At 38.0% G+C, this 72,089-nt stretch overlaps 1 protein-coding gene across 1 annotated transcript; it reads right to left on the reverse strand.

The window, feature by feature from the left end:
• Window positions 1-2,158: 2,158 nt before the first annotated feature.
• Window positions 2,159-58,859, reverse strand: HECA (hdc homolog, cell cycle regulator). The gene is made up of 6 exons (XM_020973735.2): window positions 58,796-58,859; window positions 56,224-56,368; window positions 55,592-55,989; window positions 19,171-20,211; window positions 9,470-9,624; window positions 2,159-6,028 (listed from the first exon to the last, which is right to left on the reverse strand). The coding sequence occupies exons 1-6, from the start codon at window positions 58,857-58,859 to the stop codon at window positions 5,864-5,866; spliced, it is 1,968 nt and encodes a 655-aa protein (XP_020829394.1). The 3' UTR covers window positions 2,159-5,863.
• Window positions 58,860-72,089: the final 13,230 nt, after the last annotated feature.

Here is a 72,089-nt window from a genome sequence, read left to right on the forward strand (position 1 = left end):
CTCAGGGACACATAATAAATAAGTGTCTGAGGCTAGATTTGAACTTAGGTGTCCTTCACTCCAGGTTCAGCATTTTATCCACTGTACCACCTAGCTAGCTCCCTCTAAAGAGATCAGGATTTCAGTCAAGTAGAGCTAGGTTCAAGGCCTGTCTCTCAAACATGGTAGCTGTGTGATCATGGACAAATCACTTAACTGCCCAATTCCCTGGGTAACTAATATTATAAATTACACATGATTTGCTGATCTGCATGGGATTCATAGGTCCTGACCCCCCTCCCACCCCCACAAAAATGAAGGCTGATGATTCTAACCAACTCTTTCAATTTACAGATCCAATCATCTAATGACTTTACGGTAGAACAACTCAAACTTCAAGGCCTCAGTTTTTTTACCTGTGAAATTAGGACATAATATTTAATGTTCCCTATAAATTTTTTCCAAGTACAACTTCTATAACCTATTAAATAATTTAAGTTACAAATGGAATTCTATAATTCTAAATTTCATGTTAAGATACAAACCTAACTACATGTGAAGAATTTAAAGCATCAGAGCCAGTCAACACGTTTTCTCCAGGAAATGTTATAGTGGTCAGTTTTATTTTAATCCTAAGTAAAATACTTTTAAAATAAACTAAATGAGATCACCAGGTGTTTGTTACTTTGTTTGGAAAGCTAAGCAAGCCCCAATAAGATGATAATTTTCTCTTCAGCAAATCCCAGTGGTTGTTACCATCTAAACAAGGTTCTTTGGGCTTAATTATAATATAATTTACATTTGTTTAAGAACACTGGATTGAGTTAGGATATAAGGGTTCTAGACCTGGCTCTGTCACCAATTAGCTATGTAACCTTAGGCACATCACTTCACCTGCACAAAGAAACCTTAAGTTTCCTCATGCGTATGGAATAAAATTATTGGACCAGCTGACTTAGGTCACTTCCAAATTTAAAATGTGGAACTGATGTAAGTTGTTTGTTCATATATGCATGTATACATACATACATATAAAAAAAGATTATATGTACACATATATGTGCATATATACATCTATGCCCACATTTTACATATCTAGGTATGTGCATGTGTGTATATACCCTCATGTATATGTGCATATGCCTATGCATATACAGTTTACATTTTCATACTCATATGTATAAATATCTACAGCTTTCACATACAATAGGTCCAAGTAAGATTAACCAAGGTATAGCTAAATGAGAGAAGCAGAATTAGAATATAATATAGTCCATTTCACACTTTTTTATAAAAATCTCTTATTGAAACTACAGCATAAGCATTAGCTAACTTACCTTTCTTTTACAAACCCCAGATCATGATATAATAGCACCAAAGATTTAAAGGCTAAGGCTAGGCAACTGAATACCTTCTACTAATCTCAAATGTTATAAACCACAGTTGGCTTAACTTACCTTTAGCTTTCCTTTTGATTACAGGAAAACCTTTCCTTTCCTCATATTTACTATGGAATTTTGTTAAAAGATTACATTCTTAGTAATCACACCCCCAGTATCTAGAAACTCCAGATGAAGCATTCCTAACACACAAACTCTCTGTAGTAAATCAGCAAGTAAAAAACACTCGTGGAAATGAGAGGTGGAATAGAGAGAGGTCTCACGAACCCAATACCTTTCTTTTTTTTTAAATTAATTTATTTTGGTTTATTAACAATCACTTCCATATGCTGTTGAGTTTAAAATTTTTTTCCCTCTTCCTCCCCACCCCCAAGATGGCGCACAATCTGATAAAGGCTATATATATACATTCCTATTAAATATATTTTCACATTAGTGATGTTACTACCTTTCTTCCTATAAGATTCTAGACTACTCTATGGTTTGGTTGGGTTTCGCTTAGGTGGCCAAGATATCAGAGGCAATTTGCTTCTCGAGGACAATACAAAAAAAGGACTACAGGAAGCTTAATTACCTTCTCCTTTCTCTGCCTACAATGAAATCATACACAAGCAAGTTCTTTCATTACAAGATGGTTGTTACATGAACAAGGACCAAAGAAATGACAGGAAACCATAGAAACTCTTTTCTTTACATTTTCCTGATCAGATAACCTCCCTTGCTCAAAATTCTCATGCCAAAGGTAAAAAAAAGACAGCACATTCACAGAAGCAACAATGTAAGGTTTTGCAACTTTATTACTTTTTAATACAGACAGCTCACAAACAGAAATCCTCTTACATCACACACAACAGTACCATAACCAAACATTTCAGTTTCATCAACATTCATTTGCTATATACATTGTCTTTCCTTTGTGAAAGTGCAATCCAAGACATCTTGACAAGAAACCTTTACTGACAAGAACACATTTCTGAGCTGGTTGTAATGGTGCCCATCCACTATATCTTCTCTCCATTGACTGGCAAGAATAACAGTCAGCAGTAAATGGAAATCAACTGGGTTAGGCAACATCCTGCTGCAGGTATCCACACACTGAACAGTAGTAGCACTCCCCTCCCCCTCCCAGTACCCCACCCTCCCTCTCCACCCTTCCACTTCCAATCAAAATGACTGAAGGAGCCAGTTGATTAGACAAAAGATATGTAAACTGTGAGTCACTGATCTAAGCACAGCAGAATCCAGATAATACTTGAAATGAGGCTCTTGGACTAAATGAAGGATGGATTTCTGCAGGTCAGTTATTTTAGGTGGTCTGTCAAGTTATACATCAGCACATCTGTTAGTTCTAGGTATATGTCCAAATAGATTAGACCACCACATAAAAACCACATAAATACAGCTGTTAGTTAAGTGCTGGAAATTAATGGAAGTTTTTTGGTCATATTTGACTGTTGCTCTGCATGTGTTTGGGGGATATGAAGGAAGGAGGGAAGGGGACAGAAAGTACTTTAAAAAAAATAACACTGGTATTCCCCTTGGCTACATGATACAACTTCTACCTCAAGAGACAAGCACATGGTCTCTACTGCTTCAGAGGGAGGTAAGGACAGCAAGTAGAGTGGCAAAGGTTGGGCTGAAAAGAAAAAAAGATCTGACATCAAAACTATCTTTTCACTGTACCATGATTTACTAATGTATAGAATTTTATTTGCTCATGATGCAACTACAAAAAACAAATAACAAAGGCCAAATGTTAAAGAAAACAAGCAAAGTCATCTTGAAAGTAATAGTTGCACTTCAAAGATGTTTCACTATAGAATGTCATCCTTCTCTACCTGTACCAAGAAGCATAAACTGCATTTCTCAGGTAATTCATGTCCCTTAATGCTTTTTCTTCCCCTGCCCTCCATAATTCTCACTCCTCCCCTAAAAGGGTCATCTTTAGTGGACATATTTCTTATTCTTATCAACATTCTAGTCAATGAGAAATAATTCAGGCAACTTACTTTGTGAGAAAGTTAAGGAAAATTAGTTTAGTTGGTTGGCAAGACATTTACGGACATGCTGCTGTATCCCAGTTTTATTTTATACTGCAAAACAGCAGAATTTCCTTTCAGGCAACAGCAGACAACTTGAAGGCCAATAGTATGTTCAAGATTCTGGAACAGTAGAATGTATTATCTTTTTGCCAAAAAGATAATACTAAATTTGTCTACAAATAGATAATCACAGCATCCTGATTTCTTCACAGTGCCTTGCACATAAGTGCTTAATAAATGTCTGTTGACTTGAATGGAATTCATTTTTAAAATAAAGGGCTAAAAAGGAGACTTTATCCAATTATAGTAAAAACTTGCCATAGTTTTTCAAAGGTCTGGGAAAACAAAAACATAAAGGAAAAAACATGGTTTTATGGAGAATCTACTTAATATGTCCCACAGGAATATTATAAGCAGGTTTCACTGTAAACTGTTGGGAAAAAAAATGCACTGCAGAAACTTTACTCTTTAGTGTCTGAAACAATGTCCCAATGGTACTCTTAAGACAGAGAAGTTCTTTGAAAATTTAGGTTTCTGCACCTGATGCTCTCAACATCAAAACTTCATAATTATAGCTTTGTGTCTTAAAGACAAATATTCACAGTTTGCTTCCCATAAACCTCTTTTGCTTCAATCAAATATTGGCAAGTACAGTCTTTGGCCTCTCACAAACATTTCAAGTATTTTCCCCATGCTGAAACATTTTTCAGACCACCAAACTGGCAAAAGCAAAGCACATTTGGAATCAAACAGAGCTGAGAGATAAAGGGCAGTGGATAATGCTTTTGATCCTCCAATGCTGCTGCCTTTCCACAAAGTATCAAACATTGTCTGTGGTACATCTGCAACTCACTGGCAGTAAAGCCCCAACAATGTTAAATGAAAACCCAAACTTGGTCCCTCTGAGAAAATAAAAGTGGTATAAATTGGTTAAGCAATATAAAATGTTAAAATAAACCTTGACTCTAGTTTCCAATCAAGTGTGTGACAATGTTTCTGGTGTTCTTTGGGGACTATTTACCTCAACACACTTGAAATGACCAAATTACTAAGGTCATACTTGAAATTAGCAAATCCTTTTTTTTGAAAAAGCACATTCTATGTCAAAATCTATATTTTTTGAAAGGGAGGGGCTGCGGTTCCTTCTAAAGTCACTAACAGGGATCTAAGGATCTAGAAATCTTCATCTTAGAAAGACAAAAAAGCCAACTTTCTAAATGCTTAATATTTCTCTAGTAAAGCCAAGGAGGTACTGCAAAAATCCTTAGAAGAATAACATTTTAGTGTATACCTCTTATTCATAGCAATAATTTCTCCACACAAAAAGGATAAACTCCAAATAGAAATATTAGCCCTTTTTTTCTTTAACATCCTTTAAATATACCCTCTCCCACCCTGACTCTGGTCAAATATGTGATTTTAGAAGGCTCAGCATTAACTAGGCAAGACACGGCCATAAGTGACTCTTCAGAAAGCATGGCACTGACTTCTAATGAAGTTCACCAGCATTTTTAAGGACCATGGCTGTGAAATTCACCTGCAAAACATCAGATGCCACCACTATCTAGCAACTGGTACAAACCCATATTTCTCAAGACCACACTATTGGTGAATTTCTCAACTTAAAAGCCATTTTAAACTACTTTGAAGACAGAGTTCTAACTACACAGCTCTGCAGTACTGCTTTCCTCAACCAGGGTGCATCAGTACAAGCCATTTAAAATGCTCTCCAGGTCATGAGAAAACCTTGCCTAAAAATATTTGCAGCACAAACAGCTTCAAACAGATGTATCATAACTTGGAAGTTATCTTGTAGGAATCACTTGACCTGACTGCTAAACTACAATACTGATGGAAACAGTACACCAGGGCCACTTCCAAATGATCTGTCAGTGAAGGTAAATTCCGTGTCAATGTTTACAGCAAAGCACTACGCCAAGATGTAGACTCAAACACTGTTTTGCCCCCTGGCATAGATTTACATTCACATGTCACACAGTTTTCCTAAACCCTTGGGAAAATCTGAAAATAGATCAGCTGGAACTGTCTATGATTTTAGTAAGGGCTTCTTCCCATCTCCTCAAACTGCTGGACTCTACCATGTGATCAGTACCCACACCATCCCTTCCCAAAAATCTCCCCCCACCCCGTCATCTTTTAAATTAAAGCTCAATCAAAGACAATCAGTGATGGTGATCCCCCTCCCCCAAACTCACAAGGTTACTCACTGGGGCTCAGGCCCTGACCCTACTCAGGCCCTATTAAACACACAGGTGTCAAGGGAGGGCACAGGGCCAGTACCCAGTTTTAGTAATATCCACATACAAAGAAATTCTTCTTTAAATTAGAAAAGAAACCAATGTCAACAGAGTGTTTCCTATAAAAGATATGTAATAAAGTAGTAATACCCATAAAATAGCTATTACTAAAACAAAGCTTTCGTCAATAAGCCTCCAGAACTTTAAAAGAAGAAAATGGCTTCACGAAGTGGTAGTCTAGGTTCCCACAATGTGGGCACTGCTGGACATTACTGTATTCTGAGAAATACTGCATTCCAATCCGTACATCTATGACTGGCTTTCCACAATGCTTACAGTTCAATCGAGCCTGCAAGGGGAAAAAAAAACACTTGTGAATAGAAGCTTTCTGTGTTCTTCCTTTCCATAAAAAATTAAAATTAAAATAAATTGCAAGTACTAGACAAGTGTAACTCACAAAACAACATGAACAAGCAACTCAGCTAAGCTTACTTCCTCTGAAATGGAGGATATGTACATTACCCATTCCTCACCCCCCAAAAAACCACACAGGATATGAGAAATGAGTCATTCAGTTCTACAGTTTCATATTTGTATATATTTTTTTATACTTTTAATGACTGAAAGGAAAATTAATTTCTCCCAATTTCTTTTCTGGTGGTATACTTCACTGCTTGTACATTTCATGACACTAGCAAGATCACAGAAAGGAATCATGAGAATGGCGGAATCAAACATTGGATAAGGTACTATATTTGGAGTCAAGAAGACCTAGGTTCAAATACCACCTAAGACACAAGCTGTGTGACTTTGGGTAAAATCATTCAACCTTTCTGTGCTTCAGTTTCCTCTTTTGTAAAATAAAAGTGACTGTATGACCTCTGAAATCTCTTCTAAGTAAAAATCTATCATCCTATGACCATAAGGCTCTTGAATGAAAGACCCAAGCAACTTATCAGAATAATCCAGGATTTGAAAGTAACACTTCTTCATGAAAGTTATCTCAATAATGACAACCTTTACTGAGGTGGGCTCATACTAAAAACACTCATTGGCAAAGGCAATCAAAACAGATAGCCTGTATAGCACTAATGTAACCATCTCTAAGACTAAATTTCCTATAAACATACCCACACCTCTGAATACTACGGAAAGAAAGATTCTAAGAAAATGTTTTTATTTGTCCCTCTTCTGGTTTTGCATTCTCTCCCAAAATGTTACAGCTGTTTTTAAAAACTGCTCCACTTACAGGATGACTACCCTTCATTTTCACAAGTTAAGAATGTACACGAGGTGTTAGAAAAATCTGAAACAAAAACCTGCTACAGTGAATGAGTGAAGGAAAGCCTTTATTACACTTCTCGTGAAAGAAGCAGGCACAACACACTTCAGCAGCATGTGGGCACTGGTTCAGTGGTAGAATCAACTTTTAAATCATTAGTAAGATCCATACTCCACCCATCAGGGCTACGATTGGTCTGGTTCATCTGAGTTACACCCTTCCTGGACAGCCCATCACATGTTCGTCCATGGTCTATTCGTAGACCCATGTTTAAAAATGGCGCCTATCTCCGCCCTTGGGGTGTGTAAGTTCATATTCAATAAGCTTATTAAGCAAGCCCAGTGGAGAAAAGCCTTTGCCCTGTCAAGGCCCCATCGTTGAACCCGACAGGTTGCAACCACTTTAGCCTCTAGGGTTCTTTCTTAAGGAACTAGCTGTTCACAGAAAAGTTTGGGGTACTTTCTGATTGGTTGAGGGACTAACCACAAGATCTTGGAATTTCTTATCCTGCTGTGGAAGCCTAACCCCCCAAAATCTTTCTTACACGAGGTTGGTAGTGTTTTCACTTGGAAGAGCTAATTAATAAGTGTACAGTTTGGTAATTAGCTATTTTTCCTCCTCACTGGGGAAAAGGAAAATCTGAGTTAATTGTAATCATAAAAGCTATTAAGCTATGAACAGTAGCAAGCAACCTGAAGCTGTCATCTGTGCACTTACATTTCTAGCCTGAAAAAAACCCATTACCTCTCAGTAGGTATAGTAGCCCGGGGTAGTAGAAATACCTCTTGTGAGAGCTGAGTTCTAATTCTTGCTCACCTATGAACAGCGATACAACTTCTATGACTAGTTTATATAACTGAGCAAATCCGTTTCCCTCAACAGATTTTAGTTTCCTCAAGTATAAAACAAAGGAGTTGGACTAGATGGTGTCTAAGATTCCTCCCAACTCCAAAATCCTATAAGCAGGATAAATAAATGATATATTTTTATTTATTTAAAGGATACAAACAAATCTTCATTTCTTTTATCTCTCAATTCATAATTAACCTTAAACTATTCCAAGTAGATGGCAACAATGGGATTTGAAACTCAATTATCTGACTCCACATTTATTATTCTTCCCATCTACTACATTGGCTCCTTGTACCCTTTAATTTCCTTAGTTTCACCTCTAAAAAGAACTAGTGACTCCTTCCCTTCTCAACTAACAGAGAGCTATTGCGAGGGAAGTACTATAAAACTATACAACACAAGAACTAACATTACACCAAAATATTTCTTGAATAAACTTTAAGACAAAGAGCCAGGCACACTGCTAGGCCTTGAAGATATATTCCAGGCCTTGGGATTTGCATTTTCTTAGTGAAGTCAATATATAAATAAGTTTATATGAAATAGAGAAAGAGTACATTTTAAATAGGGTAGCAATTAACAGGTGAGGTAAACAGAAAAGGCCTAATGGAGAATGTGTTCAGCTGAGTTTTTCAGGAAACAAGGGATTCTTCTAAAAAGGGGAGGAGAGGTGAGAGTACATTCCAGGCATAGGGTGTTAGATTATTAAATTAATAATACTAAGTACAATCCCAGTTTCTATGGTTATTGAGAGGCTGCAACATCTAATTCCTTTGAGATTTCTCAATAATATGCTCAATTACTTGGAATAGCTTAAGCTAATTAATTAGTTAGTTATGCCTGGTAGCAGAGGAATTAGGCTCTCCATAACCCTTCCAAATTTCTTATAAACCCTTCCTCTAAGATTACTGAAGCTTCCTAGAAAAAGATCAGTAGAATAACTACCTCAGATCTCTTAGACTATCTATCTTAGGGTTAAAGTTCATCTGAGAAAGGAGTTTATCTCTCATGTTTCTCCCAAAGAAACCTCTGAACTTTAGATTAAAGCTGAAGATCTTGCCGACCTGGAACTCCCAGAGATGTAGAAGTCTATATTCTGATGAAAAATTAACAGTAAAGGCATTTTCTTTTCAAAATAATTTTATTTCTTAGAAGAATGAGATTTGGTAATTAGTAAAAGGTTATGCAAAGTCACTTTAATGAAAAGTTATATCTTGTATCTCATAAGAAAATAAAACTTCTCTGTCCCCACTAAGTGGCAACTACTTGAAGACTGCCAATTAAATAGCAATTGTTTATTTTTTTTAAAGCATTAGAAATTATCAAAGATGTTTCTAAGCAATCCAATTTATGAATTACTTAAATTTATTCTGCCATATTAATATTTTCCTCCTGTCAGGATGCCATCGAATTGAAGGATTCCCCGTTGGCATGAGAAACACACTGGAATGATCAGCATAAACTTCCTTATCTCTTGGAAAATGTGGAAGCACCATCTTGCAAGCTACTGAGGTTACTTCTTCATATTCCTCCTACTTCCTCGAATAACAGAAACTAAAAAGATTCAAATGGATACAGAATGCTATAGAGCAACACACAGCTGACACAGTAAACAGAAAACTGATGCAACCTGACGCTCTGTTCGAGGATACCAACCTGACAACATGGAGAGGCTGCCAAAATATCATAGGTATACATGGTGCCCAGCTGGTGCCAGCTTCCATCCCATTGAGACTTACACTTGATGCAGATTATTTTATGAACCCCTTCTAAGCAGTCTACACACACAGCATACAGATGCATAAGCCTTCCTGTAAATAAAAAATAAACAATTCTGAAGGCACTCATATCCTAAAATAAAGATTTTTTTTTCTCTTACAGAACGAAAAGTGTTGCTCTCCATTGTTCACCAACCAGCTATGGAACAGATTTCTAAAAATTAGACTTTATAGACTCAGGTAAACATAAAACCAAAATACATTACATGTATTAATATGCTCCAAGGATGTCCTCTTAAAGCTGACAACTACATCAGCAGGTCACATGCTTTAAGCTGGTACACAAGGTTAGGTTGATTGTTCTCAATAGTGATGATGGTTTAGGCTAAGCTACCCATACCCTTTAAGAACAGGCATTTCTGAGATAGCTAGCTAGGATAAGGACTTCAGTTTGGGACTATTCACCTTCTTCTCTTCAGAAAATTAATGACCCTATAAAAAACAAAAACAAAACCTTGGATTCACTGATCTAAGCAACTGAACTGAAACAGAGAGTGGCATACTGCTGGACCTATGGGTCAAGAAAACTTGTGTTCAAATTCTGTCTCTGAAACTAACTAGTTGGATGACCGTCAAAAAAGTCCCTTGACCTCCCTGAACCTCATTTTCCTCATCTGTCAAATGAGGATAATAATACCAGCAGTACCTACTTTGGAGAGTTTTCATGTGGTTCTTTGGAGTTTGCAAAGTGCTTTTCACAATCATCTCATTTTATCCTTAAAACAATCCCATAAGGTAAATATCATTTACAAAGGGTAAGTAGTGCTCTAAGACTTTCCTAGTCATCAGTGATTTAGATGTTGCCTTACAATGAGATATACTGCTGTAAAAAAGGCTAACACTTGCTTTTGCACTCTTGGTCAAAATACAAACCAAGGCCCAAAAGTTGTGTGTGGTGCAGTCAACAAAACCCCTTATTGCACACTTCCCTTCCATGTCTTTTCTTCTTTCCTGATATAACTTTTAAGGATTCATGGGATCAATCAACAAGCATTCATTAAGTGTCTACTATATTTTAAGCACTGTTCTGGGTGCTAGGAATTAGGCTTATAGATTTAGAGCTAGAAGAGACCTTAGATGGAACCATCTCCTCACATTTTACAGATGAGGAAAACTGAGGCCCATGGTTTTTTTTCGTTGTAAATCTTAATTCAGTTTTTCTCTGCATATTTTCTCCCTCTTCAATCCTAAATTTCAATTATTCATTTGTCTTCAACTATTCATTAGACCCCTTTGATGAATAGAGCACTCTACATAAATGAACACATTTGCATGGTAATGAATAACCTTGATTTTAATGACATTTCCTACATTTCAATCAATACATGTGGTCTGTATGTACTGTCAAGACCCATATCAATAAGAAGAGAAAGATGCATGTATGACCTAATACATGTAGGAATGAGAAAAAAAAAGTTCTTACTAAGGTCTTACTTTCAAGGGACTGGCTTCCTCATATGATAAAATAATCTAGAGCTTTGCTATTACACTATCACTTGAATTACAGTGTTAGAATATCTTCCTAGAAATTGGTATTAGAGAACCAGGCTCCAAGACCCATTCGGCTTAATACTGAATTACTCAGCATAGCAGGTGGTATAATGAAGGGCAAGGTGCCAATGTCCCACGTGCCTACATTAAATAATCTGAGAAAGACTAATCAATCAAAAAACATTTATTAAGAACATATATTCTGATATATGAGGCATAAATAATTAGGTACATAGAGACACAAAGCTCATCAAAGAAATCTTGAAGGAAAGACAGGAGAGCTTGGTAGAAACACCGAGAAAAGCCTCTTGTAGAAAACAGGATTTAAGGTAAGTCTTAAAGGCAAGAAATACAAGAGGTAGAGATGATGTGGGAGAGCATTTCAGGATTATGGAACATCCACTTTTAAAAGAACTGAGATGGAAGATGGAGTGTCAAATATGAGTAACAAGTAGGCCAGTGTAGCAAGAGCACAGAATAAATGGAGGGGAACAAAGTACAAGATTGTAAAGAAAGGAGTAAGCCAGACTATGAAGGCTTTAAATACCAGGTCTTTTAAAAAGGACTTTATTTTTGACCCTGGAAGTAATGGAGAGCCACTGACATAGACTAAGCTGGGGGGAAGGCGGCTTGGCTTTAGGAAAATCATTTTGGCAGGTGAGTGGAGGAAGAGATTGGAGCAGAGAGAGAGTTGAGGAAGGAAGACCAATTAGAAGGCTATTTCAATAGTGATAAGGGACTAAACCAGGGTGGTGACTGTAGGAGTGGAGAAAAGTAGATGTATACAAGAGTTGTAAAGACAGAAACAGTAAGCTCTAGCTTTAGACTGGATATGTGGGATGTGAGAAAAGAGTCAGGGAAACTATGGTTTCAAGCCTAGGTTACTCAGAGAATAGTAGTTCCCCCTATAGCAATAGGGAAAATCGGAAGAGAAGTGGGTTTTGAGGGAAAAATAATGAATTCTGTTTTGGACATGCTGATGTCTACATTTCTTGACTAAAGGACATCCAGTTTGAGATGTCCAAAAGGCAATTGGTCAAAGAAGTCTATAGCTCAGGATAAAGCAGGACTAGATATATGGATCTGGGAATCATTGTATGAAGATGATAAATGAACCCAAGAGAAGTGATGAGATTTCTGACAATCTAGACAAAAAGAGAAAAGGGCCCAGCACAGGCTTGAGGGATACTGTTAGTGGGTGGGCCACTGATGAGCTCAAAAAGGAGACTGAAAAAGAGTGTCAGATGGAATAGGAGGAAAACCTAGAGAGGAGAGTATCCAGGAACAGAAGGTGATCAACAGTGTCAAATGCTATACAAAGGTCAAGAATGATGAAAACTGAGAAAAAGCCATTCAGTTTGGCAATTAACTTTGAAGAGAGCAATTTCAGTTGAATGATGTTAGGTTGAAAGCCAAATTGCAAAGGATTTAGAAGAGACTAAGAAGAAAAAGAGGCATCCAGATCAGACAGCTTTCTCAAGGAGCTTAGTTGAGAAGAGTAAGAGAGGATGGAATGACAGCAGGAACAGCAAGATAAAAAGAAGGCTTTTTTAAGGATGTGAAGGCAACATGGAGGTAGCAGGAAAGGAGACAGGACATAAAAGACTGAAAATAACAGAAAGAGTAGGGATGGCAGTGGGAACAATCTAGTAGAAAAGGTAAGAGAGGATGTTATCAAGGGTTCATGGAGGGTTAGCCTTGGCTACTTCTTCAGAGATAAGAATTAAGGGGAAGACATCTGAGTCACTGTGAAATGAAGAAGGCGAAAGATCTCTGAAGATGCTTATGTGACATTAATTTTAGGTACTACATGCACAATTTTGGTTACTTCCTATTAACCACCTGACCATTCTCCAATTAATCACTAGTGAAGAAACACTCCAAGGCTGATTTAACTTTCTTTAAATAAATAAACAAATAAATAAAATGAATGAATGAATGAATGAAAGACTAAGTTAAATTTTTGTTTCTAGGGAGCATATGTAAGAATTTCTTTCTTAAGAAGGCAACAATGCTAGGACAATTCTATTTTCAGTATCTACATACAAAAAGATACTTTGATTTGCTAGAATGTTTTTAAAAGTTTAGTTAATTCAGTGGAAAGAATGTAGGATTTGGAGTCAGAGGACCTGAATTTAAATTCTAGCTCTAGTTAAACTACCTGTGTGATTTTGGGCAAGTTATTTTACCTCTTGGGTTTCTGTTTCTGAATCTGTAAAATGAAGGGGTGACACCAGAAATCTTTAAGGTTTCTTTCAGATCTGATAGTCATGACCCCAATAAGTCTGACCAATAACATAATAAACTAATAAAATTTCTGCTCCTGATTTCTTGCAGTTCAATCTTCTAAATGTGCCTCAAAATCAAGTAACTACACATATCCACAGCTATGTATACACATACATATATGCGCACATACATACATACTCACACGTGTTCAAAGAAAAATTCCAGATATGGATCTTTCTCAAATCTATCTAAGAAGCCTGAACAATCTCGCATCAACTACAGCGAGGATACTACAAATTTTCACTTTGTTAATTATTATTTAACCACCAATAAGAAGTGATTATTTTTTTACTCTATTTCAATTATTAAATTAGGATTGAGGGTTTTCCTTTCTACTTCCTCATTCAAGGACCAGATCTCTAAGAATGAGTCAGTGTCTGAAGGACATTGCTGACAGATGAGATTGCCCAAATTGCTCTGTGACCCAACAACAAGACTTACAAACAGAATCTAATCTTGGTGATTAATTAATCTTGCCCTTATAGCCCCTCATTCATACTCTAGTGTAACTCAGTTTATGACGGAAAAAAACCAACCAAAGTGGTTGGATTCCTTTGTTCAAATTGTAGGAGGCAGCTCAGTCTCATGATCAAATCACATTCTCACCAAGAGGAGCTGAGGACTTTTAGCCCATCTCTTATTAGTACATCCCTTCATTAAATGTTCAACAATCAAGGTTAAGTTTCACCTGTCAGGGTTACCTTCTTTTCCTAAGGTATTTAAGCATTCAGGGATCTTCATAATTTGGTCTTTGGTTACCAACAGAAACCAATAAGCATCAATTTATTATCAGCTAGCCTAATTAATAAATTGATTCTCAAGCTTTTCATTCATCTCAGCTGTTATCAAAAGGAAAAGAATTTCACAGACATCTCACAGAATGGAGAGGGTCCAGGGAGACTATGCTGTAGAATAAACAATTCTGAAAATGAACAAAATCCCCCAGAGATACCTATCATTTCTTTGCTGTATAAACTGTTCTCTCCTAACCTAACTCATTGTGGGGAAAAAAAATCACTATATCAAAATTCCAAATGCCCTATATCTACTTTGGGAACCAGAATCATCTCTTATATTTACATTCCTTTCTCCCTCTTTGAATCAATAAATTTATTTTTATGTACTAGGCCTCATAAAAGCTACAAAACAGCTAAACACACCTCCTTTACTATTATAATCCTTCATGCCTATTGAGTGAATACACCATCCTATTTTGGATAAGGGAATGCCAGATCTTAAAGGAATCTTTGTTGAGATAAAACTTCCCAGTCTTCTGAAGTGAACATTACAAGAACAACTCTTGAAGCACTAGGGAGAGCTACTGGATTAGAATTTGCTATTTGGGCCTAGAATCTTCTGATAAAGAAGTGAACCTAGGGCGTCTCTAATGTTTCTGATAGTGAAGAGTACTCACTTGAAGCCTCATCATGACAGATTAGGTAGAATGAAGGGTTAACTGACAAGACAAATGCTGAAGGGGCTAGGAGGTAGTGATCATTCCAGGGGAGCAAACTTCAGAATTTTGAGCCATATCCCCATCCTAACCAGAAAGGCTTATAGAATGTCGGGAAAGGTGGATGCTAGCAGCCTCTGGCCATGCTTCTTCCCCTCTAGTCTACAGACCACTACCACTGAGCTCCAAGTCTTTTCTCTCCCTTCCTGATTATGGATGACCATGAGCATTCCAAGTGCATAACCCAGGAGCCCCAGAGAGGAGCCAAATCAGAAAGCACACCTGGCAGCTAAAAGGCACAGTTGTAAGAGCACTGGACCTGAAGGTAGGTAAAACAGACATTTGAATCTTGCCTCAAACATCTGACTCTGGGCAAATCACTTAACCTTTCTTGGCCTCATCTCAACTTCCTCATCCTCATTTCTCATTTCAATTAATCTTGCTCAGTTTTCTTATCTGTAAAGTGGCAATAATGATAATACTTTCCTCCAAGAATTGTTGTTAGGGCTTAATGACATAACGTGTAAAGAGCTTTCAAATCTTAACACTCTTTTATAAATGCAAGTTACTGTTATTAATAATAGCCTGACCCTAAGTCCCTGATGGTCAATAGCATGTTAAGCTCTGAAGACAGCAGAGAGGGTTGTGTTAGAAGGCAACAGACTTCTTTATTGATCTATCACTGTTTAGGAGCTGTTTAGAAACTCTGGCCTACAGTAAGTCTCCAAATTTTCAACCAGGTTACAACATACTGAGCAGAATAAGTACTCTCTAGTAGTGTTTCAAATTTCTAGAAGCTACAGTTGGTATTCCAAGTGCAAAAAAACCTGGCAGGCTCTCTTAGGAGTTCATGAACTTGTTTTTTATAAAAACCTATTTTGATAACATTTTTTATAAAATTGGTTTCCTTTTATTCCTATGTATTTTATTTTCTGCATTTAAAATACATTATTCTGAGAATGTGGTCCACGGGCTTCACCAGGTTGCCCAAGGGGTCTATGACACAAAAAAAAGTTAAGAACCCCCTTTCTTAAGGGAAAGAATCGAAAGAGTTGAAAAAGGAATGTATGTTCCTTCCCTGAAGAAATGAAGAAGGTCCTCACTGGGGAAATCTTATCACATTCTAAAAACAAAAGAACACGTTTCTCCAGATCAGGACACAGATGTAAGCTGAGTTGGGGGAGAAAGGATAGCAGAGAAGAGGGAAAGAAAAGGAAGAGTGTTTCAATAAAGCAAAATCGATTTAAGCTTTTGAAAACAATGCAGCTCAGAACAAAAGAATATCTATTTTGTGTTAGAATTTCAAATAAAGTATCTTAAAGCATACCCAATGAGGATACAGTGGTAAAAGAAAGGATTTATATTAGCATCCTAGAATTAGATTCTCATGGAAGCTAGAGGCCATCCTCCCAAAAAACATTAACACTTGTGCTACTGGCAAGTTTGTAGGTGCTAGTCTTAACCATTCCGATGTTTGAACAATTTTATCATAATTAGCTAACCTACTTTAATGTCCTTGTGGTACACTAATAGCACTTTCATTTTTTATAAACAGGTCTTGAAAAGATTAAACACCTGCAAAGAGCAGGCACTTAACATGTAACTTAATCTTTTGAAAAGCCAGTAAATTATGTCCTCCAATCACCTTAGTGGCTCATGTACCTTGGTAACTTTAGCCATCAACTTGATATAGATGACTGCCAAATATTTACTTCCAGTATCTTCTTCTGAGTTTCAGTCACTTATTTTTAACTACTTACCAGTACTGATCAATTGTTTGGGTATCCCATCAACATCTCAAACTAAACAGATCTTTCTTCCAAAATTAGCCCCATTTTCCTTACTCTCCCATTTCTCCCTGCATATTTAATCAGTTGCCACTTAAGTAGCATCACTTAAGTCCTATCACTTAAGCCTCCATAATTTCTCTTGTATACACTCCCTTCACTTTTTATTCTGCCACCACCCTGGTCCAGTTCACAACCTCATCACTTCATACCTGGGCTATTGCAATAACCTACTGGTTGGGTCTCCCTGCCTCAAATCTCTCCTTGCTCTAGTCTGTACTCCACTCAACTGTCAAATTGATCTTCCCAAAACACAAATCTGATCATCTCTCTTCCATTGATTCTAGTGATCAAATACAAAATTATCTGTTAGGCTTTTAAAGCCCTCCATAACCTGGCCCCTTCCTACCTTGCAAATCTTCTCATACCTCCTCCTCTCCACTTACTTATGATCCTTACTCTTCTTACTGTTTCTTGTCTCCTGACTCTAGGCATTTTCAGTGACTATCCCCCATATCTGGAACTCTCCCTTTTCCTCTCCAACTGCTGGTTTCCTTCAAGAATAAGCTAAAGTCTTACCTTCTAAAAGAAGCTTTTCCTGGTACTCCTTAATCTTAGTGCCTTTCTTCTATTATTTCTAATTTATCCTGCATATATCTTATTTGGACATAATTTTTGACATATTGTCTCCCCCATTAGACTGTGAGGTCCTTGAAAGCAAGGACTGTTTTACTGCCTTTGTTTGTATCTTCTAGCACTTAGCACAGTGCCTGGCACAGAGTAGGTGCTTTAATAAATGCCTGATGACTTGACTTGACTTCGGTTGGCAGTACTACACTTCTCTCTGTATCCTAGGCTAGAAATCTTGGAATCTGACCCCTTCATTTTTGTCCCCTGCCATTAAGTACTATAATTTCTTCTTTCAAAATGTTTCTGACATTTAGCCTTCTCTTTCTATTCATACTTCCAATATCCTAATCTAGATAGTAATCAACTTGCACATCAATTAATGTACTAACCTCCTTATCTCCCTCCATTCTCTCTCCTTTCCACCAAGTCATCATGTACAGTGCTACCAGATTACCTTTCCTAAAATACCACTTTCATTATAGCACTCCTTTCAGTGCTGCCCCAACACCTGTGGGATAAAATCCTAAATCCTTAGCTTGTCATTCAAAATCTCCACAATCTGACCCCAACCTACCTTTCCAGGCTCATTGTTTCTACATGAACTGTCCATTTCAGCCAAATATCTCAAGTTTCCTGAAAATAGCCTGAATTTTCCCACACCTGTTCTTTTGCTACCATTTCTTAATCTATCAACCTTTCTACCCAAAATTCTACCTCCCATCAAAGGTTCAGTTCAAATCATATCTCTAAGAAAAAACTTTCCCTGACTTACCCTAAGACAAAGCAATCTTTATCTCCTTTGAATATGTCTATATTACTTATTTGGCATTTCTTTACATTATCATTATTTCTTTATAACTTGGAAACAGGAGTACATTATCATAGGTTTAGATCTAGAAAGGACTTTGAGGGTCATCTCATTCAACCCCTTCCTTTAACAAATATAAAAACTAAGACCTAGTTTGTTAAAGCCCAAAGTCACCTGCTACAATTCAAACTGGGTTTCTGACTGTAAATTAAATGTCCTTTCCATTGTACCACAAATTATATGTATCTGCTCTCCCCAAATATATTCTCATCTCCTTGGGGAAACAGGCTATTATTACAGTACCTAGTACATGATAGGCACTCAGTAAATATTTAATTAATAAAAATCTGAGTTTAGCAAGAAAGGATAGAGATTGACACCACCCATGTGCTCACTTAGTTCCTGAGGTTACAGTCTCTTTAGGCCTTAATCCAACCTCTCTGTGTTTTATTTGAAATGGCAGGTTCCTCAACTACAGAGAATTCCTTTGATTTTTCTCTTGAGGGCTAGGATAAACAAAAAGTCCCTGCAGGTTACATACAGTCAGTCAAACAGACCTTCTCTTAAGCCATTTTCTCAATAGTCTTTAATAGTCCTAAATTTTGCTATCCCTACTCCCCAAGGCATCCTTAAGACTACTTTACCAGTTAAAACCTCTTCAAGCCTTTCCAGCCCTCATCCTCCTCAATCTTGATACCATGATATGGAATGAAGAATTTGAAGTAACCTATTATATACAGCTTTCCAGGGACATCAACAGAAAAAACTGCAACACCAGTTTATTTCCTACAAGCTACAGAGTAAGCCATTCAATCATTCTTTGAAATCTCACAGAATCAAAAGGGAATTATTACACACCAGCAGCCTTAAAGGAAAGCTCTCTTCATTGGAGAACACAAACACAAAATGACCTTCTCCACTAAGAAAATATTCCTGTGCTAGGAAGGATGACATCAAGTTTTGAATATATCATTAGGGTAAAGCTGAAATAACAAACATCTAAATGTTATCCAGTATCTGACTAGAAACAACATAGCAATATCTAGCTAAAATGAGACACAGAAAACCAATTCCTGGGCTTTAAAAAAGGAAAAGCAGGCAAGGCGAACTAACACCTATACCTTGAAGATGACAGGGAACATCATATTCAATTTCATCATGTCTTGATGGGCTTAAGAACAGGGTTCCATCCACTAGAGGGAACTGTTCAAATACTGGGAGGGCCCGGTGGCAAAGGGCACAGTTTACAACATTTCTGTGGCTGGCACTAAGGGCAGCAAGAATGAATTTCCGTAGATCCTCCCCTTGGCCTACTTGGGCATCATCTTCCATTCTTACATGGAAAGTGTTCAACTTGTGCCTGGGGATGTGAGCCAGGAGCTCTGAGAGATCAAGCCTCCTCAAAAATTGCACTGGAGCATCAAAATGCCCACCCCTGTGTGCTGGTAAGCCAGATGCCCCATAGTCAAAGTGGGCATTTCGGAACATGCTCCCTCCAGCCATATTCTTTTTGTGTGGCTCCAAGTGAATGGCATTCTTTAAAAATTCCCCTAGGTATCTTGAGGAGCGAGGTCCACTGAAATGAGCTGGAGAGAGAATAGAGTACCCTGTAGGAGGAGACTGGCCAGGAGAGCCACAAGGGGAGCGCACTCCATACCCCCCTGTATTGACCCCTTTCTCCTGGGAGTTTTGTCTGTCCATAGAATGTCGCCTTGGGAGGTCATGACTCAGTCCTTTCTGGGCCTTGTTAAGAGGCCTGCACTTTTTTACCTCCTCCCCAGTCTCTGCCATCTGCCTGCCAGTGCTCTTCTCTGACATGGACTTCTTCTTTTTTTCATCCTGCATGCGCTTCACCTGGTACCAGTCTGTATCCTTCTTCAAGTGACCCTGTCCACAGCGGCAGGAGCAGAAACGAAAGGCCAGGTCATAGCCCTTCTTGGTCCACATGTTCTGGCGACACTGCTTTTCATTCCAACTCCGGGCTCGACCAATGCAGTTAAACTGGACCAGGATACTGCTTTCCCACTCATAAAAACACTGAAGATGCATCCAGGTGCTATAAGGGCAGTGCTCATTATTGCAGACCACCTTCTGGTAATCATCCTTGTCAAGATCAACTGGCCTTCCAAAGCTGCAGATGAGTGGTGTGGCACAAGGTGCTTCTGAGGAAAACAAAACAGACAAGTCAACCAGGATGGACACTTACTGACGCTCACGTTACACTACACTGAACTTCATGCTGATGCATGTTCTGAGATAAAAGCTATCATTTTGACCCAGCCTGACAAAGCAAAAGGTATTGTCAAGGTTTTGCAACTCAGCCAAAAGATACATATAGAATGAGAAAGCACTTTGCTCTAGTTTTATGTTTTATGTTCCATGGCCACCCTTACTCTGAGGAGGGAGGAAGCATTCTGTTATTTATAGCTATATAATGGATATTGTATATCCATGAACTTCAGAATATAAAATTTTCCAAATGGTAACTGACTACTACTACCTGGCATGTTTTCCTGACACACATCTTTATTCAAAGATGCTCACTATTTTTTTTTTAAACAAAAGTCACCACAGAGAACCATGAAACATGTTAAGCACATGTAATTGCCAGTCATGGTCAAGTCATACCAATACAACTGACAAAAATGATTCTAAAGAAGACAGGTTCTCATCTCCTATAACCAAACAGCATTCCTATCAGACTGCTTCATGTTCATTCCTTACACAAGGAAACATATCACTGATTTTTGACAGAGTAAGAACTGGGGTACAAATGGGACTGTATAATCAATCAAAGTCCATTTACTTGATGATCAGAACTTGCTGATAAGTTGATGGTGAGGATGGGGAAGATGTAACATATGCACAGAGTAAATTCAAAGTAATTTGGGGAGAGAGCATTGAGATTTCAGGAAGTTTCCCTTAGGAAGAGGAACCTGAGCTTCATCTCAAAAAAGCTAGGGATTCCAAAAGGTGAAAGTTAGGGAGTAAGTATATTCAAAGCATGAGGGATGCTAAATGTAGGGAACAGCTAATAGGGAATGTGAGCTCCTTGAGGGCAGGGACTGTCTTTAACCTTTTATTGAATCCCTAGCACTCAGCTCAGTGCCTGACAGATAGCAGCCACGTAATAAATATTTACTGACTGACTGATAGTGTAAAAGGGAAAAATATGAAAAGTTCAGAAAGACAGGCTGGAGCTCAACTGTTGAAGATTTTAAAACATCACACTCATAGGCACCTCCTAGAGCCCAGATGGTAGAGCATAGTCCTATTTATTCACATAGCATATGTAAATACATACATATTTTAAACTGGAGCTGTAATTTCATTGATGCAGGAAGCTCCTGGTGAAGAATTTCATCTACCAATGTGGACTGTCACTTTCTCTGCAATTTATAGTTTGAGAGAGTTTCCTGGAGGCACTCAGAGATTAAGTGACTTGCCGAGGGTCAAAATTATTAAGCACCACAGGCAATACTTCTTACACCTGTGACAGCTTGCTGCCTCTCTTTACATGAACATAGTATAGTTACTTGGGCAAGCTGTTACTTTCTCTAAGGGGTGGACTAGATTCAGTGTTCTTAACCTAGGGTCCAAAAGTCACTTAAGGATTCTAAGAAGTCCATGGATAGATTTCAGGGGGGTCATGAACTTGGATGAGAACAAAAAAAAATTATACCTTTATTTTCACTCACCTCTGACATTTAGCATTTCCTTCCATTATATTGCCTCCTTCCAATGGAGGCAATAAACCATCATTCTGAGAAAGTTTTCACCACACTACCAAAGGGGTCCATTAAACAAACAAACAAACAAACAAACAAACAAAAAAAGTTAAGGACCCCAACCCAGCTAATCTCTAAAGTTTCTTCCAGGTCTAGATTATATTATCTTATGATTTTCTCTCCCACTACAAATGAGGGTAGAAAAAATGAACTAAAAAAAAATTTGTGTATTCTGCCTCTGACAATGGCAGCAGAGCTTCCAGAGACTTTTTAAGAGGACCTAAACCAACAGAGTTGGCAAGACTATATCTTTGGCAACAGCACAATAATCATCCTAAAAGAACAAATTCAGTGAAACAAAAACTGATACAAAATAAACCTAAGCCTAACCAAGTACCCATTCACCTGAACTTCAAGAAAATAGCATAATTAAATGTTACTAATATTAGAAGACTCATTTAGTAAAGACTACTTAAGCTGGAACACAAGAGCAAATAATTACCAGAAATTCCACACTACTCTGCAGAAAGTTCAATAGCTTTGGTACAGATTTTGAAGCTTCTGCAAGTCTACAAGTCACTGAAATATGCATTCCACATAAACTGAAATGCTGCTGAAGGTCTAAGGCCCAATACTTAATTATAAATATGAAAAATTAGAGTTAGATTTAAAGGATTAAGGTCACCTAATTTTTAAATTAAAACGGGGGCAAAAAACTAAAACAGCATTTTGAAATATAATTCCATTTCTTTTTGTGACCAATTGTGTGTGTGGGGGGGTGTCTAGTTTCCTCATCTATAAAATGAGAGTTGTCAGAAAGACAAATTCCTAAGCTCTAAATTTATGGTTTTGGCCCTGGGGGCCAGGGTGAGGAGTGGGGTGGGTGTGGGAGAAGAAGGATTTATTAGATAAAAAGTATGACAATGAGAGAAGAAAGCTGAGCAGGAAGGTAGGAAAAAGGAAAAAAATATAGTCTTAAAAGAAATATACAAGTCCCAGCAACTCAAAGGGAAAACCACTACTACTACATAAAAGTAGACCCTGAGAGAGATGAAAAGGCAGAGAAGCACAGAACCTCCTAAAATTTGAATATCAGCCCTGACTGTCAAGAGCTAGAACTGTGGGACTTCACTATTAACACCTCTCTTTTGAAACGATAATCAACCACTGCAGCTCAGCCATTTGGTTCTTCGATCTCTAATTACACTAAAAAAAAGTCAACAAATTCAGTGGAATAAACATTTTAAACACCTGCTAGCAGTAACATCTTGTCTCAAAACGCTGAACACAACTTGAAAGAGACAGCAAATATGCAGCGTAGGGAATTATATAGTACCTTTTAAACTGTGGTGGCAGGAACCATAGTAAAATTAACCTAGGGCCAGATGCCAGGAAGCTCTGTGCTAGAAGTTCCCCAACCCTGACCTATTCCCTGATCACATTTTTCAATTTGTCATGGCCAAAATGAAAATTAAAAACATATTGTAAAAGACTTATTTATAAATTAAAATAAAAGGTATTTTAAACAAAAACTTTTTAAAATCTAATTTTTATACTAGAGAAGCAATTATCCACCACGAGTTCTTAGTTCCCTGACTTGTATGAAAGACCCCAGCTCTAAAGCAGCACTAAAATTCCCACCCTTCTTCATCAGCTATTTGTCACTTCTAACAACCCATCATGTCAGCTGACCTCAGTCTCCTGATCTGTAAAATGAGGCTAAATTACATTATCTCTAAGATCTTCTCCAGCTTTAAAAATCTTACAATCCTACAATTCTCCTCAGTTCACTTTAACGGAACCTCTATATGCTACCTCCATGATGCTGCTTTCTGAATTATCATAGATCTTCACCAACAAAGCTAATTAAAATGCTGTTGGACACAAATTCACAAGAATATAATGCAGCAGTTTGTTAAATACATTGTAAGTTGTATGTTCCCAAAAGAATTCTTCTAGGTAAAAATACTCCCTAAAGGGCAATAATTTTTTAAGCTAATAGAATAAAAAGAAAATAAACTATTAGTGTTCAATCCAACAAAACACTTATTAAACTGCCTACTATATGCAAGACGCAGTTGGATATAGAGACTGAAAAAAAACACTTGCTGCCTTTAAGAAGATAATTTAGAAGTATGATAAATACATACAGGTAAAAGTAATCATGATTCAAGTCTGAATCAAATAAATGTGCACCAAACATCAGAAAGCCATATGACAGATTCATGAACTAGCTGTGGGGAGGGTAAGAGGCAGAAGATTCTGGGAAAACCAGGACTCAAAACCATTCATTAGAGGGTAGTTCTTGTTGTACCTGGATTTCCATCTAATATTTTCTATAATCTGTAGAAATTTTCTTCAAAATCTGCTTCACAAAAAATGTCTAAATCACTATTGATTAGAGAAATTCAAATTAAAACAACTATGAGGTACCACTTCACACCTATCAAATTTGCTAATATGACATAAAAGGAAAATGATAAATGTTGGAGAGGATGTGGGGAAAACTGGGGCACTGATGCATTATTGGTGGAGTTGTGAACTAATCCAACCATTCTGGAGAGCAATTTGGAACTATGCCCAAAGAGCAATCAAACCGTGCATACCCTTTGATCCAGCAATACCACTACTAGGTTTGTATCCCAAAGAGATCATAATAAAGGGGAAAGGTCCTACGTGTACAAAAATATTTATAACACCCTCCTTTTTTGGTGACAAAGAATTGGAAATTGAGGGAATGTCCATCAATCAGGGAATAGCTGAACAAGTTGTGGTATATGTATGTAATGGAATACTACTGTGCAATAAGAAATGATGAGCAGGCAGATTTCAGGAAAACCTGGAAAGACTTACATGAACGGATGCGAAGTGAAGTGAGAAGAATCAGGAGAACATTGTACACAGTAACACTGTATGATGATCAACTATGAACAACTTAGCTCTCCTTAGCAATGCAGTGATCCAAGACAATTCCAAAGGACTTGTGATAGAAAATGCTATCCACATCCAGGGAAAGAACTGATGCAGACTGAATGAAGATCGAAGCATACTATTTTCATTTTTTTTTTGTAGTTTTTTCCTTTTGGTCTATTTCTCCTCTCACAACATGCCTAATATGGAAATATGTTTACATGACTGCACACATATAACCTATATCAAACTGCTTACCATTTTAGGGAGAGCTAAGGGTAGGGAGGAAATTGGGAACTCGAAAAAATTTTTAAATGAAATGTTTAAAAATTGCCTTTACATGTAATTGGAAAAAATAAAATACCACAAAAAAAAATCTGCTTCACAAGCTTGCCTTCTAGATAAAGCATGGCCCCTCAACTTCAGACAAAGTAACTAGCTTGCTAGTCCCTCACAAACTTCTGTCTTACCTTTTCAGTCTTCTTACACCTTAATCTGCATACTTTTCAAGCACTGGCCTCCTTACAATTCCTTAAATAAGACACTGCATCTCCTAGCTCCATGCTTTATCATTGGCTATCCCCTCCACCCTCATCTCCATTTCTCCAGATGTTCTTTTAAATCTAAGCTGTAATGAGATAGCTGGATAGCCCCACCCAATAAGCCATGTTGATTCTGGCCTCTTTATTCATACTGTTTCTCCCACCTGCCAAGCTCTCTCCTTTGTGCATATCAAAATACTATTTATTCATGTACCATTGAGAAAATGATCTTTTAGTACTATATGCCCCTGCTGACAAGTATTTAAGAGCTTATTATACTATGTGGCAGGCTGTGCACGAAGATCTGGATATACAAAGAAAAGCACTCCCCTTCCCCCCCAACCCCCCTCCCCCAAATCCCTACTTTCAGGTAGCTCATAGTCTAATGGAAACTAAAAATAGAAGTTTTCATCACTTAGATTCTCACTCAGTTTATTATTCAATTGAGTAAGTTATATTCAATTAATAAGCATTTACTAAGTACTTCTTATTAAATAGCATTTATTTCAGGCACTAAACTAGATCACTGGCTAGTAGAAGGGAAATGGTACTAACATGATAAAGAAACTGTCATACCCTTGCTACATACAAAATCTCCAGGGATATCCCCTGGTATCACACCATTTACTTATTTACACAAAATGTCCATATAGTAGATTCTTTCGAGCTTGTGTGACCACTCAACACCTTGATCTTTTCCTGTCATATTAACAAAGAGCCAGAGTGCTCATCTCATATTAGTCTTCCTCTCTATTGTTTGGCTTGTGTGTCCCTTACAAACATCAGTCTACTTAAGTCTGAAATCTTCAAACACTTGTCACTCTCCTCATGCTAAATTGTTACCACATTATCAAGGTGCCAAGAGGCAGTACTGCCTAACCCTGAGTCAAATAGAGTTGACACAAAGGTCAGGAAGTCCTGAATTCAAGTCCCATCTCTCACTTATGAGACCTTTCCTCTACAACCCCATCTCCCTAGTTTTGAAACCCTCTTGTGAAATCAGTTCTCCCACTGCTCTTGGAATGGCTGTGCCCCAATTCCACTCTTCCATGTCTCCACTCACCAACTTAAAGTGCTGAGCCCCTCGTTGACCACCACTCCCATAGGTATGTGGCCTCCCTTTTTATAATAATGGAAAGTCCAATAGAGCCAGGACTGTCTCTTTTGCTTTTGTATGCCCAGTACTTAGGCATAGTGCTTGGCAGGCAGAAAACAATTCATGAATACTTTTTTAAAAACAACTATTAAATCTCTCCTTCCTTGATATCACTGAAAATTTAATGATCTGTTTTCATTCATAATCATCACTGAGAAAACTGAAACCATTCACAATGCGCTCCTTTTTTTCTTCTGCTCTTCTCAAAACCCTTCATCATTCCCTACTCTCTCTCCTCCTTTCCCGGTGGCCTTTCTTGCCAAGATCAAGAGTGCCTCTGATCTCATCGTTCCCTTGACTTTTCCAGCAAATTACACGTTCAATCATTTACATTCTTTCTCCAATCTACAAACTCTACCCCTATCTATGAAGGTATCTCTTACTACTTTCAAATGAGCCCAATTCTCCTTCATCTATCTCCTCGATCCTTCATCCTATATCTTTCATCCTTTTCTCACCTAACTACCAGAAAAAGGTTGTCTATATTTGCTGCTTTGAGACTTTTTCCCCTCTCACTCATTTTAATTTTTTTATTATGAACTTAAAAACATTAACAAACATGAAAACTGCAATGTACAGTGAAAAACATAAAAGAGGGATTGTATTTAAAACTGCGTTCTCACTTCTCCACCCTTTATAATGGCTTCTGAACTCACCACAATTGAAGCTGCTCTCTCCAAAGTTACCAATGATCTAAATGTCTGATTATCTTTTCTCAGTCCTCATCCTTCTTGACCTACATCTGACTTATGCTGACAACCCTCCGGTCCTAGATAATGTCTTCTCTCTCCGGGTTCTCCTGCCCCGTTTTGATCACTCTTCCCTCAGCCTCCTTTGCTCGGCTTATCATTCTTTTGGGCCCCCTAACTGTGTGTATGCCACAAGGCTCTATCCTGGAGCCCTTGCTTTTCTCTCCCTACAAGCTACCCACTGACTACATTAGCTCTTATGGGTTTATGATCCCTATGCAAACGACTCACTGATTCGTACATGCAGCCCAATCCTCTACTCTGAACTTCAGTCCTGCATCACCAACTAGCTACTGTATATATTTCAACATGCATGTGCCAGGGACATCTCAAACTCAACGTATCCAAAACAGAGCTCATTTCTTCCCAAACTCACTTCTCTCTGCAGTCAAGGTGGCAGAGAAAAGGCAGCAACTCGCCTGAGCCTTTCCCCAAACCCTCAACACCTTAAACAACACCATAAGACAATTCCTGGAGCAGGAGAATGCACAAAAGGATGGTTTTCCAGCCAAAGACAACTTAGAAGGGCAGCAGGAAATGGATGTCACACCTGGGTGAGATCAGAGCACAATCCAGCACAGGCCGTACCAGCGCAGACCCAGCCCCAGCAAACTAGGAGCAGGCCTTGGGAGCCACTGAGTCAGCAATGGTAGCAGCTGCTTCTGGAGCTCTCAGCCCACAGACAGTAAAAAAGTTGGGACAACTGATCAGAAGGAGATTACCAGGGTCTCCCTGCTGGCACTGGGGGCAGGATTCTGTTGCTTTGCCTATACTCAGATCTGGGTCCCAGTCCTAGGTAGCAGGTCCAGCTTGGTAAAAGGAGCACTAGCACACCAGAGCCTGTGGCCACAGTGAAGCAGGGACCCTTCTCACAGTTCCAGGGCAGAAAACAGTGCTTGTGGTCACTCAGAGACCAGAGCACAGGCCAGGAAAGGAGTAAACACCTCTCCTTAGATCACAGCACCTTGGAAGAACTGAAAGCTTACAGGTCCCTAGAAGTATTTCTGAAAACAGCTGCACAAAACCCCTGAAGCTTGGGATGGTGCACCCTCCACCCTGGAAGCAGAGCCAGTTAGGAAATAGGCTGGGAAAATGAACAAACAACAGAAAAAAAAATTGTTAGAAATTTACATAGAAAGTTACTACCGTGACAAGGAAGATCAAAACACACACCCAGAAGAACATAACAGTGTCAAAGCTCCTATATCCAAAGCCGTCAAGAAAAATATAAATTGGTCTCAGGTCATGGAAGAGCTCAAAAAGGATTTTGAAAATCAGCAAGAGAAGTAGAGGAAAAAGTGGGAAAAGAAATGAGAGTGATGCAAGAAATTCATGAAAAACGAGTCATCAGCTTGGTAAAGAAGACACAAAAAATACTGAAAAAAATAATACCTTAAAAAACAGACTAGGGCACATGGTAAAAAAAAAAAGGTACAAAAAGCCAATGAGGAGAAGAATGCCTTAAAAAGGCAGAATTGGCCAAATGGAAAAAGAGGCACATAAATTCACTGAAGAAAATAATTCCTTAAAAATTAGAATTGAGTAAATGGAAGCTAACAACATTATGAGAAATCAAAACAAAACCAAAAGAATAAAAAAACCAGAAGATAATGTGAAATATCTCACTGGAAAAACAACTCATCTGGAAAACAGATCCAGGAGAGATAATTTAAAAATTATTGGAATACCTGAAGGCCACAAGCAAAAAAAGGGCCTATACATCATCTTTGAGAAATTATCAAGGAAAACTGCCCTAATATTCTAGAACCAGAGCATAAAATAGACATTTGAAAGAGTCTACTGATACCTCCTGAAAGAAACCCCAAAATGAAAACTCCCAGGAATTTGATAGCCAAATTCTGGAGGTCCCACGTCAAGGAGAAAAGACTGCAAGCAGCCAAAAAGAAAAAAAAAAGTAAAAAAGTACTGTGGAGCCACAATCAGGATAACACAAGATTTAGCACCTTCTACATAAGAATCAGAGGGCTTGGAATATGATATTCTGGAGGGCAAAGGAGCTAGGATTACAACCATGAATCACCTACCCAGCAAAACTAAGTATAATCCTTCAGGGAGAAAAATGGACATTCAATGAAACAGAGGACTTTCAAGAATTCTTGATGAAAAGACCAGAGCTGAACAGAAAATATGACTTTCAAATACAAGATTTAAGAGAAGCATAAAAAGATAAACAGGAAAGGGAAATCATAAGGGGCTTAATGATAATGTTAAACTGTTTACATTGCTACATGGAAAGATGATACTGTAACACATAAGAACTTTCTCATTATTAGGGCAGCTGGAAGGAATATATATAGAGGGCAAAGGTTTGAGTTGAATACGAAGAGATGATATTTAAAAAAATAAAATTAAGGGGTGAGAAAGGAATGTCCTGGGAGAAAGAGAAAGGGAAAGGTAGAATGGGGTAAATTATCTCACATGAAAGAGGCAAGAAACAGCTTTTACAGTGGAAGGGAAGAGGGGGGAGGTGAGGGGAAGTAAACGAACCGACTCAAAGACAGAATAACAAACACACTCAATTGGGTATAGAAATCTATCTTACCCTACAGGAAAGTAGGATGGGAAAGAGATAAGAGAAAGGGGGTGGTGGTAATAGAAGGGAGGGCAGATTGGGGGAGGGGGTAGTCAGAAGCAAGACACTTAAAAAAAAATTTTTAAGTTATTTTGATTTATCAGCAATCATTTCATAAGCTTTTGAGTTTAAAATTTTTCTTTTCCCTCCCTCTCCCACCTCGCTCCCCAGGAAGGTGCGCAATCTGATATATGCTTTACATATACATTCCTATTAAACATATTTTCACATTAGTCATGTTGTAAGAAAGAATTAGAATAGGAGGAACCACAAGAAAGAGGAAACAAAACAAAATAGAAGAAAAAAATGGCAAATAGTATGCTTCAATCTGCATTCAAACTCCACAGTTCTTTCTTTGGATGTGGATAACATTTTCCATCATCAGACTTTTGGAGATGTAGTAAATCCTTGCATTGATAGACTTTGCTCTTCCCGCAAAGTTAGTCATCGAACAACGTGGCTGTTACTGTGTACAACGTTCTCCTGGTTTTGAGAAGCAAAACACTTTTGAGGAGGGACAGAGTAAAAGAAGACAATAGAATAAACAAGGTGGGGGGTATAGGATGGAGGGAAATACAGTTAGCAATAGTAAATGTGGAAAAAAATTCTGATGCAAACTTCTCTGTTAAAGACCTCATTTCTCAAACATATAGAGAACTGAGTCAGGTTAATAAAAATAAGAGCCATCCCCCAAACTGATAAATGATAAGAAGATACAGTTTTCAGATGAAGTAATCAAAGCTATCTATGAAAAAATGCTCTAACTCACCAATGACTGGAGAAATACAAACTAAAACAATTCTGAGATACTACCTCATACCTATTAGATCGGCTAATAGGACAGAAAAGGAAAATGACAAACGATGGGGGGTATGTGCGAAAAATGAGATATTAATGTACTGTTGGTGAAGTTGTGAACTGATTCAACCGTTCTATAGAGCAATTTGGAACCATGCCCACAGGGCTATAAAACCTTTCATGCCCTTTGATCTAGCAATACCACTACTAGGTGTATATCCAAAAGAGATTTAAAAAAGGGGGGGGGAGGACCTATATGCACAAAAATATTTATAGCAGCTCTTTTCTGGTGGCAAAGAACTGGAAATTAAAGGGATGTCTATCAACTGGGGAATGCTGAACAAAATGTAGTATGTGATTACGATGGAATACTATTGTGCTATAAGAAATGAACAGGATGCTCTCAGAAAAACCTGGAAAGACTTATATGAACTGATGCAAAGTGAAATGTACTGTGTAAAGTGACAGCAATATTGGAAGATGATCAGCTATGAATGACTTAGCTATTCTCATCAATACAATGATCCAAGAAAACTCTGAAGGACTTAGGATTAAAAATGCTATCCATCCCCAGAGAAAGAATTGATGCTGTCTGAATACAGACTGAAGCATACTTTTTAAAACTTTATTTTTCTTGAGGTTTCAGGGTTTTTTCCTATGTTTTCTTTCCCAGCATGACTACACATGTATAACCTATACTGAATTGCTTGCCTTCTCAATGGGGTGGGGGAAGGGGTGGGGAAGGGTGGAGAGGGAGGAAGGGAGAGCATTTGGAACTCAAAGTTTTAAAAATGAATGTTAAAAATTGTTTTTACATGTAACTGGGGATGAATAAAATCACTAAATACATTTTTTTTAAAACCCTTCCCTATTTCTGTAAAAGACAACATGATTCTTCCAGCCTCTCAGGTTTGCAACCTGGTTCATAATTCCAGCCTTATTCTTGACTCCACCCTCCCTCATTACACACATCTTATCAGGTGCCAATCTTGCCATTTCCAACCCATAACTCTTGACTCTAATCTATTGTCTCTAATCACACTGCCATTTTAGTTCAGGACCTCATCACCTCTCACCTGTTGTTCCTGCCTCAAGGTTCTCCTTACTCAAATAATGCCACCTACACAATTGCCAAAGCCATTTTCTTTAAATTCAGGTCTTAACCATGCTACTGCACGACTCAGTAAATTTCAATGGCTGCCTATTGCCTCTATAGGATAAAGTATAAATTCTTCTGCTGTGTTTTAAAGTCCTTCACAAGCTAGGGCCAATCTCACTCATTATTCCCTTTCAAACACTCTGTCATCCAGCCAACCTAGCCTTTGTTCTTCCATACATGACACTCCATCTCCAGCCTCCATGCCTTTGCCACAGCCCTGCCCTCCACATGTCCAGGAATACACTCCCTTATCCTCACATCCACCTCATAGGATTCTTCTTTTCTTTCAGGACTCCATCTACCCAAGAATCACTTACTACATAAAATCTTTCCTTAGGCTCATGCCCTCCCTCTCCCGACCTTGCATCTCTTTATGGTTATTCTGTATAACAACTGCCTCAGAAGATTTCCAGGACACCCTATACTTATATATGCCCTACCTGTCTCCCTAATTAGAATGTAAGTTCCTTGTAAGCAGGGATTTTCATTCTTTGATTTGTATCCTCAGGGCCAGGCACATAAATAGGTGCTTAATAAATGCTTTTTGATTAACTGATAATAGTCCATAGAATCTTGACACTGGCCAATCTTATATCACCCAATTCAAGTTCACCCTATTTGCCACAAGATTGTCCTTACTGAAGAGAAGAAAAGAGAGGGGAGAAGCAGAATAGGGGAAAGTTCCAATTTAATTGAAGACAAAGGGTAAAGTTATTACTTAAACTAAGAACTGGAAAACAAAAAGTATTTTTAATATTGTTGAGTAATTTTTTCAGTTGTGTTCTACTCTGTGACCCCATTTGGGGTTTTCTTGCTAAAGATACTAGAGCAGTTTGCCATTTCCTTCTCCAGCTCATTTTACAAATGAGGAAACTAAAGCAAACAGAGTTAAAATGACTTGCTCAGGATCACACAGCTAGTGTCTTTGGCCACACTTGAACTCAAGTCCTCCTGATTACAGGGCCAATCCTCTATCCACTTTGCCACGTAGCTGCACTAACATTACCCAAGCATAGATGTGTTGATGTCAGCACCTTCTTCAGCAGCTGGAGTATTAAGGAGTTTAAATTCAGTACATGTCTCTAACCAACCTGATACACATCACAGGAGGCAAATATATTTGTCAACCCTGAAACTATTCCATTATCCAGATAATTAATGAAAATAGTAAAGAGTACTAGGCAATAAAAATTTTATGAATCTTAGAATATATTTTTCCTCAACCTATTACTCAAGCCTAATCCACACACACACACTCTCTCTCTCTCTCTCTCTCTCTCTCTCTCTCTCTCTCACACACACACACACACACACCACACACACACACACACACACACACCCCTTAAAACCATTAAGATAGAGTACTGAAATTCAGGGTACACTGTCTCAATAAATAGTCAAGGAGATCACTGGAGATAATTTGGAAAAACACTTGTTCTGAAATCTGCAGGTTCAAAATTACTTTTCTGCTGCTTACTATAAATAACCACGGGTAAATAATGACCTCCCTTAGGCCTCAATTTCCTCATCTAGAAAATGAGGGGGTTGGAACAGATGGTTTCTGAGGTTCCTTCTAGCTCTGGATTTATGTGATATATGTTCTGTTAATAAACAATAGTAAAAGTAACTAATAATTATGTAACACTTTAATTTTTATAAAGTACTTTAAATATTATCTCAGTTGAAACTCATAACCACTCTGCCATGTGGGCTCTACAAGTATTATACCCATTTTACAAATAAAAAAAATAAGTCCTAGATAGAGCAAATGGCCTGCCCATGGTCATATAGTTAGTAATTGTTAAGAGGTAGAATATAACTGTTTTTTCCTGATTCTAAGTCTACTTGCCTCTGATCTCTTATGACTTTCTCAGATCTAAAATTCTATAGTTTTTAGAGAAAAATTGTATATTTTTGTCTCAAGGTCAAATTAAACACTTACTTTAGGCTCAACCCTATACATATTATAGATACATACCTACATGGTATGATTAGGGTCAGCTGCAAGTCCTCACCTCAACCAAAATATGTAACCTCTCACCAAGTGAACACTGCCTTTTGTTTTTTCCCCAATATTATAAATTATAACTACTAATGTCAGTCTATTGGAACAATCACCATAGTGGAAGAATTATTTTGGTTGTCAGCAGATATTCCCCACAAGTGTGCTGGGACCAATTAAACCAGTTAGTCCCACTGTTAAATTTTCAGTGTTAGCATTTACACCTCAAAAATCAGCAAACACTACCAATCACGGCTTGATTTACTGTTTTGTTGATTGTCCAAACAAGAAAAGGATGGAGAAAATGTTCAAAATGCAGATTTGACTTAGAAGTGTAGAGTGGTACTTTTTTTTTTCCAGATAGCCAGTTGTGAAATATTTACCAGCATACTCCTGGCTTTGCTTTATTCAAGTCAAAGTCAATTTCCTTTAGGATACCTACTTGATCAAAAAGTTTTATACCAGTGTGTTCAGATCTTCAAATGACTTAATTTTCCATATAGGTCTACCTCATAAGTAAATAAACAGCTTCTGATCTACCCAGAATACTAATCACATCTCACTGTATTTAATTAAACATACAGATTTTTATTCTTTTCCCCTTTTGGTGAGGACCCTCATTTTTCTAAGAGATACATAATTAAAGCAACCCTAAAAATATCATCTGCAGGGTTGAAATCTTGCACAACAGGGAAATCCATAGCTTTCTCAATGAAGATAACTTATATTCAAATGTTAGGTGATTTTTTCCCCCCAGAAAAAAAAGTATAGAGTATACAATGATGTAACTACAGAGACTGATGCTACTTTGTAGATTGTGTACACTATCTCATTACTTTACATTAGCACTTCGTATTTTGCATATGATCCTAAAAAAACTAATTTTACATAAAGCTCTATGTAGCATTAGAGACCCTTGGGAAATGGAAGGAATAGATGCCATAGCTCAACTGTATAATACTTTCTATAGCATCCTCAAGTATTCCAGCCTCTACTGAAAGACCTATAGTGAAAGGGCTCCCTTTCCAAACAGGCAGCTAGGTGAATAGAGTACTGGCTTGGAGTTAGGAAAACCTGAATTCAAATATGGCTTCAGAAATTTACTAGCTGTGTGACTCTGGAAAAGTCATTTAACCTCTGTCTGCCTCAGTTTCCTCAACTATAAAAATAGGAGTAATAACAGCCCTACTTACAGGGTTGCTGTGAGGATAAAAATGGGATAATATCTAATGAAGTGCTCAGTACAATGCCCAGCACACAGTAGGCATTTAATATATCCTTCCTTCCTTTAGCAGTCCATACCACAGTTCTAATGGCTAGTAAGTTTTTTTCCCCCTTATATGAAGACTAAATTTGCTTCCTGTTATTTCTACCCATTATTTCTAGTTCTGTTCTCTGAGGCCAAGCAAGAATTGGTCTAGTACAAGAGTGGGGAACCTACGGCCTCAAGGCCACATGTGGCCTTCACTGAGTCCAAGTTTTATAAAACAAATCCTTTTATTGAGGGGATGTGTTCTGTGAAGTTTGGATTCAAAGGTTCCCCACCCCTGGTCTAGCACTGCTTCTACATGACAGTTTTCATTTACTGGCAAAGACATATCCTGCCACCATCCCAGCCACCAGGTTCTCTTTTCCTTAGCCCAAACATCCCCAGGACCTTCCACCTATCTTCCTAGGGCATAGTTTTCAGTCCCCTCCTTATCAAGGGCACTCTCATACAGGATGCTCTCTGGCTTAATGTTGCTTCCAAAATGTACTCAGAAAGGAACACAAATAATACGAAATACTAGCTATCTCTTTAAAGGCATGTAATTTTTTATCATTAATATCAATCAGAGGTTAAATATACATTTGAGTTGTCTGAAAGAGCATTTTCAGAGGACTCTCCCAACCAAAAAAATAACAACATAAGCAGTAAGTTTAAATATTCAAAAATCAGTTTGAACTCAAATGAAATTAGTATTATTGTATGTATATTCAAAGATCTCAAATATATATGTAAAATAAATGTTTTATATAAATGTGTAAATAAATGTCCTAGTCTGGTCCTCAAAATAAAATAGTTGTCAAAAAATATGATCTTCAAATGAAAAAGGCTTGGTAACTAAGTCTTGTTGCATCTACTTCCACAACATCTCTGACATCTATCCCATTCACTTCATTTTTGTCCTTCACCACCAGAAGTCCAGTCCTCATCACCTCTCTCCTGGACAACTGCAATAGCATCTTAACTGTTCTCCCTGCTCCCATTACAACTCCTCTCCAATCCATTCTCCACATAGTTGCCAAAACAATTTAAGGCACAGCTGTAACCATGTCACTCTACTGTTCAAAAAACCTTCAATAGCTTCCCCATTGCCTACTGGATAAAACACAAATATCTTAGCCTGGAATATAAGGCCATCTACAATCCAGCTTCCACCTACCTCTTCAGTCTTATTTCATGCTCTTTCCAACCACTTGCCAAATGAATTCTACATTCTAGCTAAATTGGAATATTTGCCATTCCCCAAAGGTCAATATTCTACTTTCGGTATATTTGCAAATTGTCCCTCATGCACTCCTTCAACTCTCATAGAAGTCTTTATTTTCTTTCAAAGCTTATTTAAGGTGCCAATTCCTCAATGAAGCTTTCCCTCATTCTTCCCTCTCCCTCCCCTACAATTGTTACGGGCCTCTCCCTCCTCAATTTTCCTTGTACTACACTTCTTTGTATACATGCTGTAAACTGCCAAGTGGAATATAAACTCCTCAAAGGCAGGTACTGTTTCCCTCTTGCTGTCATATCCTCTGTACCTGGCACAATGCTTTACATATAATATGCACTTTTAAAAGTAATTTGAGGGGCAGCAAGGTGGCACAGTAAATAGAGCTCTGACCTTGGAGTCAGGAGGACCTGAATTCAAATCCAGCCTCACACATTTAACACTTACTACTCCCTGTGTGACCCTGGGCAAGTTACTTACCCCTGATCACCTCACCAAAAAAAGGGAAAAAAAGGTAATTTTAATTGAACCAAAGGTATACTTTCTTACAAGTTATTAATAAAAATGTTGAACTGAAAAACAGCCAAAAAAAGAGACTTCTGACATTCCACATCAGACATCTTCATCCAGGTTGATACTGATCCTGTGGGGGGAAAAAACATTCTTTGGGATATAAAACCCCTTGTTTTTCAACTGGTTATGAATCCACCTAGCATTCCATCATTCGGCTCAACTCTTTCTATCTTGAGTAGAAAAGCTAATTTGGTATACAGCAGATTGGTAACCTGATGTACACTGTGGGCAGAATGTCAAAAAAAAAAGTTCCTCAAATAGATGATTTGTGAACTTTTAGAAGGGGAAGTGATGATTACCAGCAGTCAGCATGATGGACTCACTAACACTCAATTATGTCAGACTAATCTCAGATCGCTTTTGGACTGAATTATTAGACTAACAAACCAGGAGAGGGCTGCAAACATAATATTCCCAGGATTTGTAGCAAGATACTTACCAAAATCTGCACAGGCAGTTAAGGGGCAAACCTGGGATTCAAACTCAGGCCTTCTGACGCTCAATCCTATGTTCTTTGTACCACACCACACTCAGGCAACTACTTCTTAGGGGCTTTGTTAGCATCTGGGCCAGAACCAAAAACCAATTCTGTGCTCTACCATACCCCAGAAGATATTTATTAAAAATAGTATGATGCCTACCACAGCCTGCATGAAAGAAAACCATTATAATATAATGAACATTCCCTAAAGGTATACAGCCAATTCAAATTACAGTTGAACAAATCTGCTTTTTAGCTTTCTCCCAAACCTAATTTCTTTCACACCTTCAGTTCAAATCCATAAATCTATCCAACATTAAATTAAGAGTATATAAACAAGCCAAAGTATCAAGTTTTTCCTATAACAATTTAACTTTCTATTCTTTCTCAATCAGTGAAAGACTGACACAAATGATGCAAATGTATGCTGGAGACCATGATGAAAGGCCCTATATAATACTATGCCAAATATCCTGATGAAGAAATTAGCATTATAGCTCTTCCAGCATGCCTCCTTCAAAAACCAAGTTCTAAGAATATAAAGTGGGCAATTATCCTTTCTCCATTTTTAGTCACATTCACTGAAGGAAAAATGAAGGAAAGAAATCAACAATTTTAAAGCAAGACTATGACATCTTACCCCATAATTTACAACAATTCTAACTATGTGTCTAATATAATCAGAATGCTCCAAAATCAAATCAATTTTCCTACATACTTAATGCTAGAGTTGGATTCTACCCAACATAGGAGCTATTCGTGTTGGGATCTGGGGCCAAATTTTTTAAAACTCCAGTTTCTCATGACCTAGGTATAATGAAATTTACAGTACTGACCAATTTATAATCAACTGATTCTACTAAGTAACCATTTAACTAAAAGCTAACTTTAGTTCTTTACAATAAGCAGTCTAATGGGATATACTTTGATTAAAAAAAAAAAAGAAACATCACCTATAAGGACCTACTTTTTGCCATTCAGTTAAAATGAAGAAATTCACATAGGCAATGAAAATTTAAGTGAAGGAACAGTATTTTATGTGGAGCTATTTCATTAATATTGAAAAAATAAGCAATTTAGCAAGAGAGAAGATAGTAGGAAGGCACTTACGACTTGAAGCTTCTCTGTGCTTCCCTTCACTTTAAAAGCTCCAACTTGCCATGTGCTTAGTCATCTGGGGGAGCATAGACTTGCCAAACAGAAGAACACACTGTGAAAGTTATTATACATGCAGACTATTTAGTAATGATACGTATCTTATAAAAATGCACAATATACATACACTATAGTCCTTTTCCATTTGTGCCAGTTTTGTGTCAATATACTATAACTCCCAAGACTGTTTTCACACTAACACAGTTTAGGAAACAAATGCCAGCACAGGGCAGCAAATTAGGCCATCACTTTCAAATTAATTTCCCAGCTTTCCTATACCCTTGACAAACTAACTAATACCAGATATTATCATGTAGCATGCAATCATTGCCCTACGGTGTTCCTTAAAACATCTTTTCTTTCCCAGTTCTATCCTCCCAATTAACCTTTAAAAAGGCCTTAGAAAAATCCCACCCAGTCAAATAGCTATTCTCCTAGGGTGTGGAGCTGACAGATAAAGCCTTGGGGGCTACAGGTCAGAAATGTTTTTAAGAGCAAGACCAGCAATCAACAGACAAGTTACAAGATCTGTTTCAACAAAGAAAGGCTTGCCAAAGGAGAGGGAGTGTCTGCACATTTTACATACTTAGATTAAAATTAAACCACACATTCAAGGACCACAGTAAAGCCTGAATTCTAGCAATAAACCAGCTATCTACCTAATAATACACACAACATAACATACAAGCTTTAATAAAATTCTCTCCTACCACAGGAAGTTCAAAGTAATGGGAACTACTGAAACTTTAAATTAGTCACGTCTAGGGGCAGCTAGGTGGCACAGTGGATAGAGCACCGGCCCTAAAGTCAGGAGGACCTGAGTTCAAATCTGGCCTCAGACTAAACACTTGACATTTACTAGCTGTGTGACCTGGGCAAGTCACTTAACCCCAATAGCCAAATAAACAAACAAATAAATGAGTAAATAAATATGTCACATCAAAATACTAATGCACAGCCCTCTTTTATCCCAAAGACGATACCGTTAGTAGAGAATACTGAGGTATTATTAAAACCCAGTAGTATTCTGAGTTAGAAGTACTGAATGGATATTCAAAATTTTTTAACTGTATATTATAATCTAGGTCATATACATTCTTCATCCACTCACTTTTTTCTGTAATGTTACCAAAGCCAATGTGTCAAGTGACTGCAGATCTCATTAGAATCATTAAGATTCAGGGCAAGAAGACACCTTAAAAGATCATCCAATCCAACCTCATTTTATTGATGAGTAAATTGAGGTCCAGCAAAGATAAACACATTGCCCATGAACCAGAGCCCCTGCTTTCAAATTCAGTGTTCTTGCCTCTACACTACAGATAAGGAATCCCTGTAAGTGATCCAGAGTTTTACATAATCAGAACACTTAGAAAACCCCATTATCTATAGCAGGGGCTTTTAACCTGGGGTTTGTGAACTTGGATTTTTTTGTCTGTTTACTTGCTTCCTTTACACTTTGATAACTATGTTTCAATGTAATTTGATTCTTTTGTAAATCTCTGCATTTTATTTTATGCATTTAAAAAAATTATTCTATGAAGAAGTCCATAGCATTCCCCAGACTTCCAAAGAGGTCTACGGCACAAAAAATGTTAAGAACTCTTGATCTCTACAAGCAACATCTCTCCTATTTGGACTTTGTACAAAGTATCCTTCTTTGGTGCATGTACATTTTCTTATTTTATGCCTCAATGCTCAGCAGACAAAGTCATCTTTGTGGTTGCTGCTACCATACAGAAGAATTTCGTACAATCTTAACATATGTATGGCAGAGCATAGTTTTAAATAGGCTACGTTGAAATTGGTCTACCAACTCAAAAGCTTTTTTACAGTCAAACAATAAACATTTTGGGACCTCATAATCACCATACTCTGAAGGTCTGTGGTCTGTGAGGGAAAATATCTGCCAAAGCCTGTTTGTTCTCTCTGAGAAGTAGAGATAGTCAGATGGCATCTGGGAAATTGCACATCACTTCTAATGCAGCCAAACTGCTCCCTGCTGCAAAAGTCAGTATTTTTTCAAATATCTACATGGTAATATATTAAAAAATTATGGAACAGTATGATCTCTGAAGAATAAAAATTACATTGGACTCCGACAGTAATGGTTGCATGGTTGGTGAAATCTACAGCAGCACATTACCAACAATTACAGCATGCAAAGATAGTAAAAGACATCAAAAATGTGTACCACTGGAAAAGAAGACAGGTCAATCAATAAGGGAGAATGAAATAGTAAAGGAATCAGAGGAAGGCCTCTAGGGCATTTGACAGATTATCTGTGGAAGCTATATGGAAAAGTGTAGACAAGAACCACAAAGGATAAAAAGGCATGAATGGGCTGAGAAGCATCCAGTTCAGTGGGAACATTGACCCATCAGAAGGCTATAGAAACAAAAATGTGTTTAGTTTAAAAAGCCATCAAGGAAGCAACCATAATTAATTATAATTATATTTAACTGCTTCTAAATAGGCCTGCTGAAATCCTTTAAATAAACAGAATTTCAAACTGATATTCTCCAAGATTCCTCCTTTTTCCACTCACCTATAACCTATACAGAATAGGATGGGTTTTAAAAAAACTTGAATAATAATAACTTAACTAAATAATCATTGAACTAAAATAAGCTGTCCAAATTACAACAGTTTAATTTTTAAATGTGTCTGCCTCAAGGCTTAAACTCAAAAAAAATTTTTTTAATTTAAACCTCAAGAAAACCTTCAAGATGCTGAATCAACACACCCAACTGACATCATATCTAAATAACTCAGTAAAATTTCTGATATTTTCATAGAATTTATGATGCTATTACTACTTAATTTTAAAGAAAGAAATAGGTATACATTTCTTATTTCATTAATATAAGGAACTCCCTGATGAGGAAATCCCACCTACCAATGCAGGCGGATAACTACTCTACAACCTATACTCTTTATAGAGTTGCCTAGACTTTCAAGACATTAAGTGTCTTACTCAGTGGCACATAGCCACTATGTTATCAGGAGTAAAATCTGAATTTGAATCTTCCTGGTTCCAAGGCCAGCACTCTATTCATTATGGGACAATACCTCCTCCTTAATTTTAAAAGGCAATATAGGGGCAGCGAGGTAGTGCAGTAGATAGCTCGTATGCCCTGGAGTCAGGAGAACCTGAGTTTAAATCTGAACTCAGACACATAACACTCACTAGCTAGGCAAGTCACTTAACCCCAATCGCGTCTCACACACACACACACACACACACACACACACACACACACACACACACAAGAAGGCAATATAAAGTAAGATAAAGGAAATCTGTGAAACTGGACTACTGGGACACCAATGGTATTGCCCTAAATTAAACAGTTTTAGTTAAGACAAATCAAGCAATAAAAGTTGGATGTGACATTTAGGTCCCTCATTTAAAAAAAAAAAAAGAAACCATTTGTCTATGGGTTTGTGTTCCTACTACATTATGAGGAGAACAAGATATTACCAGAATTTAGCACAGTGCCTTAGCTTAGTAACTGTTTGTTGATGGACTGATTGATCCAGTTTACCTCTTTAAGTGTATTTCATAAGCTCAATGTATTAACACAAATGAAAGAAAAATTCACTCCTCATCTGCAACACAAGCTTGTTTAGTTCCTCTCAACTCTTCCTTTATTAACTTAACATGTACCTTATGTCACTTCAGCAGCAAACCTATACTTTAGGATTGCTTAATTCTGGCCCCAGCCCTGAATTTAACTCCACCATGGAATCAGGATATGGTTTGGGAGAAATGACTCACAGGTGCCTTGGTAACTGATAAAAAAAAAAACTTTCTGCAGGAGAAGGAAGGGGATAAATTCACAAGGGGCAAATTCAGACATGTCTCAGTAAAAATCCCAATTTAAGTAACAAGAAAAGATGATTGAACAAATAAAAATTAACCATCCCCTTCTTAAAATAATAAACACTAACAAAAAACATTATGTTTACCTGAAAGATCTCTAAGGTCCTTCTAAGCTTTAAATCCCATATTAAACTAAGCTTGTAACAGTTCAGTCCTAGAATTCCTACTTCATGTGGCAGTATAAAAAAGTACACAGTATAAGAGGTATAAATGGAAGAAATTATGTAGCAGTGAATAAAATGACTTAGGAATAACGAGGAATTAATTATGTATATACTTATATGGTAAGTGTATGCTTTAAAAAAAAACATGCTCAGAAAAAAAAATCAGTTGTAATCTAGAAAAATCAGCAATGCCTTTGGAAAGTACTTTCTTAGAGCTGAACAAGAAAGTTAACCAGAGGAGCACTAGATTTGAAGCCAAAAGACACGAACAGAGTCCACTTTTGCTACTTAGTACTTCTATAACTATGGGCAAATGAAATCACTTTAGCTCCCTGGGCCTCAACTGGAATAGATAATCTCTAAATTCCCCTTCCAAGTTCTAACATTCTATGACTCAATAGCTCAAATAAGTAAAGAGTTTACACAAATGAGAGGCTCATTTAGAGATCCAGATGTGAATCCAAAGACCTGAACAACCAAGACCAGCTGTACCAGACTTCTTAGGAGAATTTGCAATGCAATGTCTCCCAAACCAGAATATGGCATTACTCCCAAGTATCAAAACACAAATCTCATTAGCCACTTATATCTCCTTGTGGGAGGATCTATATTAGTATAGCAGCGAAGCATTCCCCATATTTGAAGGTCTTCACTGCAAGTCTGGAAGAAAAGCTTCCTTCTCAAAAGGAAATACCCTTGATGATTATTTATCTCAAATTGGAAAGAAAGCACAGTAATTCCAAACTCAGATTTGTCAAAAGCCCACTTGTGCCTGCAAGGGCAACAAAGTTAAAATATGATTAACAAAGCACCAAATTCAAAAAATTATTTTGGCTCATGGTCATTTGGGAAGAAGAAACAAGGAAATGGGTGAATACTGATGCACAAAGTTCGAATAAAGTGCTGCTTTTGTTAGAGTCACACTCTTGTTAGTACGCAAATTTAATTTCAATTTAATAACCAAAATGAGAAGCATGAGGCCTTTTTCATGATCCAGGATTTAACCTTGTTATAATAGTAAGGAAGCTATGTGGCAATTTAGATCCAGTTTACAGCTGGGATGCTGGGGGAGAGGAGATTCAGTAAATAAGTAAATAATGAATTTCAGTACCTACAGGTTTCACAGCAGGAAACTAAACTACCTTGGGATGAGAACAGTGTAAGGAGGATAACAAGGCAATTTAGATATGTGCAAGGAAGCAGTAGGTGGCAGGGGTTAGGGCTCATCTGTTATCAGGGCAAGGAGAGAGAAGAAAGATGGGGAGGAGTGTGGTGAACCAAAATAGAGAAAAACCTTAGGAATTTAGCAGGAACAGTGCACCTCACTAAGTTCAGAAATAGTCATTCACCTTTTGCAAAGTGTAAGTAATTGCCAACTCTCTATTCCCCACACTACTTTCCTATTTCTGGGTTTATCTGTCTCTCAGAAATCCTGCAGACACAGAGGTTCATCATTTGCCTGTTTTGCTTGCTGCACTGGACCTACCTCACCCAAAAAGTTATTCAGCAGGGACACTGCAGCTGTCGCTTATACACTAACTGCCAGTGGCACCTTCTTCCCCTTTTAAGGAGTTTCCATAAATTGGTTCTAATACAACCTTTACCATTCCCCCTTTTCTAATTCTCTGCTTCAAATTCACTGTATGATGTGAAACATATTTGATACTTTGTGTAACCTACAAATATGGTAAATAAGATTCTGAGTAAGGGCTTATGGAGTCCTCCAGGGAGAAAAGTTCCTGGCTTTGTGACAGCTATTTTGGGTGCTGTGGGAAATTTCTCACTCAGGTTCTCAGCTCCAGTCCAGATTGCTGAAGGTACTTGAAATCTAAGCTCTAGTTAGGAAGGGTATTGCTATAATAATTAGCCACGTTACAATAAAGTCCGATTGCATTTTATATTACAATAGTTGCTACATTTATATGTGCTCATTCAGAAATTTAAAATAGAACATATCAGCTTCAGAATTGGAGTACCAAAATAATTTCTTTGGCTGCTAGCTACTATGTCCTGAAGGGTGATGGCATAATGTTAACCTGATCCTTATGCTTACCTCTGGGGAAAACAGACATGCTTAAGATTTGTCAGTTATCTCTATACTAGATATGAGTAATGTGGGTTCCTACTAGTTAGGTTACCTAAATGCATATAGGTTTTCAAAGCTGAACTTTAAAAAAAAACCCTAAAACTAAAAGGACAATCTAAATAAATCTACTGAATATATCTAAATAAATAATAAGTCTACTAAAAATATGTAAAACACCTTTAGAATTTATAAGACTTACAAGTGAATCACAGGAAAACCTTATTTTCTATTAGGCTTTTGCCACAGGTATATATGGTCATTTTCAGGGAATGTGATTTGATCCATGATACATGAGTCCATGTGACATAAAACTGTGTTCTAAATGTATTAGAAAATTCAACTAACTTGTTGCTACTGAAGTTCAATTAATAACATGACTAACAGCTAACACACACTTCCTCTTAACTCTTCCTATCGTTCAAACTTCCTTTTGATGGCCATGGTTTTTTTTTTTACAAAAGAGAAAGTAAAAACTCTAATTCAATCAAACTAAAACATCTTGTGTCAGAGAGAGAGCTGCTGTTTCACCAGCCACTGAGAACTAGCTTTCTGAAATATAGAAAATTTAAAAGCCAAAATTCATTTTTGAAGTACAAGGTTCTCCAACAAGTTTGTTGTTTCAAAATGTATTTAAATCATGACCAAAAAATAAAATTATATAAAAAGGTAATTAGTTCACTGTCATAAAGAGGGATTAGCCACTTTCTACAGATACATGAAAACGAAGCCCTCCTCCCTGTCTCTTCATTGATGGAGGCTTTCTACTCAGTCAGCCCCAAAGCCTTACCCTGGCATTTAACTGCCCAAAGAGAACCTCAATTAGCTAACCTCCCATGGTTCAGGAAGCAGAGAAAGCCTGATGCCCATAATTACTGAGGACTCTGCACAAAGCATCAAATTCTCTGAGACTCACTCAGTTCTGAGGACTAAAGCAAGTCAGTCAACAAATATTTATTAAGCACCTACTATGTGCCAGGTACTGTGCTAAGCTTGGAGGATACAAAGAAAGGCAAAAGACAGCCTCTGCTCCCAAGGAGCTCAGTCTAATGGGTTATCACTATAGGAAGTCAGGAGGCAGAAACTGAGGAGGAAGAGCTTTCCAGGCATGAGGGAGAGCCAGAGAAAACACCTACAGCTGAGGGATGTTGTGTCTTGTTTATGAAACAGCCAGGAGGTCAATGTCACTGGATCAAAGAGTACATGGCAGGGAGCCTTCAGAAGTGTGGAATGGTAGGAAGGGGCAAGATTATGAAGGACTTTGAATGCTAAACAGAGCATTTTGTATTTCACTGGAGTTTACTGAATAAGACAGTGACATGGTCAGACCTGTGCTTTAAGAAAATCACTTTGGTAGCTGAATGAAGGATGGACTGGAGTTTGGAGAGACCTAAGGCAGGCAGACCTATCATCAACCTATTGCTACAGTCCACATGTGAGGCGATGAGGGCCTGCACTGGAGTGGTGGCAGCAACAGGGGAGAGAGGCAACAATGTACAAAGACATAATGTCCAAGTCAGATTTACTGCAAAAGACCATCAGTCCACATAGCAGGTCTCCAATCAATGATAGGACTTCAGATACTTTAAAGAGAAATGAAGGAAGTCTTTCCCATCTAGCCATGGAGTTTGTAATCTAAAGCAGTCAGGACATAGAGTGGAGTATTCTGACCAAATCTTGATCCTGATCACCTTAGCAGTTCTCAAACTAAATTCTCTACAAAGGACTCTCTACTAAACTCATATAAACATTGAGCTGCCAACTTCTTTCTAAAGATCTTTTCAAAGAAGCATTTTATTGGACTGACTCAAATGGTTAAATTTCCAGACCTTGTGACAAGCAATAAGAAGTAAGCAACAAGAAAAAAGCCATTTCCAGGGCTGAGAATAATTCATCATTCCCTCTAGCAGACAAAATGTAAAGAAAGGAAATGAGGTGAAAACATCTCTTACCAATCCTAATTACAAAGAGGATTTTAGAAGATAAAGTACTTTAAGTCCAAAGTCTTTTAAAATACCTGACAACTGCATTCTAGATAAGGAAAGAAAACAACCCAGAATAAAGGCTGTTGAATTGGCGGGCAAGTGAATGCTCACATTTTCTTCAATGCAAGGGTGGGGGAAAAGCAACTGAAATAACTATAAGTTCAATTGATTACATAAGCAGGAAATTACTCAATGTCTAGAGTTCAACAGGTATTACAAACCTAGGACATGAATATATAAGGTAATCTAGCCACAATAAATGGGTCATATTCTCAAAGTTCACTGACTGTCTAGAACTCAAAACACATCCTTCCAAAGAGGTAAATAGTACTTGGGTTCCAAGGCTAGACCACAGAAGCCTTTTTCATCAGAAAAAAATAAGCATTTATTTTATTATACACTTACCAGGTGCAAGGTGCTAGAACTAGAAAGAGGTTAAAGAAAGACAATCCTTGCCCTCAAGTTTACCAAACCACTTATTTAATTCATAATAAATTTTATTAAGATTTACACTAACTTCCAAAAGGAGTCAGTTTAATTAATCCATAACGTAAATGACTTATAGCAATAGCGACAACTCACCTTTAAATGGCATTTTAAGGTAGACAAAATGCTTTTCTCCCAATCAGGTGGTGAGATAGTAGCTTACATTTCTCCAACAATGTAAGGAATACAAAGCACAGTCCTTACAACAACCTTATGAAATGAGGGAGTAGTTTATTATATTGATCTGATTTTATCAAGGAAGCCCCTGAGGCTCAGAGAGTAAGTTACTTGCCCAAGATCCAGTAGGAAGAAGTAGAACTCCAGACAACTCTGGTGGTCTTTCCACTATACCATCATTTCTCAAACTTTTTGGTCTTAAAAATTATTTTTAAATTATTGTGGGTTATATCTATCAACATTAATCATATTAGAAATTTAAGCTGATAATTTTTTAAATAATTAATTCATTTAAAATGACAATATAAAACACATTACATATTTTATGTAACTATTTTCTAAAATAAAAACATTGTTGAGAAGTGGCATTGTTTTACATATTTTTGCAAATGTCTTTAATGTTTAGCTTAATAGAACACAGCTATATTCGCATATCTCTTCTGCATTCATAATCTGTTGCAATATGTTGTTTCAGGTGAAGTATATTAAGATCTAGCCTCATACTGATGTGTAGTTGGAAAAGGAGCAATATTTTAGGAGGCAAATAACACCTAAGCATTATTATAAAAAGTGTTGACTTTTTGGATCCGCTAAAAGGGTCTCAAGGGTCCATAGCTCCAAAGACCACACTTTGAGAACCTCTGCATTATACAACATGACCCACTGAACTAAACTTACCATGCATATAATTCGAATATAATTTCTGTGTTCGGAATTCTATCTCAAAATGCTAGGGACACATCCTCTCCACCTGAGAATGCAAAGATAAAAATAAAAAATAAGAAGTAGCTAGGTAGTGCGTTGGACAGAGTGCTGAGCCTGCAGAGAGGAAGACCTGAGTTTAAATCCAGCCTCAGACATGAGCTATGTGACTTTGGGCAAATCACAACCTCTCTGTGCCTCAGTCTCCCTATACCTCAAAGCATAGTTGTAAGGATCAAATGAAGTAGTATTTTTAAGTGTTCAGCACACTGCCCTAGCATATAGCAGACACAATATAAATATTAGTTGTTATGGTTGTTTTCATCCTGACCCACACTACTTTCCTTCATTTTAAGCACTACCTTCACTTTAAGGTCTTTTCTGATCCCTCTAAGTATTAGTGCCTAACCCCCCCATTTTGTTTAACATATTTTGTATGTGCTTTTTTACTGATCATATACAAAGCTGTGAGGGCAAGGAATGCTTCATTTCTGTCTTTGTATTCTAAGGGCCTAACACACACTTGAAACAGGATAGGAGCTCAATAAATGCTTGCTGATGAACTGAAGGAGTTTACATTCTACTGCAACACCCTATTTTCCCCTGCACCACAAAATAGAATCCGGGATTTTCCAGTTCTCCCACCACTGGCTCCAAAAGTCACAAACCCGGATAAAATAACAGATTAAGAGTAAAAAAGGGGCCTGAAAGGTGGGAAAATTAGAACACTAATGCATTGTTGGTAGAGTTGTGAACTGATCCAACCACAGTGGAGAGCAATTTGGAACCATACCCAAAGGTCTATAAAACTGTGCATACCCCTTGAATACCACTACTAGGTCTGTATCCCAAAGAGTTCATAAAAAAAGGGAAAAGGACCCACATGTACAAAAATATTTATGGCAGCTCTTTTTGTGGCAGCAAAGAATTGGAAACTGAGGGGATGCCTATCAATTGGGGAATGGCTGAACAAGCTGTAGTGTATGAATGTAATGTAATACTATTGTTCTATGAAAAAAATGATGAGCAGGTGGATTTCAGAAAAACTTGGACTTACATGAACTGATGCTAAGTGAAGTGAGCAGAACCAGAAGAACATTGTACACAATAACAGCAACATTGTGTGATGACCAACTTTGATAGACTTAGTTCTCAGCAACGCAATGATCTAAGTAAGACAATTCCAAGGGGCTCACGATGGCAAATGCTATCCACATCCAAAGAAAGAACTACGGAGTCTGAATGCAGACCAAAGTATACTATTTTCTTTTTTTTGTTTGTTCTTTCTTGTGATTTTCCCCTCTTGTTCTGATTCTCCTTTCACAACATGACTAAAATAGAAATATGTTTAATATGACTGTACATGTATAGCTTACATGTATAGCCTACATCAGATTGCATGCCATCTTGGTAAAGGGGGGGGGGAGAAAAAAATTTGGAACTCATAATCTTGTAAAAGTGAATGCTGAAAACTATCTCTTCATGTAATTGGAAAAAATAAAATGCTATTAAGTAGGGGAAAAAGAAATAAAGGGGACATTAAAATGAAAGATTAATAAAAAAATGAAGTCTTAAAAAAAAGAAGAAAAAGAATACCTTGCATGAGGGAATACAGAGGGTGTTGCAATAATAATGAGGCAGGGCTGCAATATCAGCTCCAACCACACTGATCTGTTCCTTCCTTTCTACCCCCCTCCACCACCAACCTAGCTTAGGACTTAATTTTTACCTCATGCCTAAACTATTTTAACACACTCTTAATTGGTCTCTCTGCTTCCTACACAAAGCTATACAAGATTAATCTTTTTAAAATATAACTTTGTGTCCCTACTCTTCTCAAAAATATTCACTGGCTCCCTACTACCTACAAAATAAGCCCTAATTCTAAGACAAACATTATGTTCCAGACAATCTGAACTACATTTTCCTCTATATGAATTATACTTTCCACCTCCACACCTTGCTTCATGGAATTTTCTGTGCCCATAATGCCCTCACTTCACATCTTTTTCTACTAATCCTTCAAAGCCCAGCTCAAATGCTACTGCCTCTATGAGGCCTTATCATATTACCCCAGCTAGAAATAACCCCCCTTTCCTCTGACAACTCCTTTTGCATTTATCCTCAACTCCCTCGTGTTGTACCATATATCTGTACATCTTATCTCCCCTACTCAATCATAAGCTTCTAAAAGGTAAGTATCTACAGTATCTGCTAAACTTTGTATACCACATGGTGCCTTGTACAGTCAATACTCAATCTTTTAACAAATGTACTGAATGAATGAATAAAAGAATTCCAGGGGCACCTAGACAGTGGTGGTAATAGGCATCAACAACAACAAAAGTTGGGGACTATTGTACTCAATACAGTTCACAGATATTATGTAATATATTGGGAATCAAAACCTTACAAATTTATATATCATAAAATATATGAGATATAGTCATCAGAATTTCATAGATGCCAAGAACAGGGGCAATGGGTAATAATGTCATGAAAACTACAGCTTATGATCAACTGTATAATAAATATATCTCCCCTCTACCCCCCTCCCAAAAGATGTGAATAAAGTATATACCTGTAGTCATAACGCTATAATACATGTTTAAGAAATGTAAAAGTGGTGGCATAGTGGGTAGAGCACCAGCCCTGGATTCAGGAGGACCTGAGTTCAAATGTGGCCTCAGACACATAACACTTATTAGCTGTGTAACCCGGGGCAAGTCACTTTCCCATTGCCTAGCCAAAAAAAAAAAAAAGTATAGAAAATGAAGCTTTTTTTATACTTTCTCCACAAATCCCTAGAAAAAGTCTCTAATATCCAATTCCATATGAGTAAAAAGAAGTGTCTTGCAAGTTCGATCTCTTCCCAGAAAGAACAAAGATATTACAATTACTACCCAAGCTATCCAAGATCTATATACAAGTTCCTATCCCTCCATTCTGGTCAGACTTACTATAACCACAACCCACATCTTCTTCACCTGTTATAGGAACCAGCTAATATTTACTTGGGTAAGAAATAAAAGAACAACTAAAAACTAAAATGGAACTGCTGAGATAAGTATATATTATACAAGTGAAGCTGCTAAGAGTGTTTTACACCTGAAAACGATGGTCCAAGGAAAGAGGGGGAAAAAGGAAGAAGGAATAAAAAGGAGAGTAACTAGGAGGGACGTGACAACAATATAAAAAAAGCATCAATTTAAGCTTTTGAATTGTTTTAAATACAGGAAGCTTAAGAGTTTAGGTCCTGACAATTACAACTTAGCACCTACGTGACCTTGGCCAAAATCACTTAACTTCTCTGACACTGTTTCTTCACCTACAATGGTAAAAGGGAGTTATGTCTACCTAGTCTCCAGTCAAATATATGAAAGCACCCCAAAAACACTAATGTGCTTTTAAAAATATCCCACAGATCCTTTTTCTTGCCTCTTCTTTTCATTATAAATTTACCACAATTACTCTTCCAACACCACCCTCCACCCCCAACTGTATTTGTCTGAATACAAAGTACAATATACAAAAAAGAAATTGACAATGGATAGATGTGGCCCCACATGTGTTATTTTGAACCAGAGCCTTCTCAGATTTGTGCCAGTTTTACTCCCATACTAGAGATAAGGATCTGACTTCGTACAATTCTGTCTCCTAACATGAACCCTTTAATAATGTCTGCTTTATCACTTTTCAAGGCAATACAAACATCTCATGTTTTTCTTGCTTTTCAGTTTTTCTACTTAATTATTAAATAAGACCCAAATCACAAACACATCCTCCACAGGGTTAAATATCCACCTCTCAGCTCATTCCTTTAGAGAAACATCAGATTTCCAGATTATTTTAACATGTGAAGAACTTGCCAAGAGATTCCCAGTGCCACAAGAGATGACCTCACTCATACAGTCCTGACCACTATCTACCCAGTCCACATACTGCACTGGGGCAAGAAAAAAAAGGGGGAAGGAAATGGCCTGGAGTTTCCACATAGGCACCAAAATATACTAAAAGTACATTGACTAATTTATGGGAGTTCTTATAGAAATAGGCATGTAAATAAAGAGAAATATGATGCTAAGTCCCTTAGACTTTTAAAAAGCCTCTGATAAAAAGTTAAATACCAAAAACTATAACAAAAATTGAATCACCATGGAATCAGAGGCACAATAGGGTTCTGTTTTATCTTTGACAGGGAACTAACTAACTAGAGACAAGAAATATTAAGAATAAAAGGTGATATTTCTGGATGTCTAAGTGAGAAGGCCTTTTTTTAGGAATAAGTGCTAGGTTTGGTCTCATTGAATATATTTTATTAATCACCTGGAGAGTATACAAAAACTCCCACATTTTCAGATGACACTAAACTTTGCAAAGTAGGAAACTGCAAAACTAACGGGGACAGAATATAAGAAGATCTAATAAAATTATTCCAGGAAAGAAAAAAAAGTGTAATACCAATACAAGATATGCACCTATAAAGGACTGGAGGTATAAAATGAAGGTCTTTGAACTACTGGTCAAACACAGAAAAAGGGAATGGTTGTTATTTAAAGATATCATAGTAGAGTAAAAAGCACAAGGGCCTTGAAATAACATTTGGTCCTGTTTCCAGTCATTTTAACCTGTAAGCAAATCAGATTCTCTGCTAGTGTCTCAGTTTCTTCATATGTTAAATAGGCCTAATACTAACAATGAAATTACAATTCTGAACATAAAAAAATAACAACAACAATAACTACTCATTTAACACTGAGGCTTATTATGTATCTTTCTCACTACAACCTTTTTGGGATAGATATGTGTCCCAACCTACCTGTTACTGTGAGGACCAAATAAGACAGTGCATATGTGAAAGGATTTCTGTATACAACACAAAAATAAGCTATTTCAATACTTCAAAGGACCTGTGACCTCAACAACATGGACAACCCCCCCAAAGACGCAGATCACAACTTCGTGCCCCCTAATTCTATATGCCTCTTGTCTGGGTCCACAGGGTATCCAACAGGCTAAGTACTGCTAACCCAGGAAAAAGATGCATTTAAGATGTTGTTAGTACTACTGTTGTTCTCTAAGGATGTCCTCCCAGTAGGTTGTAATCAAACGTGGAGAAGAGGAAGGATCATGGGGTCATAAAGTTTGAACTGAAAGGGATCTCAGAATCAATCTGGTACAGCCTCTTCATTTTAAAGATGAAGAAACTGAGATCCAGAAAGTTTGTAAAACAATTCACCTAAGGTCACAAAGATGATTAAGTGGCAGAGAAACATGACTGAAATCTAGCTCTTCTTACTCAAGATCTAGGACTTTCCCCACTATATCATGCTAACACCCCCCAAAATATTACATTAGACTATAATAAAATTAAGGAATTTTCATCCTAGAAGGCAAAGGCTAAAAGGGAGCAGAATGGAAATCTGAAATACCATGAAAAATTTGGTAGGAGGGAACACAAAACTTGTTCACCAAAATCTCACATTAGGAGGACTCGGAGACACTTTCAACTTGAACAGGGTGTATTTAGGACATATCAAGTACTAATTAATGGAGCAGGTTAAAAAATGGAACTCATTATTACCTCTACCACCCCCACCACCTCCAAGATGTAGTACGGGCAGATAAATGGATTTTTAAAAGTCTAGAAATTTATTAATGAGAGACTATAAGCAGTTACTTAAATGAAAAAGATGTGTATATAGCTATATAAAGACACACAAACATAGACATAAGATATAATTACATATATACACCTAACCTTTAAGGCTGAATTCAAGGAGGATCCATCCTCCCACTGCAGATCCCTTGGACCTCTCTATAAACAACAGATTACCAACAAGAGACATCATGGAGCTAACAGATTATGGAAAGTCTCAGGTTATTTTTTGGAAATCAGAAACAATCTGTAAAATCAATTCAGAGTTAATAAACTGTATATTTAATGCATACCTGCCTACAATTCTCAATCTTTCATTGGCACTCCACTGGGGGCATCCACATAGACTTTGCCTGGGTTTCTGAAATCCAATCTTTTAGTATAACCAAAAACTGTTGAAGAGTGCCAACGGGGGAGGAAAACACAGACCTAAACTAAACTAAAAGTAAAGTAACTAAAGTAAACTAAAGTAAACTAAACTAAAGTAAAACTAACTGTCCAAGGGGGGAGGCAAAAGGTCTATCAGCAAAAGGGGGCAAAAATTCACCCCAATTATTCAAAATCATAGAGCTATAAGAAATGAGGCCTGCAGTTTTGTTTTTCCTTAACCTGCACTAACTTTGTCAATCTTCTCCTATTAATAGCACTGCAGAAGTGCTTAAAAAAATGGAGGTGCACCAACTTAAAAAGTGACCCATCTACCTAAAAAATTCTTCCAAAGGCTGAAAAACGACCATTGGAACATGCTCCAAAAGCATCCCAATCTTTCTAACCTCTCCTTCATCCCTACACACACAAACATACCAATTTTTGTGCTACCTTTCCTCCACCCCTATAAACTCTCTCCCCCCAATCTTTCTGCTACCTTTCCTCCACCCCATACACCCCCCCCAACCTTTCTACCTTTCGTCCACCCTGTACACACACACACACACACACACACACAACACACACACACACACACACACGCATCCCAATCGTGCTACCTTTCCTCCACCCCATACACACACACACACAGCATCCCAATCGTGCTACCTTACCTCTACCCCTGTACACAAACACACATATACAAACACAGACACCCAATCTTTCTGCTACCTTTCCTCCAACCCATACACCCCCCCAAACTTTCTACCCTTCCTCCACCCCAGTAGACATACACAAGCATCCCAGTTTTTCTGCTACCTTTCCTCCACCCATACATACACACACATGCACACACAAAAGCATCCCAATCTTTCTGCTACTTTACCTCCACCCCATATATACATACACACACACACACACACACACGCGCGCGCGCATCTTTCTGCTACCTTTCCTCCACCCTTATAGACACACACACCACCCCCACTTCATGAAAAAGGCTGCACCAGACCAGAGCAACTCAAAGTACTACTCGGAAACTTTTCTACTCCTCAAGAGCTGCAAACCCGTCCTATTTTGCTAACCACCCAAACACCCTTCCCAAAAAATGTAATGTAACTTAGGATCCATTGAAAACTGGAGGTTCCTCCCCACAAAAAAAAATCCGTAAAGAAGAACTGCAAGTAGAGTTTTAACTCCCAATTGAGAACGGAAGTCAAGTTGAGAGTCTCTTCCTCCAGCAAATTAAGCAGCCTGTCTCACCCTAGTGTGAATTTCTCTAGGGAGCCCAGTCAGTCACCTGCGGCCACGAGGAGGGGGCAAGCCCCGATTTGCAGGAGCTCCCGCTCCCCCCTTTCCCCCCTCTCATTTAAAAGGAGGGAGGGTTTGCCCAAGTTTTCCATTGGCTCCTTCTCCTAACTTCGCAGCCCCTTCCTTCCTCCGGCCGCCCTTACAAAGCAGGGAAGGAAGGGCGGGGGTCGCGAGGGCCGGACCCGCAGCGGCCGAGCCCGCCGCCGCGGAGACGCGGGGCCCGGGCCGCGGGGCGCTGTCACCGGCGGGGGCGGGGGCAGGAACTTCCCGACTCTCGCATTGTCCACGCGCCTCAGGCGCCAGCCCGGGCGGGCCCCGCCAGCCGCGGAGGAAGTTGCGGCCGGGGCGGCGCGGCCCGCGCCCCCTCCCAGGTGAGCCTCGGTCGGCTTACCGCTCTTGGCGTCGCCCGAAGCGGCCGGGGCCGCCGCCGCCGCTCCCGCTCCCGCCGCCGAGCCCGCACCGGGCGCCGCTCCTCCCGCTCCCGCCGCTCCCGCTCCGGCTCCCGCCGCTCCTGAGCCCGCCGCAGCTCCCGAGCCCGCCGCCGTGGCCAGGGCTCCCCCGCCCGCCGCGCCGGCCGCGGCCGCCGCCGCCGCCAGGGCCCCGGCTCCATTTTCCTGCTCGTCCCCGCTGCTGTTGGCGCGTTTGTTCTTGCGGCCGCCTTTACTGCTTTTGGGGGTTGGGCATCTCGCGAGGATCCGGGGCCGCCGGGCTTCAGCGAAGGCGGCTCCCCCGGGGGCGGCTGTGCATGGCCCCCGCCCCACGCCCGGCGGCTGCCGCGGCCGCCCGCCCCTTCAGCCGCGGAGCGGAGAATGAAAGGCGCGGGCTGAGGTCCCGCTCTATTCACACATCTCCCGCTCCATCCCTCGCCAGGCTCCCCCGCCCGCCCAGCTCCCGGGCTCGGCGGCGCACTCGCAGGGCCAGCGGCAGCCGCGGCCACCGCCTGCTTCTGGGGCGTGAGGGAGACACTTGGGAGCCGGAGGGAAAAGGCGGGTCTCTAGCTTGTTTTGATTCTGCTTCTCCTACACGCTCTGTCCCCGCCCACCGCCGGTGACGACACCCGAGGAGTCCAGCTCGCCCCGCCCATAGGGTGACCTAATGGGCGGCGGGCCCGCCCCTGTGGCGTCACGAGGCCCCCGCGAGAAGGGGCTCACCTTCTTTTGGTGGAGTTCTGCGAATTGGCTTTTGACAGACCCCACCCCCTGTGATGTCACTGAAGAGCCCAGTGCCACCCTTCCTTAAGTGGTTCTGAATTCCTTTAGAGCGGTTACCGAAAACAGTAAAATTAGGACATTAAATTACTAAGGAGCTGGAGACCGGGAGTCTATGTACTAGATTAACCTAAATCAAACTTTTGTCATGAGAAAATAGCTCAGGGGCAGCTAGGTGGCGCAGTGTTCAGAGCTCTGGCCTTGGAGTCGGGAGGACTTGAGTTCAAATTCGACCTCAGACGCTTGACACGTACTAGCTGTGTGACCCTGGGCAAGTCACTTAACCCCGATTGCCTCACCAAAAAAAAAGAGAGAGAAAATGGGTCTAGCTAATCATCCTACAAAGACAGAAAAGCTGAAAACCAAGATGGTAGAAACAAAATTTAGATAAGAGTAAAGAATTATAGATTTAGAGCTATAGGTCATCTAGTCCAGTCCCCTGTATACAGACTAGGAAGCCCAAGGAATTTGTGACTTGTCCGAAACCACAAAGAGCCAGTGGAAGAGCCAGGACTTAAACCCATTTCCTCTGACTCCAAAGCCAGCCTAATAGGAAAAGAAGGAAGTGAGAAGGAAATAAGCATTTTTTCACTGCCTGCTATGTGCTAAGAGCTTTGCATATATATCATTTGATCCTCACAACAACCTGGGGAAGCAGTTCAAGTCCAACATCAGATACTTGCTAGCTGTGTGACCCTGGACAAATCACTTAACCTGTTTGCCTCAGTTTCCTTATCTGTAAAATAGGGATAATAATAGCACCTACCTCCCACAGTTCTTGTGTAAAATAAGATAATAATTGTAAAGCACTTAGCACGGTACCTGGCACATAGTAAGGGCTATATAGATGTTAGCTATTATTATTAAACTATTATTTATATAGTTTTAAAGTTTGAAGTGCTTTACATTTATTATTTCATTTAAATTTCACAACTCCATTAGGTAAGTGGTATTATCCCCCTTTTACAGATGAGGAAACTGAGGTTGAGAAAGGTTATATGACTTGCCTAAAGTCATATAGTTAGTATTTGTCTGAGTTAGAATTTGAACTCAGATCTTCCTGACTTCAAGCCTGGTGCTTTACTACACCACCTAGCTGCCTTCAATCAGCTGATATGGAAAAGGCTGCCTCTTGTACAGTTAAGTTTTATATTGCTACCATATACATATATATACACATGTGTGTGTGTGTATGTGTATGTGTTTGTGTGTATGTATATAGTCTTGACCTGGCTCCCAGCCCTAAGAAGTGAAAAGAGGACAGGAATTGCAGCCCTGTTCTAGTCTCTGCTTCTACGTTTACTAGTTTTGTGACTTGTCAATGTTTCCTCATCTGTAATTTAAGGTATACTGTACCTCGCTAGGTTGTTGAATGAAAGGTGCTTTGTAAATCTAAAAGCACTCTATAAATGTGACTTCATATTCTAATAAATAGTGAAGGATTCAGAAACATATTGGTAACTTTTGGTCTTCTAAGACTTTGTTTTTAAAAAAATCAAATGGTTCAATGGAAATTAAGAAGAAAAAAAGCACTGTCCTGGAGCATACAAAAACTGAGGTAATGCAGCACAAAGTGTAATATCATCTAAGGAATTTAATTTATGTAGGTAGCTGTGAGTACCTTCCAGAAATTCTCACAGCTACCACCTATCATTCATCTAAGACCTGAGATTGAAATCCCTCCTTGCACACATGATTGTAATCGGTCCAAAGGGCACCAACCCTCTGAGCTCCTTGTTATTTCTTGTAACTGAAAAAACTGTACATATCCTTATTCAAAGGAAGTTGAATAAAAAAGGAGGCTGGAGAAAAGCCAAGAGATTCCATTCCCAGTTCATTCTAGGTACTAAATTATCAGCCCTAAATCAAACTTTGTGAAGAGATAATAGATCTAGCTAATCATCATACAAAGACGGAAATGCTGAAAAACAAGATAGAAACAGTTAAGTAGGAGTAAAGGACATCTGAGAAGCAGCATAGTTTAACAGATAAACAGCAAGTCTTAGAGTCTATCATTCCCCCTCCTCCCCCATATCCAATCTGTTCCACCTTTGTAACATCTCCAGCATGTTCTTCTTTCTCTGGTGTTGCTACCACCATAGTACAAGGCCTCATGACCTCATGCTGGGCTATTACAACAGCCTGCTGGTGGTTCTTCCTGCTACAAATCTTTCCCGACTCCAGTCCACCCTCCGCTCTGCTATCAATCCATCTTAAAGGGCTGGTCTGACCATGTCACCACTCTATTCAATAAACTCAGTGGCTCCCGTCACCTCCAAGATCAACTTAAAAATTCTCTGCTTCAATGACCTTCCTAAGCTGTCGTCTTTCCAGGCACCTAGTAACTTCCCTCCCACACTGGGACTTTTCAATTCAGTAGCACTGACCTGCATGCTGTTCCTTGTAAAAGACGTTTCCATCTTCCAACTGGGAATTTTCTCTATCTCTCATGCTTGGAATTCTCTCCTTTAACACTTCTGCCTCCTGGTTCCTTTCATGTTCTAGCTAAATTCCACATTCCATGGGAAGCCTTTTTCTATCCCTTTTAATTCAAGTGATTTTTCTCTGTTGTTTTCCATTTGTTATAATGTGTGTATTATCTGTATCTTTTTCTGTACATAGTTGTTTTCATTTTGCATGGAGCCATGAACCCCAAAGCCTCCATTTAAGGAGGAGGCTTAGAATAGACATCTCATTTCCTACCTGGCTGCTCTACTTTGAGACTTGTCTGACTTCATTATGCTGCAGCAAGCTCATCTTTGGGAAAATCTCATCTTCCTGCATGATCAAATCAGCCTTAGCACTCATAACTCATCGCTACCCTTTGCCCCCTCTGATTGGAGGGTAGAGCCACCAACTCTAAAGCACCATACCCCACCACCACTATTGGGCCCCTTCCCCCAACCTTTCAGCTTCCTTTTGTGTTTTGTCTTCTCTCTTTAGATTGTAACTCCTTGAGGGCAAGAACTTGTCTATTTTTTTTAACCTGTATTTTTAATGCCAGCTCTTAGCATAGTTCCTAGCACATAGTAGGTGCTTAATAAATGTTTATTGACTATTAATTGCCTTGATTCTGAAAGCTCAAGTGATGAGTGTGATCCTGCAAGATATAAAAAGGAAAGATGACAGAAACCCTTACCATAAGAAATCCCAGAAGGAACATTGTCAGTCAGTAAAGCGTTATTAATTTGCCATAATTAATAACTAACATTTATATCGGTTTTAAAGTTTGCAAAGCACTTTAAATATTCTCACTTGAGCCTCAAGACAACTCTGTGAAGTAGAGACTTCAGATTTTATTATCTCTATCTTACATGCAAGACAGGAGATATGGCACACTGGTAAGTTGGTGGTCTGGGATCCAGAAAGAACCAGATCCAAGTCCCTCTTCTGACAAATTCTAGCTGAGTGCTCCTCACTCAAGTCACTTAAATTCTCAATTCTCTAAACAGCTATCCAAGATTATACGTGGCAGAGAAGGTAACAAACTGCAATTGGTTGAAGGAGTTTCCTATACCAACAAAATCATAAGTGCAGTCTCTAGCCCTTTTAAAAGCAGGGAACTGAGAATCAGAGAAATTGTGACCAAATGTCCACTGTCACACAGTTAGTGAATGTCTGAGGCCAGATACAATTTGGATTACCTCAACTGAAACAGTTCTGCCTCCAGCCTTATGTACTCTGAAATGAACCTCCAGCAGAAAAGGATGGGAGTGGAGATGCCATTAAAGAAGGAGAGTGAGATCCCTAGAGAAAAGGGGCCTCCGTTTCTGGATGGTATCTCCAGAGTCCAAATAAACAGTTATTGTTCCTGTGACCTAATTTTTGGACACTCTGGATCTGTGTCCTGAGATCTCAAGATAAACTGAGTTCTACTAGTTATTAATTAGCAACCCAGAAGAAGAAGTGAAAAGTTAGCTATCAAAATTGAGATTATTGAGATTCTTAGAATTGTCTCTGGAATTAACTTTGACACAAAGAAATACACATGCAGCAGTCTAGAAACACAAGTAATGAACAGTAGTCCTAAACCCAGCACTGCAAAAAGCTTACTTAAGGTAATACCACTTAATAATTGCCATTATATTTATGTTTCCTTTTCCCCTTTTGGAAAATAGAAATAGCAATTCATCCTTTCATGGCAGGGTTGCCATGATGAATAATGATATGTATGTTGTAAACAAAATGTGTGAATGTCTTTTGTCAATGATATGCAATTGGATGGACAACACATATCTCAGAAAGCCACTTGTGAATGTAAATGCTGAAAGATTATAATGTAAATGCTAAAGAAGTATAATAATTACTCTCATTCATATAACACTTTAAGGTATGCAAAACATTTTACATGCATTTCTCTGGAGTGCCTTGTGAGGTAAGTGCTATGTATTACCATGATTTTACGGATGAGGAAACTGAGGGATAGAAAAATCTATCACTTGGCCATGGTCTTACAGCTAATAAGTGTCAGGGGAAAGATTTAAACACAGATCTTTCTGACTCCAAGTCCAATAGAGAGTTAACTATGTCATGATGCTTCTTAACAGGCCTACTACCCTCTGTCTTGTTCAGTCATTCAGTTGTGTCCCACTCTTTGTGACTGGGGTTTTCTTGGCAAAGATACTGGATTGGTTTGACGTTTCCTTCTTCAGTGAATTAAGGCAAACAGTTTAAGTGACTTGCCAGGTCACACAGCTAGTAAGCATCTGAGACTGGATTTGAATTTAGGTCTTCCTGACTCCAGGCCCAGTGCTTTATCCACTAAGCCATCAAGCTGCCTCTGCACCCTCTGGTTAGTCGGTTCCAAAATAGAATAAATATATTAAAATATACATAAACATATATATATATATGCACACATACATATAGATACATTTACATATCTTTGTACATATACATACACACTGTTGTGTGTGTGTGTGTGTGTGTGTGTGTGTGTGTGTGTGTGACAGCTAGATGGCACTGTGGATAGAATGCCTGGCCTAGGGTTAGGAAGACTCCTCTTCATGAGTTCAAATCTAGCCTGAGACACTAGCTGTATGACCCTGAGCAACCCACTCCAATATCTTTGCTAGAAAACCTTAAATGGGGTCATAAAGAGTCAGACATGACCAAAAATTGACTGAACAACAACTATGTGTACACATACAACACATATATATCTTTACTCCTGAAGTTCCTTATGCAGATATATATGCATACATATATATATATATACACATGCATATATGTGTATATTCCCACTGTTTATAAAATTGCTACAAAACAATAAATGCTATTGTAAAGGTATAAAAAAAAGATTAATTCCTCCACTCTACTCATTTCCACCTGTTTTGTTCATTCTGTTGGTGCCATAGAGAATGCCTTTCTCATTATTCTCTGCCAATCAATCAACAAACATTTCTCAGGTATTTACTATGTGCCAGGCACTATGTTAGGTGCTGAGCATACTGATAAAAAGAATAAAATAATTCTTAACCTCAACGAGCATATATTCTGACTTGCTGAAATAGTGTTTAGGGAAAGACAGTCACTAATTAGGAGGTGGAGACCCCAGAAGCTCCTCCAAGACTTGGAGGTCCTTGGGTATGGTCATTGAAGCTGTTGTTTAGGAGTTTGTGGAGGAGATGGCCAAAAAGGAGGGATGACAGGAAGGCAGCCACAGTGCTCCACTGATACACTCGTTATGTTGGGAGAAAGCAAGGAAGGCCTCTAGTGTGTTAGATAGACCCCTTAGGGCAAAATTATGATAGGGCGTGTGCAGAATGGGGAGGTTTATATGGATTACAATCTGCATCTTTGGAAAGAACATCCACATTGATTAATTAATGTACTCATTTGAATTTGAAGTGTTTATTTGTGCATCTCTAGTCTTCACTTACCAATTTGTAAGCTACGTAAAAGTAGGCCTATGTTTTATTTAATTTTTGTGTTATCCTCCAGCATGTAACACAATGTCCCATGCAATACACACTTAATAAATGGTTGTTGCATTGTAGAACCTTAAAAGCATAAAGTTTAGAGTTTGAAGTAGTATGAAATAAGGGTTTCTTGAACAGGGCAATGACATAGGGCTCAAAGAAGGATTAGCCTACAAAGTAGATAGAAGGTAATCTATTAGGGAAAGGCAGTAACAGCTCAGAAGACCAGCAAAGGATGTTATTTGGGATGAGAAAAGCAGGGACATTGAAATAAGAAGCAGGAACATATAGCGTCAGGTGGGAGGAACAGTAAGTTGGCTAGTATAGTGTAAGAAGCATGGAAAGGTGGGAAGGGCCAGGTTACAGAAGGCTTTGATTCTGGAGCTAATAGGGAGCCATTGGAGTTTATCAAGAAAGACGGTAACAAGGTCAAGCCTGTGCTTTGATAGGAAAAGCACTTTAGCACTTGAGTGTAGGATCAACCTGAGTGGGGAGAGACACAAAGTAGGGAAACCAATTAGGAGGCCATTGAATTAGTCCAAACAAAAAAGTAGCGAGGCTCTGAGCTAGATTGGTGACTATGTGAATGGTGTGAAGGGGACCTATACGAGAGGTTTTGTGAACGTAGAAATGACAGTATTGTGAATAAAGTGCAAGATTTCATGGCAGAATCTTGATGTGTTTATATATTAGTTGGGGGATAGGGTCGGCAGTGGAGGATGAAACATTTGTGTTATGTCCCTTATGTCACCTAGCTGAGATATCCTGAACAATGAAACCAAGATCAGCAAAGTAATAGCATTTCCTACCTTCTCAGAGTCCCAAAGAATGGTAAATGTCCCAAAGTTTTTGGTGTTTGTTTTTTTAAGACCAGATTAAACAAATTTGGCTTACCCATTTTAAACCAAAAGAATTTGTGCTTATCAGGGACTATTTTTCCCCCATACCTGTGAGTCCACCTATTAATATTGATAATTCATCTCTAATTTATGGTTTTATGGAGTTGCTAAATGCATCGGGAGGTTAAGTAATTTATTCCAGTCGTGTAGGTAATATGTGTCTAAGGCAGCTCTTGAAACCAAATCCACCAATCTGTTTACTATACAATGCTATGTTTCTAGAGTAATGATTTTAGTCTCTAAATAGATGACACAGTTAAATCAAAGTACTACCTGGGAGAAGTGTTTTCATGCTGGCTCATGATTGCTGTTAGTGGGACTGAGTTACGATGAGCTTCCCATCACTTCTTAGCTTTCAGTCTGAGAGGAGAGCTATGCCAGGAACTCCATGCCTTCCAAGCTTTATAGGTCTAAGCATCATTCTGCAGGACGCCGAAGGTGGATATCTTGAACATAGCTTTCATTCCTTTGGTGTGTTGTGAGATAGTTTCCAATGTCCTGTAAGAACTGACTAATCGCTTTTATTTTGGGTAGATGGCTAAGTCAGTTTACACTTTGTGTTTGGTTTGTTTTTTGTCTGGTTTTAGTCTTTTGTCCTTTTACCTCCTACTGTAAAGAAAATAGAACCTACAAACTGCAGGGTGTTTATTGACTGCTTTGAAACAGCAGTTGTTGTTTCTTGCCGAAATGAAACAGAGACCCAGCAAGTTCTAGCGGGAAACAGGCATGTGAGTTTCTGGGTGTTAAGAGAGAATTTCCCTTCATTTTCATATAGAACTTGCAAGTACTCACAAGTGTTTTCAAACCCTTGGAAATGCACTGAACCTTCTCCAAGTGAATGATATATATTTTAAATGAGCATTCTTACTATGAAAAAAAATGCAGAGTCACTTTTAAAATTGCCGATGAAAACATTTTCAATGTTGTTTTTTTTTCAATTGACTTGCCCTATTTCTACCACCTTTTAGAAGCTATGTAAATGGCTTACCTACTTTTTTTTCAACATAAAAGATAGACTCTGTAATAAACTAAAAAGGTAAGATCTACCAGCCACATAGCTATGAGTTGGTGCTCCTCACTATTTTTAAAAAATCTTTTGTTATTGTGAACTTGAGAATACCAACAAATATAAATTTTTTCTAAATACAAAGAATAGAAAAAAGATTGTATATGGAACTGCAAATTTTACATCTACAACTTTTTTTTAAGTATCTACTCAGTGCAGTGTGTTAGCACTAAAGCTGTCTCTATTGTTTTGCCTTTTAAATATCCTTCTAACCTTCTTTGTGCATTTTCTTTAAATACTTCACTGACATGATTTTCTTTCTTTCATTTTTTTGGCATCAATATCACTTTTCCATATTCCCCTATCCCTAATCACCACCCTTCACAGAAAATACCCCTCCTTTGTAACAAGTAGCATAATAAGGCAAAACAAATTTGTATTGTATTGATCATGTCTGGAAAAGCATGTCTCATCCCATAGCTGAAGATCTTTGCCTCTTTATCAAGAGGAGTAAACATAATCCATCATCAGTCCTCTGAAGTCATGGTTAGTAACTGCGTGGTTGGTCATTGAAGACAGCGTTCTGAAGTCATTTAAAGTTGTTTATCTGTACAGTGTTATAGTTATTGCATAAATTATTCCCCTGGTTCTGCTCAAATCATTCTGCATCAATTCGTATATATTCCTAGGATTTTCTGAATTTGTCCCTTTCCCTATTTCTCACAGATCAATAATATTCCGTTGCATTCATATACCGACATTATTCAGCTATTCTGCACTTGATAGATACCACCTTAGTTTCCAATTCTTTGCTACAACAAAAAGTGCAGCTGTTCAACATGAGACTTTTCCTTCATTCTTTTATCTTTGGGGGGCCTGTTGTAGCTACGAGTGGTATAACTGATCAAAGGTATACACAATGTAGTGTATTTTGGAGGTATTGTTCCAAAATGCTGTCCAGAATTGCTGCGCCGATTTACAGTTCCACCAACAATGCATTAGTGTACCTGGCTTTCCTTATACCCTCTAATAAACAACTGTGATTTTCCTTTTTGGTCTTATTTATCAATCTGATGGATGGGAGGTAGAATCTAAGAGTTATTTTAATTTGAATTCTTCTTATAATTAGTGATTTGGAGTTTTTCATGTAAATATTGAAAGCTTGTATTTCTTCTTTTTGAAAATTACCTGTTCACATTAAGAGGATGCCCATCAATTGGGGAATGGCTAAGCAAGTTGTGGTATATGAATGTAATGGAATACTATTGTACTATAAGAAATGATGAACAGGCTGACTTCAGAAAAACCTAGAAAGACTTATACGGTCTGATGCTGAGTGAAGTGCGCAGAACCAAGAGGACTCTGTACACGATAACAGCCACGTTATGCAATGACTAATATTATTAAACTGAACCCTTCTCAGCATTACAAGAATCTAAGACATCTCCAGAGGCCTCGGGATGGAAAATGCTGTCCACATCCAAAGAAAGAACTATGGAAGTCGAATCGCTATCACTTATTTTTACCTTCTGTTGAGTTTTGTTTCATCTTTCTGATGGTTCCTCCTATTGGTTTTAATTTTTGCTTAAAACTTCACTAATGTGAAAATATGTTTCATGGGTATGTAAATGTAAAGCCTATATCAGATTGTGCACTGTCTTGGGGAGGGTGGGGAGGAGGAAGGGGGAGAAAAATTTTCAACTCAAAAGCATATGGAAGTGATTGTTGATAAATCAAAATAAATTAATAAAATTTTTAAAAAATAAATAAAAAAAATAAATCACCTGTTCATAACCATTGACATTTATATGTTGATGAATGGCGCTTTTTCTTATACATTTTAATGTTTCCTCTGTATCTTAGATATAGCAGATTTTTATATGAGAATTTCATTACAGATATCTTGTCTAGATAACCATTTAATTGTACTTTTGTTGATTTTGTTTGTGAAAAAGCATTTCAATTTTATACAGTAAAAATTGTCTACTTTATCTCCAATGATTTTGTCTATTCCTTTTTTGTCAGAAACTCTTCCTCCCCCCTCTAATATGTTAATAATGTTACCTAGAGAGGTCATGCATACATGAAAAGTTATTGTGGCAAATGGTGTGAGATGTTAGCTTAAAACTAACTTCTGCTAAACTGCTTTCCCAGCAGTTTTTAATGAGAAAGTCTTTGTCCCAGTAGTGGAGAGAGTCTTTGGGTTTCTCAAACACTTTTTGCTATGTTAACTGTTGCAATGTTGTGTACCTAATTTGTCCCACTGATCAACTTTTCTATATTTACATAGTGCCAAATAGTTTTGATGATTTCAGCTTTATAGTGTAGTTTGAAATCTAATACTGCCATATCCCTTTTTTTCTTGCTTTTTTAATTCTCTTGAGATTTTTAAATCTTTTTTTTTCTCCAGATTATTTTTGTACTTATTTTTCCTTGCTCTATAAAATAACCCTTTGATATTTTGATGAGTATGGCACTGAATAAGCAAATTAATTTGGGTAGTCTTGTCATTTTTATTATGTTGGCTAGGCCCAACCAAAAGCAACTAATATTTCTCCATATAGATAGATAGATAGATAGATAGATAGATAGACAGATAGATAGATAGATATAGATATAGATACATCTTTGTTTCTGTCAAGAATATTTTGTAATTATATACATATAAATTGTGTGTGTATCTGCATAGATGAGCTCATAAATATTTTATTGGCAATATACAAAAAGACTGATGACTTGTATATTGTATGAATACTGATCCTTGTTTATGCTATGTGCTATTTTGCTGAGATTATTGTTTTATCTTTTTTTTTAGTCTCCAAGTAGACCTCTGTATCTTTTGTTTTCCTCTTGTTTATGCCTATTTCCCTAGTTTCTTTTTCTTGTCTTATTGCTATAAAATTTCTAGAATGATATCAAATAATAATGCTGAGAGTGAACATCTTTACATTACTCCAATCTTATTGGAAAGTTCTCTAGCTTTTCTCCATTAGATAGAATATAAACACTTATCCTATTACTTATTTCTATTCTCTTAATTTTTTTTAAAAGAAATGGGTTATTAAGGATGCAGGATTGGTTCAACATAAGGAAGAATAAAAATAATAAACTATTAGTAATGCCAATAATTGGAACATATGATTGTATCAATAGGTACTGAAAATGCTTTTGACAAAATGCAACATTCATTTCTGTCAAAAAGCTATAGGAATAAAGAGAGATTTCTTTAATATTGTAAATAGTATTACTCTATATACAAGAACAAGCATTATATGTAATGGTAAAAAGTTAGAGGCCTTTCCAGTGAGATGAGGGGTAAAGCCCATTACCACCATTACCATTCAAGTTAGGGCTAGAAGTGCTAACAATAGGACAAGATGAAAAAGAAATTGAGTGAATAATCACAGGAGAAGAGAAAACAAAATGATCACCTTTTTCAGATTACATGATGATGTACATAGAGAACCTTGGAAAGTCAACTCAAAATTAATTAAAATAATTGATAACTTCAAAGTTACAGGATATAAGAAAAATCCATATGTCATTAGTATTCCTATATATAACCAACAAAACCCAGCAGCAAAAACGTGGTTTCTGAAAACAAAGCCCAAAATCTGAAATAACTTTAAAAAGAAATTTATTAGGCCATTTGATAGAGCAGAGCAAGATGGAAAGGAGAGGTGGCTCCCTTTCCTCTAGGTTCTAGAAGTTTTATGTTATATAGGACTTAGACAAGGGTACCCACAAACAAACCACACATATGCTCTTAAGCAATTTTGTGAAAAGGGCAATTGGAAAGCAAGGTAGATTGAAATGGATTTGAGTAAATGTAAATGTTCAATAAAATTGGGCAAAACCAAAGCACCAGGGGAACTCAAAACACAAGTTTGCCTGGAGCCAAAACAAGACCTAGGTGAAGTGATACAAAAGATCCTTGTTTTGGGTGGATCCAGTACCTGGGGGAAACAAAAATTCTTTGTAGCTATCTCCAGCATTCTTGGAGATTTACTGAGGTAAGGAGGACATTCTGTGTTCCAACAATCTCTAGTTAGATTTAAGTAGCATAATATTAATAAGTTTTCTGAACATTATAATAAAGCATTTTCCTGCAAGAGCTAGACAGATAAATTCCTTTCAAAAGCACTACAGAAACTAAAAAATACTTGGGAGTTTATCTTCCAAAATTCACACAAGAACTCTATGACTCTAGCTATAAAATACTCTGAAGAAATAAAGTCAGAAGTAAATAACTGGAAAAACATTAATTGCCCACTGGTAAGTTGGGCTAATATAATAAAAATAAACAATGCTACTCATATTAATTTATTTATTCAGTGTTGCATCAATACTTCCAGTTCCATGACTCTCAGTTCTCTTCCTAACTCTCCAGTCTGGCCTCCTAACCTCACCATTCAACCAAAATTGCTCTCTCCAAAGTTACCAGTGATCTCTTCATTGCCAAATCTTCCTTTCTAAATTCTTATTCTTGATCTCTCTGCAGACTTTGAAACTGTCAATCACCCTCTTCTCCTTGATATTCTTTTCTCTCTTGGTTTCCATGACACTATTCTATTTTTGTCTTCTTTCTACCTATCTGACTACTCCTTCTCAGTCTACTTTGCTAGATCTTTGTCAAGGTCATATCCACTAACTGTGGGTGTCCCCCAAGGCTCTGTCCTGAGCTTTCTCCTTATTTCTCTCTATAATATTCCTCTCAGTGATCTTATCAGCTCCTATAGATTCAATTATCATCTCTATACCTATGATTCTAAAATCTGCTTATCTAGCCCTAACGTCTCTCCTGACCTCCAGATTTGCATCTCCAACTGCCTCTTAGACATCTTGAACTGGATATCGTAAACCCCATATGTCTAATACTGAAATCATTACGTTTCTCTCCTAAACTCTCTATCTTCCTAACTTCTGAATTACTGTTGAGGGTACAACCATCCTACTAGTCACTCAGGCTCATAACTCAGGTGACCCTTCTAAGTGACCTTGAGTGACCTTCCCAGTCACTCAGGCTCATGACTAATAATCCTTGACTCCTCCCTCTCCCTCATTCCTCACACCCCCATATCCAATCTGTTGACAAGGCCAGTAGATTTTACCTTGGTAATGTCTCTCATAAACTCCCCCTTCTCTCCTCTGACACTACCACAGACCCTCATCATTTCACACCTAGATTACTGCAATAGCCTGCTGGTTGGCTGTCTACTTCAAGCCTCTCCCCACTCCAGCCCATTCTCTATTCAGTTGTCAAATTGATCTTCTTAATGCACAGGTCTATTAACCATGTCACCTTCTATTCAATAAACTCCAACAGCTTCTTATCACCTCTAGGAACAAATATAAAATCCTCACTTTGCATTCAAAAGCCTTCATAACCTGGTCCCCTCCTACCTCTCTGGTCTCCTTATACCTTACCAATTGATAAATAGTCAAAGGATATGAATAGGCACATTCCAGAAGAGGAAATAAAAGCTATCAATAGTTATATGAAAAAATACTCTAAATCAATTAGACAATTAGTAGTGGACAATTAGACAATGGTACATTAAAATAATTCTGAGGTACCACCTCATACCTATCAGACTGGCTAATATGGCCTAGAAGGCCAAATGCTGGAGGGAGTATGGAAAAATAAGTATACTGATGCACTGCTGGTGGAGTTGTAAACTGGTAAAATTATTCTGGAGAACAATTTGTAACTATGCCCAAAGGATTATAAAACAGTGCATACCCTTTGATGCAGCAATGCTGCTTTAGATCTGTACCCTAAAGAGTAATATCTTTAAATTTGAACCTTAAAGAGATTTTTTTAAAAATGAAGATAACCCACATATACAAAAAATATTTGTAGCAGCTCTTTTTGTGGCGAAAAAGAGTTGGAAATTGAGGGGATGCCCACCAATTGGAGAACTGTTGAATAAGCTGTGGTATATGATTGTGATGGAATACTACTGTGCTATAAGAAATGATGAAGGGGATGGTTTCAGAAAAATCTGGAAAGACTTATATGAACTGATATAAAGTGAAATTAGCAGAACCAAGAAAACATTTTACATGGTAATAGCAATATTATAATGATAATTAACTATGAAAGACTTAGCAGCTCTGATCAATAGAATAATCCACAACATTTCCAACATTTCCAAGTGACTTGTAATAATGCTATACACCTCCAAAGAGAGAACTGATGGACTCTGAGTGCAGATTAAAGTATATTTTTTTCACTTTCTTTATTTTTCTTACTTTTTTTTCTTGCAGTGGCTGATTTTTTTGTCTCATGGCTAATATGGAAATATGTTTTGCATTACTTCACATTTATAATGAGAATCATATTGCTTGCCTTCTCAATGGGTGGGAAAGGGACTGGGGTGAGAGAGAGAATTTGGAACTGAAAATAAATTTTTAAAAAATATCTTACTTACCCCTATGTATTTGGTGATCTAGTGACACTGGCCCCCCTTGCTATTCCTTGCAGAAGAGACTCCATCTTTTAACTCTAGGAATTTGTATTGGGTGTCTTCTATACCTCTCCAACTTTGTCTCAGTGTCATGGTTTACTTCAAGTCCCAGCTAAAATTTCATCTTTAAAAGGAAAACTTTCCTAATCCCCCTAAATGCTAGTGCCTTCCCTCTATTGATTATCTCCAATTTATCCCATATAGACCTTGTTTGTAAAGTTGTTTGCATATTGTCTCTCCTATTGGACTGTGAGTTCATTGAAAGCAAGGATGATCTTTTACCTTTTTTTTTTTTATCCTCAGCCCATAGCACAGTGCCTGGAACATGGTAGGTACTTATAATAAACACTTGTTGACTAACTAGTTGATTGCTACATCAACAAAACTATCAAAAGAAAGGGCAGTTAGGTGGCGCAGTGGATAGAGCACTGGCCCTAAAGTCAGGAGGACCTGAGTTCAAATCCAGCCTCAGACACATAACACTTACTAGCTATGTGACCCTGGGCAAGTCACTTAACCCCATTGCTTAGCCAAAAAAAAAAACTATTAAAAGAATATTTTAGAAAAATGATAATAAGTTCATATGGAAGAAGTAAAGATCAAAAATCTCTATGGCAATAATGAAAAATATGGGAAGGAAAGGGTAGCCAATTTCAAACTGTACTATAAAGCCATAATCATTATAACAATTTGCTACCAGTAGAGGTCGATCAGTAGAATTGATTAGGTATAAAACATATAGAAACAAACAAACCTAGTATCATAGTATTTGATAAACCCAGAGATTCTAGTTATTGGGTAAAGAATTCACTATTTGATTGTGTGGAATTAGATACCTTCCCCTCCAAATGCTGTACTTACCACCACTTAAAAATACAGCTTGAATAAAATATTGAAACCTCAAAAAAAAAAAAGAATTCACAACTTGACAAAAACTCCTAGGAAAACTAGATAGCAGACTGGTAGAAATTAGGTTTGGACCAACACCTCAAACCATATACCAAGATAAACTTTAAATGCATATGAGACTTAGGTATAAAAAAAAATCACATCTAAAACAAATTAGAGGATCAAGGAAGAAATTACCTTTTGGAACTATGCATAGGGAAGGAGTTCAACACCAAACAAGTAATTGAGAAGATCACAAGATAGTATGGACAATTATGATTATATAAAATTTAAAAGATTTTGCACAAACAAATTTAATGTAATAAAAATTGGAAGAGAAATGTTAACTAGAAAAAAGTCTTTATGATAAGCTTCTCTGACAAAGTTTCTCATTTTTATCATATTCCTCTATCATGTTGCCCTTACATGTAATTTCCACGTTACATAAGGAACTAATTTAAATTTATAAGATTAAGATCCATTTCCCAGTAGATAAA

Source organism: Phascolarctos cinereus, unplaced genomic scaffold (assembly GCF_003287225.1).
Source record: "Phascolarctos cinereus isolate Bilbo 61053 unplaced genomic scaffold, phaCin_HiC Scaffold_5;HRSCAF=322, whole genome shotgun sequence".
Taxonomy (NCBI): Eukaryota; Metazoa; Chordata; class Mammalia; order Diprotodontia; family Phascolarctidae; genus Phascolarctos; species Phascolarctos cinereus.

What these genes read in the sequence shown, in the direction of transcription:
- HECA (XM_020973735.2), bottom strand. Translation starts at nt 58,859, where the DNA reads ATGAGAGATAGAGAAAATTCCCAGTTGGAAGATGGAAACGTCTTTTAC. An exon ending in TGTTCCCTGTCATCTTCAAG is followed by an intron (nt 9,625 to 19,170) that starts GTATAGGTGTTA and finishes TTTTATTTACAG; the next exon opens with GAAGGCTTATGCATCTGTAT. An exon ending in CAGCCTCTCCATGTTGTCAG is followed by an intron (nt 6,029 to 9,469) that starts GTTGGTATCCTC and finishes TTCCCCTTGCAG; the next exon opens with GCTCGATTGAACTGTAAGCA.